Here is a 66,982-nt window from a genome sequence, read left to right as displayed (position 1 = left end):
TAATATTGCGTTATAAAAACTAAAGATTTAGAAAAAAAAAATTTAATATTTGAATGGACCATAAAGTATAGAAAACACACAAATACAGAAAAAAAAAAAACTAAACGAAATAAGGTAGCCCATAGTCATAAAAAAGAATCATCTTAAAATTGCTACTTAATTGATCAACGAAGTAGTATTTCGGCTCCATCCTCAAGCTTTCATTTGTCAAAAGATCTACAGTTCTATTTCCTTCTTTGTATGTATGTCGTATAGTAATTTCTTAATCTTTTCACAGTAGCTCTGCAATTTTTCTCACCATAGTATCCGGGTGCTTTGCATTGGAAGTCTTCATCTTAAGCACTTTAATCACAGTCTTTGAATCTGTTTCGAGAATAAGTCTTCTCAACCTCAGATTCCAAGTTGTTCTTATCTCATAATATACGCCCCATAATTCTGCTCGGAATAAACTACAGTAGCCAATATTAGCTGTGAAGCCAGCAATTCATCTTCATTGTGGATTCCGAAGTAGCCCACCACATCCAGCGGTTTCAGGATTCCCTTTCACAGCGCCATCAGTGTTCACCTTCATCCACCCTTCTGTGGGTGGGTGCCAAGTGACGCGGCCTTCCAGTTTTTTATGGCTACCTTACTTCTCAGTAGCAAAAGCTGTAAGGATATTTTGACCTGTGCTGCAATAAAAGCCACTGGCCTAAAAGGCTTTCGCTAAGGTGATGTGAAAATTTTTTCATTTATCCATTTTCACAACCACCAGCAGGTTACTAAGAAGTAAGATTTCCAATTACCATCTTTGGCAGCGCTCAGATCCATAGTGAGATTCCACCTGATCTAAGCATTAAAGGGAGCTCTAAAAAAATTATTTATAATTTGGGGATAAATCATAGTTGTCCATAACCGTGAACCAAGGGTACAGTCTCGCAGCAGGTGTATCACGTTCTCTTCCATGGTTGGACATCTATGGCAAGCAGCTAGGGTGTTCACGGTGCGGTTTGATTCGGTTTTTGAGGGAAAAGTCATCGATCCGATCGTCTAATTAAACTGCGGTTCGGTTTGGTTTAGTTTTTTTATCAAGGCCATCCGAACCAAACAAAACCATTTAAAATCGGCTTAGTTTGGTTCGGTTTGTTCGATTTTTTTAATCAATTAAAAAAAATACTACCATACTATTTCACAAAGTCGTAACATTGAAATCGACAAACACAAATACACAATAGCTAACAAAGTCTTGATCTAATAAAATTTAACGACAAAAAGAATTCAAATACGACAATTAAAGAAGTTTAATAGTTCAACAGTCAATACAACTGAAAATAAAAATAAATTGTCATTAAAAGATAGCGAAGTTATAGTGTCTTCTCCAACAAAACAGCTAAACTTCTTAATGCAAACCAACCTGAAATAAAAAAACAGTTACAACAACAACAACAACAATAATAATAATATAAAAAAAACAATTCATATCATAACAAGATGTACTCAATTAGACTCAACACCAGAATCTTCTTCATTAGGATCAGGAGTGGGTGCAACTTCTACAAAATATAAAAAACCAGAAATAATCATAACAAATAATATATATTAATAAAAACTAGATTAAAATAAAGAAAATTATAAGTAGAAACTTAACCATACCTAATTCCAACTTCTCCAATTCCTCGATGAGTTCCTCAAGGACAAGTTTTGGAGAGTTTCGGAACCAATTTTGTGTACAAATTAATGCTTCAGCTCTCATCGGAGTTAGAGAACTCCTATAATTATTCAAAACCTTTCCTCCAGTACTAAATGTTGATTCTGAATCAACTGTGGAAACTGGCATGCATGACTAAGACGTCTCTTGCAATCTGCCCAAGAATAGTTCACTTTCCACCAATTTAGAATGTCAAATTGCACGCCACTCTTCTCTAATGCCTCCATAAGATATAACTCCACCTCATTCTTGTTAACACTCTCATTGAATTACATTTTCTTCTCAAATTCCATAGCAAATGAAGTTTCACGTGCCTCAAGCTCTTGTGTGCCAATTTCAGGAGGATCTTGCCGAGTAGATCTTTGATAGTTACCACCAAACAGCCTATAGCTATTAAACACCTTGAAAAGCGTCTCCTTCACCTTTGAAGTCAATAATTTAGCATCTTCTTTTTCATACAACTTTTCAAAACTCCACTTAATCAATTGAAGCTTATACCTAGGATCAAGAACCACTGCAATGAAAATCATCATGTTTGTATTTTTTATATTTTTCCAATACTTATCATACTTGGACTTCATTTTCTCAACCATGCCTGAAAGCACCGTATCTAAGCTTCCCATCAAATGCTTAAGTGTAGACAATATTTTACAAAAGTCATTAAAGTATTGAGAAGATGTCACAAACGTTGAACCAGAAACTTTGTTAGTTACATCATAAAATATTTTTAAAAACTTGACAAAATGCCTTGTATTCTCCCAATCCTCAGACTTAGGAATCCCACCAGCCATCATAGCATATTCAGAATCTCTCTCCCCCAATCATTTAAATGCCTTTTGAAACTTCAAACCACTTTCAAGTATTAAAAAGATAGAGTTCCACCTGGTAGGAACATCTAAATAGACAGTGCCTTTTTTCAGAATTCTAACTTCCTTAATCATAGTTTTAAACCTCTTAGTATGACCCGGTGATGCATACACATGCCGAACTGCATTTCTAATCTTTAAAATTGACTCATGCATTTCTCTCAACCCATCATTCACAACGAGATTTAAAATATGAGCACAACATCTAACATGTAAAAACTCTCCCCTTAATGGATGTGAGTTCCAATCATCTATTCTATTTTTCAAGTAAGAAAGTACAACATCATTTGAACTAGCATTATCAACAGTGATAGAAAAAAACCCGGGATATCCCCCAGCTCAACAACCATCTTTCAATCTTCCTACCAATTATTTTCCCCTTGTGATTCTTGATAGCACAAAAATTCAAGATTCTTTTTTGCAGTTTCTAATTAGCATCAATGTAATGAGCAGTAAGGCAAAGATAGTTCAAGTTTTGCACAGATGACCAACAATCAGTTGTCAAACAAATATTTTGATTTGGTTGAGAGAAAACAGACTTCAACTTAATTTTTTTCATTCAAATAAAGCTTCCAACAATCCCTAGCAACTGTGAGCCTTCCAGGAATTGGAAACTTGGGTTGCAAACAACTCGTATAATAACGAAAACCCTCCCCCTCAACATGCAAAAAAGGCAATTCATCCACAATAATCATTCTAGTAAGCGCTTGTCCACAACGATCAACATCAAATGACACGGCAGAAAGTGAACTACCTATCCCTTTCCTATCATCTTTTATCACATCTTGAAAACAAAGAATCTTTTGGGTAGGATCTAATGCCTCCTTCGAAAATTTTTTGCATTGCGAAAACAAGTGATATTTCATGTTACTAGTGCCATTTTTATGTGTACCACAAGCATAACTAGCCCCACACCAATTACATTTAGCTCTAGGATACTGTGGATTACTAGTTTCATCTTTAGTAAAGTGATCCCATGTCCAAGACCTAGGTCTACAAGATTTTCTCTTACCTTCGTCGGCCTCAGTTTCAGCGGAGTCATCAACGAGAGCTTCTTCAACAGCCCGCCTTTTGCCTCGGCCTCTACTAGCAAGCTTCCTTGTGTTTCGATAAGGAGCTGGCATAGCAGGCAATGCAATCGGAGATCTGATGCTTGTTGATTCATTCTGAAGAGGAACTGACGGCAATTCAGTGTCGCCCATATTCTCACTTGAACTGACGTCAAACTACATAAACAAATACAATAAATCAAGGATAAAAACACAACAACTTATAAATCAAAACCCAGTAAGAAATTGAACAATAAATTAATAACGAGCAATACCAAATTACCAAGAATAAACTGAACATAAATTGAACAATAAACTGATCTCAATAAACTGAACAATAAATCAATAACCAGCAATACCAAATTATCAACAATAAACTGACCAGCAATAAACTGAATAATAAATCAATAACCAGCAATACCAAATTACCAAGAATAAATTGAACATAAAATGAACAATAAACTGATCTCAATAAACTGAACAATAAACCAATAACCAGCAATACCAAATTACCAACCATAAACTGAACAATAATATGAATAATAAAATGAACAATAAACAGATTTCAATAAACTAAACAATAAACAGCAACCAGCAATAATACCAACAATAAAATAATTCATCAATACAAGTTACCAACACTACCTGACAAACAGCAAGTAGCAACAATGCATCAGTAAACACTAAAGAGCAATTGGTAAACATTACCTGAATCAGTGGCTCGGGCTCCATATTGACTTGAATCGGTGGCTGGGTGGGAGACTGGGAGGTGCTGTGTTGAACTATTGATCGTGGCCAAAACACAGAAACGTTGCTGGGTGGTAGTGTCTCACTGGCGTGGTGCTGTGCTGGCCTGTTAGGTCAGTGGGTGGTGGCGTGGTGCTGGCCTGCTGGGTCAGTGGGTGCTGGCCTGTTGTGCGACGGCTTCGTGTTCGTGGTGCACCGGCGGTGGGGGATCTCTGCTCTGGGACTTCGTGTTCGGCGTTGGGACTTCAGAGGAAGGCTTCGAGGTGGTGGGAGGAACGTGGGTGCCGCCGGCCTCGAGACTCAAGGACGTGGGTGGCTGGCTCCGTGGCTGGGTGCACAGAGGGCGAGATTTGGAGAAAAGAGACCTAGGTTAGGTTTCGATTGGGGGTTAAAGTCAGGGACACGCGGCAGTAGCACTCGTTTAGGGGGGTGGGGGTCTGGGGGTGGGGTTGATATTTTTTAGGGTTTTTGCCAAATCGGTTCGGTTGGGGTTTTCATGGTCAGAACCGAAAATTGAACCGAACCGCAAAAAAAATAGCAAAACAAGTTTGTTTCGATTTTTTCGGTTTTCAGTTTGTTCGATTTTTGGTTATTTCGGTTCGGTTCATCGGTTTAGTTCGGTCCGGATCGATTTTGAACACCCCTACAAGCAGCATTTACGCCAAAAAGACATGCTCTTCTTTTTGCTGTCGTGATTCGTTGATGAAGGACCATCTAGGTAAAATATTTGATTTTCTGCGATCCTTTTCATCCCCAAATAATTTTTCAAACCACATCAGTTTTCTCTCCATAGTTTGTGAGCATCCTGTACGTGCTTGACATCAAGAAATTGCCATTTGTAGAAGGATTCCAACTCAAGCAAACACCCCCAACTCTACATCCGCTGGTGGTATTGCCCTGATCATATTGAGGGTCTCTTCATTAAGGAATTGTTGCAATAAACTAAATATTCACTGACCATTAGCCGTAGCTTTCCTGACCCGCATATCTAATATGTTGTCACAAATAGTTGTTTCTGTGTTCATTAGCAATGATTTCTCATTTTGAATTCAGTTATTTTTTCAAAGAAGAATTGATTATCCATTTCCTACTGAAAAGGATACATGTTTGTCTAAAGATGTCTTTAATCTTTGCCAAATCTTTCCATAAGGAAGAATCTGCAGAACAAACCTTCATCTCATGCAGAAGATTTTTATTTCTCCCATATAAGCCAATGAGAGTCCTTAACCATAACGCCTCTTGTTCAGTGTTTAATCTCCACAAAATTTTCAAGAGGAAAGCATCATTCATGATATCCAATCTTTTGAAGCCTAATCCCCTCATACACTTTGGTTTACAAAGGATGTCCCAGCTTACAGCATGTATGCTTCTCTTCTCAATGTCCCCACTTCATATGAATTTTCTTTGAAGTTTTTCTATTTCGCCACATACTCCCCTAGGTAACCTCATATCCATCATATCAAAATTTAGAGATGGGCTAATGACTAATTGAGCAAGAGTAACTCTCCCTACAAAAGATAGGTAGCTTCCCTTCCACCCTATAAGTTTTTTAGCAACTCGATCAATAATGTTCTTGATTTATCCTTGCCTTTTCGGGCATTTGTAAGCATAGCACCCAGATATCTCCCCAAGCTTTCCATTTCAATAAAACCACTCATGGCCTTGAGTGCCTCTCTGGTACGCTAGTCTACATTCCTAGAGAAAAGGATGAAAGTCTTTATCTCATTCAGCTTAAATCCTGACGCCATTCTGAAGACTTCTAAGATATTCTTAATTATCTTCATTTGTTCCCTGGTCACCTCTACAAAAAGTAGAAGATTGTCAGAAAAAAGATGTGAGATTAGTCTCCTTGTTTTCATAGGGTTCCAGAAATCTTTTTGCACTTTTTCCTCTATAATTTGGGATAACTTATCCACGACAATGACAAAGAAATAGGGTAAAATCGGATTTCTTTGTCTAATGCCATGCTTAAGGATAAAATGTTCAAGCTTACATCCATCCCAAAGCACCTTATATGAAACCGACTTTACTCCTGCCATAATGATACTTATCAAGTGTTGAGGTATACCAAATTCTATAAGACAGTTATGGATAAAATTCTAGTTTATACAATCATAAGTTTCAGCAAAGTCGATTTTTATTTCCATGAACGACCTCACGTCTTTTATCTTCTGCATGTTGTGAGCTTTGCTATAATGATATTATAATGTATCGTGCGTCCCGGTATAAAACTTGATTGGTTTGGAGCTAATCTGCCTGCTAGGGAAGGTTTAATTCTAGATACAATGATTTTAGATACACACTTATAAGCCACATTTCATAGATCTATCGAACGAAATTGTGAGATGAACTCCGGTTGGAGGACTTTAAGGATCAGGACAAGCAACATTTGGTTCACTTCACTTATAGCTTCTAGATGCTTCCATAAGTGATTAGGCACAGAAAGAGTCTTGCAACGCATGCCAGTGTTCCTTGAAGAAATGTGCAGGGAAGCCATCTTTTTCCGGTGCTTTGAATGAGCCAATGCCAAAAAAAAAAACTTCCTTGATGAGTAATGTTTGTTTCTATTCCTTTTTTGTGTGTCTCTGCCAGAGGGGGCTAAGTTAGCATGGTGTTGAGAGTGGCCTTTCTATTAGGATCTTCTTTGTAAATATTTATAAGAAAGTCGCTGGTAAAATTTTTCAAGATCTCTATATCACTACACCATTCTCCATCACTGTTTCTCAACTTGATAATGCGGTTTTTTCTTCTTCTCACAATGATTTTTTCATGTTAGAAACAAGTGTTCCTGTCACCATCTGTAATCTACAGCTGCCTTGATTTTTAGAGCCACAATAGTTCTTTTTATTCTAAGATTGATTTCAGTTCCTCAGATAATTCATTTTCAAGCCTAAAAAGAAAACGATTTTGACCATAGTTTAAGAATTTTTGTATCTATTCAGTCTCTGATGACACAGTCTTTCCTTTTGAACACATCTCTAAACATATTTTTATTCTAACTTTTCAGATGCCCAACTAAATTATTTAGATTATTAGGGAAAAAAGAAGAAGAGCTCTGCATCCAAGTCTCATTAACAAAGTTGCGAAAATCAGGATGAGTTTTTCACATCACTTCATACCTAACAGGTTTTTCTCCAGTATCAACTTTGTCTAGCTCCATATTAATGAGAATAGGGTGATGGTCGAAGCTACATCGAGTCAGGACCTTAATTCTAGTATTATGATATTTCATTCACCAATCTATATTAGCAATGGCTCTATCTAGTACCTTCAACACCCTCTCCATACCAGATCTATCCAAGTGTATTTTGCAACCACATACCCCAAATCAAGAAGGTTGCATTCATTTATCCAACTCTGAAACTTTCTGCAAGCTTGTTGGTTTCCACTCTCTCCGCTTCTTATTTTTAAAAGATTAGCTATTTTATTGAAGTCACCCGCTAGCATCCAGAGACCATTTATAGTATTGGCAATATTACTAATATCCCCCAAAGCTTCCTTCGAGTGCTTTTCTGAAGAGACACATAAATTGCAGTAAAGAACCAGACATCATGACCACCAAACATTGTTTCAAGATGAATGAATTGTGGTTGTTTAATAAAAGCATTTACCACCAAAAATGCATCGTCCCATAAGACTCATATACTACCACTAAATCCAATTGCTTCCACGAGACAATAGTATCAGCACCCCACATTTCTGATTATCTCCATCACTCGCTGCCCACTGCATTTGGATTCTAGAAGAACAATAATGTTAGGTTTGTACTTCCTCTTAAGCTCTTTTAGGGTGCAAACCGTTTTCATATTTTTAATTTTTTTTTTATATTCCAAACAAAGATATTCATGGTCCAAAAGACAAATAAGAAAGAAAAACAGGCCGAAGAAGCCTAACACTTAGTAAACCATTTTCTCCACAGTATGTAAAATTTCTGAAACGTCTTGGTCCACTTCATGAACCACACCCTGCATATCATTCATATCATTCTCCTTTACCTCTTCATTTACTGGATTTGGATCATTTTTTCTGCCGGTCCAGATGAAGATATGGTCTCCCGGGTTTTGGCCTCTAAGCTTGGTGAATTGGGTTCTACCCAATTTTTCTGAAAGTGTAGTGGCTTAGCTTTGTATGGGGGGATGTGTGGGTCAGTGGTGGTCTTGGTTATGTTAAGAAAACGGGATGAAAAAGATTGGGCTTTCTTGGTAGTGTCCTGTTTGGCAGCATGTAGGTCAAGTTCTATGATTGTGATATCTTTTTGGGGTGGCTTTGGCTAGGGGCCTTTTCAAGAATTTTGGTCTTTTGCTCTGTGGTTGTTTTTTTCTTCAGTAAGGGCAGATTTTTCTTTTTTCGTAGCTGTGTTTTCCCTTTTGATTCTCATTAGTGTCATTTGTTTCAGGCACATCATGATGTTGTACCTTCACTGCATTTGCTTCCTCATTTTGCAAAACTGAGAATATGAAAGGATTACCTGTAATTGTACCTACAGTATCCTTGCCAGTACCTTCTCTACAAACATTTTCATTATCCCCTGATATTTGGTTTTTCCTACCACGTATAGTCTTTTGTACAATCATCCATGACCCGTATGATTCCGCATTTTTTGTTGTTGCCTTTTTATCCTTATTCTTTTCTGAATTTCTACAATTGTCCTCATCCCCATTCTCTGACTCCAATGATTTGTCTACTTCAGTAATGGCTGCCTCCTTGGTAACTGCTTCTTCAGAATTCTTTTTTTATTTTTTTGGCGCAGTTGGCCTTTTCATACCCCACTTTTCTGCAGAAGAAACAAACTTGGTGCAGACCCACATATTCAATTATATGCTTTTTTCCATTGATCATGTAATGCGACATCAAAGGCTTGTTTAAATCTACTTCAGCGCAAATTCGCGCAAACTTTTCTCTCGCCACATCAACAATGTTGTTATCCACCTTAATAATCCTGTCAATTATATTTTCAATTTTTTTCAAAATTAAATGCTGAAAGTATACAATAACTAATCCCAGGAGACAAATCCAAGCAGCAATGTTATCGATTATGACTGATGCTAGGTCAAAATCTGGTATCCATAACTGAATAGCCAAATAATGATAAAAAAATTTTCAAGGACCCTCCATTAGCGCATGATCCAAGTCTTCAGAGTTAAAGAAACGAACGAAGAAAAATTCATTACCAAAGTCAATGACTTTCAAACTGCCTTGCTTACCCCAAATAACCTCCAGTCTCCTTCTAACAACATTCAGAGAGATTTTACGCCCCAGGAGTTTTACAATTAACGAGTTCCACCATTCTTCTCTAGTCTCTCTCTTGATGCGCTTCCCTGTTACCAAATTATACAGGTCGTTAGGCATTTTCTTGATTATCACTTCATCATCTTCTTTCTCACTATCCTGTTCTATTTCGTTAAGGTTGGGCTCTCCGTCCATAGTGGGCTCAGTTCCCTTCTCTATCCTCTTCCCTTCTTCACTATATCCACAAAAGAACGGGTGCCGCTAGCTGGGGCTGCGGAAGCTGTCACCAAGCAACCTTTCACGACGACTTCTCCCTGTACTTCACCCTCTGCTTGTTGCTCAATCATCCAGTCTTTTCATTCTTGGACATAGAACTCTGCTTCTCAAAAACACTTCTCCTCTGATAGTCCTCTTTCCTTTCGTCGGTGATCTACTCTCCTCTTCTTCTCTCGAACCATGTGGGTGAGAAGCACCCCCTCATGAACCCTCCTCGCATACCTTACACAAGAAAGCTTTCTATAAAGAAATCCTGGCAGAGCTTCTATTCGCACTTTATACAATTTTATTTTTTTTTTAGAAAAATTATTTTGTAACTATGAAAATATCTTTTTATATTTATACTTTTAATAACAAAGAGGTTCAATTTAGACATAAGGCTACATCAATCTAATCTAACCCAAGAACAAACTAGGATCATATCTATCTTGATACGCACTGACTGAATCTCCCAAACCAACGACTGTTATTTGGTTTGGGGGTCACACAAAATTTTTCACTCTCAAAGATCTCGCAAATTTTATGGATCTTAACCTCTTACTAAGAAGTAACCACCATATGAAATAAAGGGTGATAATCGCTACATGACTAACAACAAAACTACCTACTCTTAAACAGTTATCCACGAGGAAACATATATAAATATTCTAAGTTAATTTCATCCACCTATAATTCCTATTACTTTTGGCATCAAAATCTCTTACATGTATCTCCAAATCAGGAGTTTGGTGCCATCACCTTCAGTCAAGCCCAACTTTCACTATATATTTGTAAAATATATGCATTATATAATTGTATATAAATATATGCGTTTCAAACTTATTTTCAATATATATTTCGTATTTTAATATGTATTTTATATAAATAATTAATTTGATAGTTAATTTTTGGTGTACTCATAACATAATTGTTTATTTATAAACTTTTATTTATTTGAAATTAGTGAAATTATGTCATTTGATTTTTGTATCCAACTTTATATTATCTAGTGAAAAAATATTTTGTTGTTGTAATAATTTTATCATTATAAAATAGAAGATATATAAATCTTAAAAAAAATGAAAAGTAAGATATCACCTCAATAAATTCCTAATAAATACATTAGGAAAATGACACATATAAATATTTGTCTTCATATATATATATATATATATATATATATATATATAACAAGTTTATCAAATAGTAATCCGTGTCTATAACCAAACCCAATAAGTAGCATCTCCATTATTGAGTGATTTGCGTAGTATAATTTTGTGGTGTGAATTGCAAAAGCATGTTCCTTCCTCCCCCATTTTGAGGCAGAAATTTTTGGGTTGCTACCAAATCCTCGCACTCTGCCTATTTTTCAGAGAATAGATTGGGATTCCAATTCTTAACCTCAGTGCTAATTGACAGAATAAAAATATTCAAAGTGTGCTAGTGATAATTCACCGTACCATTTATTAAAGTATTACGACTTTTCAATACACATATACTATAAGCTAATACACCTTGAAAGTAATAGGGATTATAAATGAATTCTCTCATTAAATTTTACTATATATAAAAAAATGTAATATATATATATATATATATATATATATATATATATATATATATATATGTTTTGGATCGATCTCCATATCCTTTCTTAGAACGGTCACCGAATTCGATAATTTCAAACCCTTATGGTCCAAAGATGGATTAATAACTTTTAATATCGTGATTCAACATTCGAATTCAAATACCTCATTTATCCTAGTCAGATAAAATAAGATGATGACGGCCAAACCGACTTTATAATCTCTAACTAATATTCGAATTTAAATACCTTACTTATCTTATCTAGATAAAATAAGATAACTACCACCAGCTATATAAAGGGGAGCCGAAAAGTAGCTTTATACCTCTCAAATTCATTCTGACTTGAACGACGAAGGCTTAGTTTGGTTAAGCTTTTACTTTTCAAAAGTAGCTTATAAAAGCTAATTTTTAAAAGATGGCTTTTTAAAAGTTGTAGTATTTATGTTTGGTAAATCAAATTAAAAATTACTTTTAATAATCACAAGCAACAATAATTACATTTGGTAAAATAGTTTTTAAAATTTAAAAATACTATAAAAGACACAAGTATTAAATTTGAAAATTAGTTAACATATGAGGTTTTACTAGATTTTTAAATTTTGATAAGTACAAACCAACTTTAAAAAGCTCTATCTCAAGTACTTTCAAAAGTACCCCAATCTTTTAAAAACTGCAAGCACAAGCACATTATCTTTTTTATTTATCAAACAGACAAACACAAAATGAAGAGCTTGAGTTTTTAAAAAGCACAAACACCTCTTTAAAAAATTTTACCAAACCAAGCCGAAGTGTCTTTGCAAGTACCAGTGCCTCGACTCGCAAAGTCCCCGATTCATATCACAACCCGTGCCCTAAACTTCTAAAACATATTAATACATAAATTCGAAACATCTACCTCCAACGCAACTGCCTCACCCATTCACCTTTCTCTGTCCTCTTCTTCACACACAATTTTTTCATCCTTTACCACTTCACAATAAGATATATTTTGGTGAACCACATTAATCTTTCTTTATTGTGTTGTTTTTTTGTTAGAAGCCCGTATTATTATTAGCTTTCGAAATAATAAATATGAACTCATTTTGATATTCACCATTTTTCTATATCGAAAATAATGAAGCTGGCTGAACCGTCGTTGTCTTAGTTGAAAAACTAATAAAACTACTAAATTAAGATGTTGGGCTAATAGTGGAAAATTAAAATATATATTGCATAGTATAATCTCGGGAGAATTTTGGTGTAATTTCATCACCCGTGAAGCAAACATTAGCTAAGAGATAAGTCTAACTATGCGGAAAACAATAAAAATGGATTGAGTTTTTGGTACTGAGAATATGAATTAATTTCTTAGTTTATAGAAGATGATAGAACTTTTGGTGTGGGATTAAGTGAAACCGATGAAAGATTGATATATATATTTTCCCTTATTGACACATTCATGCACGTCCCCCACACTTCTCTTTCTTTAAATTTGTAAATTTAGAGTCATGCTAACAAGATATCGTTATTTAAAGAAATCAAATTCCACAGAGAGGGGCACGTGATCTTGCTTCAATATAATTCAAGTGAATCTTCATCCTCACTGTCTCTATTCAATTAATTAAAGAATTCAAACAGTATAAGGAACCAGACTAGCTAGCTATATATTTTTATCGGAAAAAAAAAATCTATATACACATGTCTAAAATCAGTCATCAAATTATCCGTAATAATATATATATACGGAAATGTTTGGCAGCCAACAACAATCATAAATAAATAAACATCTAATTAAAATATGACACATTAAAAAGAGTAATTTACATATTACTTTAGAGAATAAAATAACATCTATATATATATAAATTTTAATATTTATATAAATATCTAATTTAATGACTGTTTTTTATATATACATAACATAATTGATATTTAATTATATGATATGGCCAATTAATCACTGTATTAAAATATATATTTAGCATTTTATAGAAAAATTTTATTATATTACTATAAATAAATTTTATTATTTGTCTAATACAAATTTGATTATTCTATTACATTAAGTTAATTATTCTAATGACAAATTATTTAATTAAAAATTATATGAATTAACATGTATAAATATATAACAAGTAATTTAAAAGCTAATTTTTAATATATATATATATATATATATATATATATATATATATATATATATAATATTTTATATTTTTATCTGCACCTAAGAAAGTATATTTAGTTTTTTTTTTAATTTATTAATTCTTCTATAATATAAATGTAGAAAGTCTTGGAGGCCAGTAAATTTTTGTAATTTTGATAAAAAAAAATTGACTAACATATATATTAAATTATTTTTAATAAATAAATTTTATTAATTTATGTGACAAATTCTAATAAATATGAGTATAAGTTGTATTAATTTATGAGTCTAAATTTTAATAAATATAAATAAGTAAATTATGTATTTTATGTATAAAAATCTTGTAAATATATATATAATTATTATTGACTAAATACTGACTTAAAATAATAATATTCGTTGATCGTATAAATATAAATGGGTATGCAAATATACTCTAGCTTTTCTATCAAAAAATTCCACATCCTATATATATCTCATAATAAATATTAGTATCTTCTGCAAAACTTTTTCTGTTAAGTAGAAAATCAATTCTAAGATTATTTTCTTGTTACATGTGTATGTGGTGCATGTGTGTGATTTAATTTGATACACAATATAATCTGCATGTGTGTGCAAAAAGATTAAAGTGACCACTATGGGAAACCTTTCCAAAAGTAATAAATCTCATTACTTATTTTACTTTTCATTGTTCCATGTACTACTTGATTGAATTTTATTTATGCTACTTCAACCATAAGTTGAAATCGAAGATATTATACAAATAATGCTGATAATTTTAGGTCTTTTTGAGTGGAAAAAAAAAAAACAAAAAACAAAAAAGAAAAAGAGGAAGAATCAAAAGGCCATGCCTAGCATTCTAGCAAGATCTATGTTTTTTTTTTGTTGTACGAATAATTCATGAACTTTCTCAAGAATATAAGCATTTCACTCAGAAGAAAAAAAGAACAAAAGAAGACTTTAAGCAAATAAAATTGACCCATGCATGTTCATATACACACACTTTAGATAGAAAAGAAAAAGAGAATTTAACCTAACCCTTATGTCCCTAAAAAATAATAAATTAAAAAAGAAAAGGTTTTGAAAGGAAAATTCTGATTCTTCATCTTTAAAACAAAAACTATCTTAATTCACCTCTTTCCCTTTAATGCTTTTCCTTATTGGTTTCAATTTTGGGAAATATTTGCAGTATGTCATACAGGCAGCATCTTTTTTAAGTAGATAAAAGAAAAATTCTTCCATATAAAGGAAAGTAAAAAAGTTTCTGAATTTTCTAAGTAATTTTTTATTTAGAAAAAGGAAAGAAAAAATTATTTAATTTTGTGACCTTCCTAATTAACTATTTAAGAAGCATGAAGAGTCACGTGATAGAAGCTTAACTTGCTGACTTACTAAGGAAAGAAGGTGAATCCCTAGCAACAATGTTGATGTTATGAACTTTTAATTGAGTTAATTAAAAAATAAAAAAATAAAAAATTACTATTAGTGAAAAGTTTTAATTTTTTTTATTTAATAAATATAAAATAAATATATTAAAATTTTAAATTCTTTGTATTTTTAATTAAAAAAAATTCAAATTGTAATTTTAACATGTGGCTAAAATACAAGATAGATAAATTCAAATAAAAATAAAGAAATTAAAAGATAATGAAAGCAATCACTTTGCTCTTTCTTTCTTCCTTTTTATTTTTTTTTTCTTTTCTATCTTTTTCTGAAAATGTCTTTTATATATGGTTCAAAATTATGACAAAACCAACATTTCTTGCTTCAAAGAGAAGCTTATTATTATGGAAGCGTTTCCTAGAGAAGAAGAATAAAAATTTGGTGTGAGTAGTCACCGTTTTGTGTTAATATTTTATTTATTAAATTAATTTAAACCTCATTACTCTGCAAGCTTGCCACCCATATTAAACGTTTTCTTCCATGGAATTTCGAGCTCTATACGTTGTTTGTTTTGTTTAAATATCAAACATAGACACAAATATTAAGACCGACATGACACTAATTAAAGCTTCAAATTCTGTGGCAATTGGCCCTTCTTTTAAGAATAGATCTTACGGTTTCATTAGTTTATGTTTTGGGATTTATTACGCTAATAGGAGAGATTTTTATTATTAAAGGTGAATTATACGATAAAAATGTAAGTTTTCAAAATTTTTTTAATAGGATAAAAGAGAGATCGATAAAGATAAGATTTACATTTTGAATAATAATAAAATAATAAAAAATAACTATAAAAAAAATTTATACTTTTTTTATACTATTTTAATCTATATAATAAAGTACTCTATTATTAAATTACAGAACTACAAAAAATATCTCTCGTCTCCCTCTTTTCTCTCATAAGTTTTAATCCTTAATTTTTCATGTTAAATATTAATTCTTACAAATTTTAATTTGTAATTGCTTCTCCATGTATATCCAATAAAATATTTCTACAACTTACATACTACTCTCTCAACCAAAGTTTTGGAAGTCCAATTAGTCATTATGAAATTAAAAGTTTTAAGATTAAATATTTAATTGGAGTTAAACTAAATATATTAAAATAATATATTTATATATAAAATATATATATATTATTTTTATATTTTATTATTTTAAATAAATTATAACTGCTAAAAAAATTAAATTCTTTTGCTCGATTATTAATTTTTTCAATTTTTTACTGATTTATTATTAATTGATTTTTATGTTAAATTAAATCAATCTAGTGGCTAGTCGTCAGTTAATTTGACTCCAATTTTAAGAGTTCTTCAGTTTAAATTTTCTTTTTCATCATCATTGTTAGAATTTAGTTCACATATGAGGATCAATGTTATTTTGATATTATTTTATATTGGGATACATTGACTTAGAAATTTATTAAATTTGTATGATATCAAATAAATAAGAAAAATATATTATTTGATTTCAAATGAATGATCACTTCCTTGATGATATATGTGCAGGAAGAGTGTCCGATATATGTATTTGTGTGACTCGTGAGTAATTAGCTATTATATCATAAACTAATTGAAATATATATGAACTTTGCAATATTAATTAAGCTTTGATATTACAATTAAGATTTATCTAAAAGAATGTTCTAAAAATATTGGCTAAAAAAATAAAGCTGGAAGTTTTAATTTGGTTCCTCTAACAAGTTTAATATAATAATTTAAATACTGTGTTTTTATAGTACATGTAAAGAGTACTCATCTAAAAGAATGTTCTAAAAATATTGGCTAAAAAATAAAGCTGGAAGTTTTAATTTGGTTCCTCTAACATGTTTAGTATAATAATTTAAATACTGTATTTTTATAGTACATGTAAAGAGTACTCTTACAAAATTTGTAACGTGTGGTAACAGACTAAAGCATGCAATTAGCAAACATTATATATAAATCTCGAACAGCCACTAAATTAATTAGGGTAGTGAGAAGTTCAAGCATAATCATGTAAGTAATAACACCCCCACATTCTTCACTATTTGATGTTGGCAATGCAACTTTGTATGTAATGATTGACACCTTTCTTCAAAATTAAGACTAGGTTTATTTGTAATTTTATTAAATTTTTAATTAAATTTTTATATTTTTTTAATTTTATAATTAAATTATTTTTATATCAAAAACGTTAAAATTAATGTAATATTTTTTTAAAATATATGTAGTAAAATATTTAATTAGATTTTTAATTATAAAAAAATATTCAATTAATTTTAATTTTTTATATTAAAAAATATAATTATAAAATTAAAAATAATATAAAAATTTAATTAAAATATATATATAAAAAGACCCAATAAAAAATGTAGTGAAATGATAGCGCCAACAAAATTATAAACCCTTAATTTATTTGTTTGTTTTACCTAAGTTAGCACCTTCACTGCATTACATATAGTTGAATGATGATATTTTTAATTTCCTGAGGCAATGATATGGAGTGATGTAGTATTCACTAGTATTATCTACCACAAGTAGCAATGAATACATAACATATTATATTAATATCTGAAATGAAGTAATAGTGGTTGGAGTGATTGAACACAAAGGAGTCTTATAAGCCGGTTACACTCAAATCAAGGTCATGGCATCTCCCTACAGACAAAAATGGATTTACTCTAACTCAGCAATGAGGATTCATTATTATTATTATTATTATTATTATTATTATTATTATTATTATTATTATTATGTAACTAATTAAAAAAATACCCAACCGTATATGAGGATCTTGGACTTGCTGCTCATTGACTTGTACCCATATCTAGCTACTTACTAAAAAATTAAGGGGCTAACATATATTATATATATATATATGAAGAAAATTAATGTTTATTAGACGTGAGGAGGTGTGTGTTGGGGTTATTTAATTTAGCTGTATGGAAGCATGAAGAGAACGAGATATGATTTGTTTTTTCTCTTTTTCTTTTTTTTTGGATTTAATTTTTTTTTGTTTTTTACTGTTTACAAGACTAAAAGAACCTTGGATTATAAAATTTTTTTCTAAATATAAAAAATCAACCATTAAATCTATAATTACGTATATATTTATTTAATTACATAATTATATTACATATATACCAAAAATCAATTATTAATCAGCCAATATGTATAAAAATATGTTTTTAATATTTCATAACAAATTTTTATTATACTACTATAAACAAAATTGATTACTAATCTATTAAATTATTAAAGGTGTTTGATTATTTATTATAACAGGTTTAATTATTCTAATAATTAGTTATTTAATTAAAAAATATATAAATATATATACAAATATATAATAACTTATTGAATAATTGATTTTTACTATACACATAATATTTTTATATTTATATATGTTACTTCAAACTTTTTTTTAGTAAACAGCAAAATAATCAAATTTGTTATATAAAAATAATAACAAATTATCACAACAACATAATTAAACAGAAACCATGTTATGAAACCACTCATCCCAAAAATTTAAACTGATGGGAGAAGGCAAGTAGGCAACATTAATGGTTATATCTCTAACATATATAGTATGGTATCAATAAACAATTAAACAATCATGACTTTTATTATGGTCATCACACTACTAGAAAAAGGGTTTTTTCGGACGAATTTTGAGACGAAATTGAAATAAATTTCGAACAAATTACAGACAAATTTTTTTTTTCAAACAAATTTGGGACGAATTTTTTTTGTCCCAAAAAGCCTTGTTGCTAATTTAAATTTTGTCTGAAATTTCGTCCGAAATTTTTTTCAGACAATTTTGTGACAGATTTCAAATAGGCATTTATCTACTAGATTTCTAACTATTATGATGTATTTTAGACGAATTTCAGACAGATTAGTCAACATAAAGACAACGTATTTCAGACAAATTTCAAACATAAAAATATTAATTTTTAGATAAATTTCAAACAAAAAATATACTTTATTTCAAACAAATTTCGAACGAATTTAGTCAAATATAACAAATTTTTTTCGAACAAATTTTAGACAAATCAAATATTTCTTTTCAATTAAATTTCAGACAAATTTAAATTAAAAGAACTTATGTATTTGAAACAAATTTCATACAAAACAAAAAAATATTTTCACACAAATTTTCTACAAATTTAATATAATATTTCAAATAATTTTCACACAAAATAATTTGCTATTTAATAGATAAATATTTTAGAAAATAAATTGTATTCGATCTTCTTTCTATATTAAGACCATCATAATCATTTTTTTCATATTACATCATCCAAATTCTAAACACATAATAAAATAATAAAAAATTAATTACCATAAAAGTGTTAAAAAAATATTTATTATTAAAATACTTTTGTCCATAAATGTAATAAAACTAAAATAAGAAAAAAAAATACTTAAACTAAAACAAAGAAAGCCTTTAAAAAGGTCATATATCATGAGTGAAATAAAATGTACTAACTAAATCACCTAAAAATTTCTTAATCTAAATCAGAAAAAATATATACTCCAAATATCAATCACTCATGTTATCATCACTAGAGCCTGTCCCAAGCTCATCTTCCGTAGGATCAGACAAGGTTGAAGGAAGTGGCAGATTCAACTTTTTATATAAAGCATGAATTGTCTTTTCAGTAGAACCAATTCTTTTCTGTTGAACTTTTAGTTGACGTCCTTGATCTTTTAACTTGTGCTCAGCATCTTTCAACTTAACCTTTTGCTCTTCATTGATAATTTCCTGCTCCTTTGCCTTTTCTTTCCACATGTGAAGTTCTTGCTCAATATTTAGATTGTCTTTGGATGTCTCTGAACAATTTCTGGAATCCAACTTTGAAGAGAGATCTAAACCAAAAGAACCTAAACCAAATGCAGCTTTCTTTTTTCCCTTTGTCACAACTTCATTCCAAACAGTATAATCATCTGGTATATCTAGGCCTTCCTTAGTTGCCTCAACATCTCCCTCATTATCCAAGGATAAAGCTACTTGAGAAAGTTCTGTCTTTCGCTTTTTGAATTCACCCTACAAAATCAATTCATGTTAATTGCAACTAAATATGCCATGAACAAATACTAACATATAGTGAAAATTAGCAATTGAAAAAAACAAAAAGAAGAACAAACTAGCATCACATACAATGACTTTCTCAGATCTTTCATCAATCCAACTTTTGTCTTTTTTGGTGTGGCATTTAGTATAAACCTCCTCCAGAGAAGGTTTTACTCCCGTAGCTTTCTCCTATAATATAACAGTTTTAATCGATAGGAAAGAAAAAAGAATAAGAAAACATTGCAAAAATAATAAGAACAAGACTATAAATAAACTATTTTTATCTTACCATTCTGCGTGCATGTTCACCCATAGATATGGAACCACCAGTATGCATAGAACTTCCAGCATTTGATGCTCGATTCACAGTATTTGCTGCTGACCAGTTCTTAAATTTCGAATCTGTAGCAAAATAATGTAATAGTTGACGCCAAACGGGTTCAGGAATATATTTTGGTACATGGTTAGGGTCTTTTGAATAATTGCGTCTCTCCTGATTCATCAATGATCTTAATCGATCACTCCCTTTAATCTCAAAAATTTGACGAATTCTTGCATTGTGTTGAGGTTCCCACATACAATTTTTCTATAAAAGAAAACAAACATATACATTGAATTACCCACTATGTATAATATCAAAATAACAAAAAAAATGATAATAAATACTTACCTTAAATTCAGTAAACCACAAATCTCGCATTTGCTCACTAGCATGTTTCCAGGAAGGGCAGAATTCTGAAAATTTGCTTTTAATGGCATTTGTTACATGACGAACAGCAGTACATGGATTAAACCTATAAGAAGTTCAAATAATGAGTAATTACACATGTATTCACAATAAAAACAATATAGAGAGAACGCTAAAACAGAAAACTGATTGTTGTACTTACTCATTGCCAAAAGGTTCTATTTTCAAGAGCCCTTCTTGAGTGACAAGTTCACCTTCTTGAGCAAGAGATCCATCGTGATGATTTTCATCCGATGAGTGAGCATGATGTAAATTTTGTTCATTATTAGGAGCATTATGAAATGATTGAGGTTGGATAGGTGAACAGTATGGTGATTCAGTTGGTGATGGTGATGGTGATGGTGTATGATCGGCATGGGAAGATAATAAATTTCTCTTGAATTTTTGTGGTGGCTGCGAAGAAGAGGGTGGCAATGCTGAAGGCTTTTTAGATACATGTGAAGGAACTGAAACTCGTGATTTTGTAGGTTTAGGGTGTGAAAGCTTAGGTTTGTGTGCACTAATCACCTCCTTATTAACAGATTTTTGTACTTTAATTGACAAGTGTTTTTTATTTTTTTTAGAACCTGACATCTAAAACAACAAAAGATTTATAAGATTAGTAAGACATTGCATCTAAATTTCAGTAACATGTACATCATCGAAAGAATTAAAAAAATAACAATGTAAAATAATACTTAGCTGCCAAAATAATCAATGAGGATGTAAAATAAAGTGCTACTATGTTTTAGTACTGAGTACTAATAAATATGTACACATGAGCATTTAAGAAGTTCATAGCAAGGATAATACTGTATTTGTGAAAGGAGCAGATTGTGTGAAAGGTAGAAACAGAAAATACTATAAATTAATTGATCACTATTCATGTTACTACTTAGGGTGTGTTTGGCAAACCCGTCTGAGAGGATAAAAGTGCGTTGAAGTTCTTTGAACGCTGCTTTTTTATCTTTGGTAATCTTTCTCCTCTAAACGCAGAAGTGATTTTGCAGCTTAAAAGCACGTTTACTAGAAGCAAAAAATTGTTGCTTCTGCGTTCACTTCAACGTGAGTTCACCTTTGATGATCATTATTGATTTTTTCCAAAAGAATTTTCATATTTGTTTCAAGTCATTTCAAATATTTTCAATTTTTAGTTTTTTTCAATAAATTAAATAAAAAATAAATCACAAATAATAATAAAAACATAATTAGTAAAAAATTAGAATCCAAAATAATAAACAAAATAAGATTATATATTGAGAGTACTCATAAAAGGTACTAAAATATATTTTTTTATATGTTATTTTTAATTTAATAAATAAATATTAATTTTTATTAAAAAAATTATAACAAACTAAAATAGAATTTTATAAACAATATTATATAAAAAATATACTAAAAGAAGTATAAAACAAATTAAATATACCAAAAAATAATATTATAATTTAATATTATATTTTTTTAGTAATTAACTAATTATCTATCTAAAAGTGATTTTAACTAATATGATCCAAACAATTTCATTCTATCAAAATCAATTTTAGTATAGAATTGCCAAACATAAATCATACTGGCACAAACTCACTTCTATCTAAAATCAATTGTACAAAATCACTTCCATTCAAACTTCAGTTTGACCAACTCTAATCCAAACACACACTTAGTAATATCATTCTAACTCGATAATTTTCTCCTAGTTTTTCGTTACCAATTCTAACAAGGCAACAACATGGTTCATTTACAAGCACTCAATTCAACCAAAACAATAATCGCAACACAGACATACTCAAAGTAAATTCAACCATTAAACTATAATCACAATATTATCAACGACAATTATAATTCATAGTCACAAACCAAAGTCAATTACATCAAATAATCACATAATAAAACGCTAGGTGTTTTTGCAATAAAATTCCAGTCATAAATACCTTTTTACTCATTTCTTTATTAGAATGCATGATTATGCCGTAGTCTTCACTAAAATATGTGTGCGTGTAGCTTGTTACTGACTCCTGCTTTCCTAAAAAGAAGCCATAGGATACAATCAAAAGGTTATATATTATAAAAGCCATTTTAACAAACGGTTAGAAGAAAAATAAATGGAAGCAGAACGCGGAAGAAGTGGGGAAGTGGAACGTCGAAGAAGAACGGGCGCTTAAAATAATTTTTTATATCATTTTCAAAAATATCATTTCTATTAAAATGAAATAGATTTTTTGGGACAATGGTAATGGAGGCCAAACTGAATTCTTCAGAAATTTTAGAGTCCCTCAAGCATTGGCAAGGTACCATATACAACTAGGACACAAATTTAAGGGTCATGGAGATAAAATCCTTAGCTGTCGTAGAACCTTAATTCTTAGCTGTTTTGATACATCATATGCATCAGCTGTGGCGTTGGCAGAGAAAGCAAAGGTTCTGCTTCTAGCAAATATTGTTGGAGGTGCACAAAATATCACACCTGATATATTCCAAATTGAAAGAGAAGGATTTATGGATTATGGCTGGATTCAGCTTTGGTTATGTGATTCCGATGAGATCAAGTGGAGCTTTATACCATGGTGTGCCTCCTAGTGGCCTTTTTGAGAAGCTAGAGCATCGATATATAAGCAAATGTCCACTGAAAACGCGTCTCTTCACACCTGCGATTGCTCGAGGCCTGCAACAGTTGGAAAAGCTAGATATATTTTCATGTGATGAACTGAAGCATATACTTGAAGATGAGGAGATAAGTGGACAGGATCATAGGGTGATCTTCTCAAAATTGAAAAAACTTCATATTATGGGGTGCCAAATGCTAGAATATGTAATCCCAGTTACTTTTTCTCAAGGCCTTGTGCAATTGGAGTCTTTGGATATAGATTATTGTGGTGAGTTGAAATATGTGATTGGAGAATGCAGCTCAGATGGTGATACAAGTCATCAAAATGGAATCAACATTGAGTTTCCTGCGCTTCAGGTGCTTCGACTTACTGATAATTGGAACATGATTGGCATTTTTCCCCAGTGTTACAGAGCAGCATGGCCATCTCTGCATAAGTTTTATTTGGAATATTGTCCAAAGCTTAAGATAATGTCCATTAATACTTTCAAGGCTAATGAATGCAAGGTGAGCAAAGTGATAAGGCCTAGTTAACTTGAAATTACTTTCCTTGTATATTATCCAAAACAAAAATTATAAAATAAAAAATTATAACAAACTAAAATTAGAATCCAAAACAATAAACTACCAATTACTTTCGTATCTTTAAGCAGTTAACTTTTACCTTTGACTTTATTTTGGTATAGATAAAATCAAAGTATCAAGGCAGAAGAGCAATGCTAGCAAGCGTAGTAATAGGAGGAACTTTAAAATCCCATCAGTTAAGTCAAAATTTGAGTCATCTATATATGAAGATGGGTGCATCTTCATAAATTTTATAAATGTTCTTTTCTTTCCACTTAGTGAACTGTATAGAGTCATCTATCTCAGTTCTGTTTTCAATTGCAATTCTTATCTCTAAGGCAACATGTTCTGCAAACATATCAAAAGTACAGCCCTACCAATACAATTTTATATGTTCAACCAAAATACCTAATGTTTTATATCTAACATAAAGCTTCCCTTAACAATCAAATTAACAATGAAGAAAGAAAATTATCAATGAACAAAGCTGAGAAAGAAACACTACTCACAAAAATTAGAACCTTGCAGAAGACGCACAAAAAGAAGAGGAGGCACGAACAATCAAGCGAAGGGGTGGTGTCTGAGGCTGGCAGGGGCGCAGGTTCTGAGACCGGCGGAGGCAAACACATGCAGGAGGCTGGGCGGTTGTTCGCAAGTGAAGGCTGGTAACTGGGAGTGCGATTGATGATGGTGGAGGTGGTCTGAGGTGCGAGATTGGAGGTTGGAGTGGTGGATGTCTGAGACCTGAGACAGGAGGCAGAGCACGAGCGGCCAAGCACGAGCGGCAACGCACAGACAGAAGCAGAGCACGCAGAAGAATCACGAAGCACGAGCGGCAACCACAGTCCGGAGGCAGAGCACGCAGGAGGAGGGAGAAGGAGATGAAGAACTGACCAGGAAACAGTGAAACCAAAAGAAAGTTCTGAAACAAGGTTTGGTTTTTGACAAGGTAACCTAAGTAGCTATAATACGAGGGACTGGGAGAAGGCACTCAAAAACTAATCCCCTGAAACTAAAAGAAGGCGGTTTTGATAAAAAAAAAAACAAATTTTGGCGCAAAGTGAAATTTAATAAGTGGCATTGAAATAACTATGTATAACAAATTTTTTAAAATTAAAATTATATCTAATTTTTAATATCAAATTAAAAAAGATAAAATTACAACAAAAATATATTCAATAAGTTATAGAATAGAATATTGATATCTAAAAGATAGATATTTTAAAAAAAATATATCTAATAATAATTTTAAAATATTTAAATTAAATTATGTTCTTAAATTTTTGTTATATAATAATCTGAAAAGATAAATATTTAATAAAATTAATATTTGAAATTTTTGTTTTTTTTTATATTACTAGATAAGATAGATAGTCACCAAAAAAAAGATAAGATAGATAAGATGAGATAACTGCCTCGAATTATATAAGTCAGAGATTCTTTAGTTACATTCTTTATTTCACACACATATACTTTATAAATCCATCTTAATTTGAGCACTGGAATATCCTTGCTAGGTACATATCCAATCTAACAACTGTTTTAGCTCACAAATTTCCAATTCATTTCACAATCCGTACCAAAGATTTTTAGATAAGTAATTTTTTCTCCAATTTTTTTACATTATTTATATAATTTTATATTAATGTGCTAAAGAGTTCTCTTGAAAAAAATTATATAGAGGTAAATTTTTTTAATAACTATCATTATGTGATTTAATGTTCATTACTATGATTTTTTACTATTAAAAAGTTGTAATGTGCTTTTCCTCTTTCAAGAAGTTGTAATGTGCTTTTCCTCTTTCAACGTGCTTGCTAAACATATCCTAAGTGTGTGTTTGGATTTACGTTGAGCAAACTGGAGTTTGAATGGAATTGATTTTGTAGAATTGATTTTGGGTAGAAGTGAGTTTGTGCCAACATAATTTATGTGTGGCAATTTTTACTAAAATTGATTTTGATAAAATAAATATTGTTTGGATAATATTAGTTAAAATCACTTCTAGATAAATAATTAATTAATTACTAAAAAAATATAATATTAAATTATAGTATTATTTTTTAAGTATATTTAATCTTTTTTAATATTTTTTATATAGTATTTTTTTATAGTACTCTATTTTGGTATATTATAGTTTTTTATTGTTATAATAAAAATTAATATTTGTTTATGAAATTAAAAATAACATATAAAAATTGATAACTTTTTTAGTATTTTTTTATAGTAAAAATTAATATTTATTTATTAAATTAAAAATAATATATAAAATAACATATTTTAGTATTCTTTTTTAGTACTCTTAATAATCATATTTTTTTTATTATTTTAGGTTCTAATTTTTTACAAGTTATATTTTTATTATTATTTATAATTAATTTTAATTTTAATTTATCATTTTTAATAGGAACAATAATACATATTATAAAAAATTAAAATAGTAAACAATGTACAAAAATTAGAATAATTGTTTTAATATTCTCAGTATTTATTTAAAAAAAATTATGAAAAAATCAATAATAACTAGCAACAACCTAAATGTGTTTCACAAACACACTCTAAGTGTAGAAACTAGAAAGTTTTCAACTATAAATTATGTTGACACAAACTTACTTTTATTCAAAATTGATTTTATTCAAATTCCAGTTTGACAAATTACAATTCAAACACACACTTAAACATTTAACGGCTCTTTCAAGCTCATTTAGTGAAGGCTATAATTGTATATATTATGCCTTCTTGTCACCGTAAAAAACTATTTATATTTCATTTAATATAATATTAAGAATATTATTGAGATAACATTTTACTGAGAAAAAAAAAAAGAAAACATTGTTTATATCTTTATATTTTTTCTTTTTACTATGTGATTTTTTTCCAAAAAATAACATTTGCACATTGTTAATAGCAATAATTCTATACGTATATTTTATATATGTCATTATTTTATTGAAAATATTTAATAACTATTTTTCATATTTATTTTGTAAATGATTATAAAAAGAGAATGTAATTGAGAGATTATATGTATAAATTATTTTATTGGGATACCAAAATTTATCATTTCTACTGTTTAATTTGAAAAATATTAGTCTTTTAATAGATAATATATTTTGCAAGCTTATTTTTATTCTAATTTTAGTATAAATTTTTTGTCACATTTTTAATTATATCAAATTTATGAAAAATAAATAAATATAATTAAGTTTTAAAAAAATACAACTTTTTTTTAGTACTTGGTTTATGCACTACTTTACGGTTAGAAGAAAAAGACTGAAGAGAGGCTAAAATTAATTTTTTTATATGTTAAAAATCAATTTATTTGCTGGATCGAAACACTACATTATAAATTAGTTTTGATAATATCATTGTCAATATTCTTTGTTAAGTTTTGATTTTTTTATCAATTTTTAATTAATTTTTCTTATTCATAGTATAGATAGTTTTTTTAGAATTTTTTTATGTTCACTGATGTATATTTATCAAAATATAATATTATAATTTTGTAACATGAAATTAATTATACTCATAGTTGATTATCTCATAAAAATATTATTTAAGTAATCTAATTTTTAATATACTTTATATGTAGATATGGAAATTCCAGAACAACGAAAGTGGATGTACAATAGAAATTTACCAAACCGAGGAGGATTACGACAGGAATTTGTCAATGGTGTTCGACATTTTATTGATACAGTTAAAAAACAACCTCAATTTGTACTCGAAGGTGGTGTACTTAGATGTCCTTGCAACAAACATAAAAATAAGATTTTTTTAACTCCGGATGAGGTTTTACTAGATTTATATAAATATGGTTTCATGCCAAGATACTGGTGTTGGGATTCACATGGAGAGAGTCCTTTGCACTTGAATGTAGATCATGATAATCAAGAAGGTACATGTTCTTCTCCGCATGCTAATGTGCCAATAAGAAATTCGTATGAATCTATGGTGGTCGATGCTGCTGGACCAGAATTGATGAGTCAATTTGAAGAACACATGGAGGAGCCTCCGAATGCAGAAGCTAAAAAATTTTATGATTTATTACAGTCTGCTCAGCGCCCATTATTTGAGGGATGTATGGATCATTCAGAATTATCAATGGCAGTTAAAATGTTGAGTATAAAAGCTAAAGGGAATGTATCTCAACAGATCTTTGATGATTTCGTGAAAGCTATGAAAGAAGTGATGCCGAAGGATAACTTACTTGTCTCCAGTTTTTATGAAGCAAAGAAGTTAGTATCAAAACTTGGCATGGAAAGCAATAAAATTGATTGTTGCATTAATGGTTGTATGCTGTATTACAAGGAGGATGATATACCAAGAAAGGAATGTAAATTTTGTCATTCTCCAAGGTACAAGATAGGTAAAAAGGGTAAATCAGTGCCTTTGAAACGAATGCACTATTTACCGCTTATACCTCGTTTAAGAAGACTTTATGCTTCAATGAACACAGCACCTCACATGCGATGGCATTTTGATCACGAGTTTAAAGGAGTTATTGAGCATCCATCGGATTCAAAAGCATGGAAGTATTTTGATAGAAAACATCCACAATTTTCTCAAGAACCACGCAATGTCAGACTAGGATTATGTGCTGATGGATTCACCCCTTTTGGTCAATCTGGTAAACAATATTCATGTTGGCCAATAATTGTCACTCCTTATAACCTGCCTCCTTCTATGTGCATGAAAACTCCTTACATGTTTTTATCCATGATTATCCCTGGTCCTCGTAATCCCAAAACTAGGATTGATGTATACCTGCAGCCCTTGATTGATGAGCTAAAACTACTATGGGAAGATGGCGTTTTAACTTATGATATTCATTCCAAGTCAAATTTTGTAATGCGAGCTGCATTGTTGTGGACTATTAATGATTTTCCTGCATATGGAATGTTATCTGGATGGATGATAGCAGGCAGGCTAGCATGCCCATACTGTATGGAACGAACAAAGGCATTCCAATTAAAAAATGGGGGAAAGCCATCATGGTTTGATTGCCACAGACAATTCTTGCCAGATAATCACATGTTTAGAAGAAACAAGGATGCATTCTATAAGAATAGAATTGAAAGATCAGAACCTCCGCCAAGATTGACTGGAGAGCAAATATGGGATATAGTTCAGAATTATGATAAGATAAGTGATGTTGAGCAACTTGAGATAGAAGGATATGGAAGTATGCATAATTGGACCAAAAGAAGCATATTTTGGGATTTGCCTTATTGGCGTCATAATTTAATCCGTCATAACCTTGATGTAATGCATATTGAGAAGAATGTATTTGATAATATATTCAATACTGTCATGGACATTAAAGAGAAGACTAAAGATAATGCAAAGGCTAGAATGGATCTGTCATTATACTGCAAGCGAAAAAGTTTAGAACTGCCAGTACAAAGTGGAGGTAAAATTATAAAACCCAAAGCAAACTACACATTTACCCTCCAGCAAAAGAGGGCAATATGTGAATGGGTGAAAGAGTTAAGGATGCCTGATGGATATGTTTCAAATTTAAGGAGATGTGTTGACATGAAAGAGGGCAAGTTATATGGAATGAAAAGTCATGATTGTCATATATTTATGGAACGTTTACTCCCAATCGCTTTTAGTTCATTGCCAGAGCAGATATGGAAGCCAATAACAGAGTTAAGTCAATTTTTTCGAGATTTATGCTCAACATCGTTACGAGAAGATGTTCTCAATAAGCTTGAAGAAAATATTCCAATTGTGCTATGCAAATTAGAACGTATTTTTCCTCCTGGATTTTTTGACTCAATGGAACATCTACCTATTCATTTGCCATTCGAAGCATTGCTCGGTGGTCCTGTGCAATATAGATGGATGTATCCTTTTGAGAGGTACCTTAGTCACACCTCTATATTTATTCTCAAATTTCTTTTTACTGTTTTATGAAGCCAATTATTTTTTATTTGATTTTTGTTATGAATTTTTTCATGATAGGTTTCTCCATCATCTTAAGAAAAAGGTCAAGAACAAAGCACATGTTGAAGGATCTATCGTTGAATCATACCTAATTGAGGAGATTTCTCACTTTTGTGAGTACTATTTTAACCAAACTAGCATCAACGCAAAGCAAAATGATGAAAGTGATGATTCAATTGAGCAAAATTTGTCTATTTTTAATTTGCCTGGTTGTTTGGCTGATGAATGCAAAACTCGTTATTTAGATGACAAAGAATTCAGTGCAGCCATGAATCATATACTAATAAACTGTGATGAAATTAAGCCATATATTGAGTGAGTATTTATCTTCCTATATATATTCTTACTATTAATAATATTTTCTGATATTAATAATTTTAATTTATTTGAAATTTATGTACTATAGGATCTTTGTGGACTTCATACGCCAAGATCATATTACTTTAAGTGATGAACAAGTTGATCAATTTATTGAAGCGGATTTTGCAGAATGGTTTAAAAATTATGTAAGTCAACATGATTTGATAATCTTATTGTACACACATTTTTTGGTAGATGACATATTATATTCTAACTTATTGGTTCTTATTTAATACAGGTTCATGATCCTTTAAATAATGTGACAGATTCGAATATTCATTCTTTGGCATGGGGTCCTTTGAGAATTGTTAAATGTTGGCCTATCTACAAAGTCAATGGCTTCAAGTTTCACACAAGATCTCACTCGAGTGGAAAGTCAACTCAGAATTATGGAATATGTGTCAAAGGCACAGGTTATGGTGAATATGAAAATGACTTCTATGGCCAGCTTGATGAAATTATTCAAGTTGAGTATACTGGGCTACCACTAAAAAGAGTTGTACTATTTAAATGTGAATGGTTTGATCCCACGATCGGCAAAGGAACAAAAGTAAACAAAGAGTATGGAATCATACAGATTCGAAAGAATCGACGATATGTTAAATATGATCCGTTTATCATTGCACATAAAGCAATTCAAGTATATTTTGCACCTCATCCAATGAGCAACACCAGAGAAAAAGCAGAATGGTGGTTTATATTCAAGACTAAAGCAAGAGGTGAGATTGAGATTGAAACAACGGAGGATTTTGCATATCAAGAAGATGACACAAATCAATCTAACAATCATATCTCAAATGATATTGACATTATTGTTGATTTACTGGATACTAATAGTACAAGATATGAAGAAGAAGAAGAAGAAGAAGAAGAAGATAATGATGATGATGATGATGATGATGATGATGAGCTACTTGGGGATGAGGACGAAGACATGGATGAGGATGAGAACGAGGACGAGAACGACGACGACGAGAACAATGAGGATGAAGATCAAAATGAATAGTATGAAAAAGTCCACTAAGAAATGTATTTATTTGTATTTTTTTTTAAATTTTTAATATACCTTAATGTTATGAAAAAGTATATGACTTTTTTATTTTACGTGATTTTTTTATTGTATTTTATTTTGACTATTTTTTAGAAGATTGGATATAATTTATTGAGAAAGTCTAGGGGCCAGCACTTTTATTAAAATTTGGCCAGCAATTTAACCATAATAAAAAATGAGTAATTCTCCACCATTAGATGTAATCTCACACCATTAAAAACACTACTGATGGCTACAAATCACAAAATTTGCTGGACCCCTAGCACTCCTCTAATTTATTTTTAAGATTTTTATATATGTAATTCTTTTAGATACACTTTATCTTAAATTTGTTAAAAAATTAAATTTTGAATGATTATAACGTAAATAATTAAAAGAATAAATTAAAAAATAATATGAGGTAACTAAAAAAAATCAAAATTAAATATAAGATGGTATATAACAATTTGTATAAGAAATTTAATATTAAATATAATAAAAATAAAAGAATAAAAAAATAAGAAAATAGAGTATATAAAAAAAAATAAGAAGATAGAGTCTCTCAAGTTTAACTAAAAAAAAGTCAAATATAATATACAATGATAGGAAAAAAAACTAATAAAAATATAGTCAATTTAGTTCTAAAATTTTGGAATGAATAAGTATATTTGTTAAATTTTTTTTATTTAGTACTGAGTAGTACTACCTGAATTAAAAGAGTTATGATGAATAATAGATTAATTTACTAGTATTTTATTTTAATGGTTGATCTATAATGATTCAATTAATTATTTTAAGATTGTAATTTATTTCATATTTGATATTATATAAAAATAAATTATTAACTTAATAAACAATTAAATAATCAAAAACATACATTTAATGAAAATATAATTTTATTTTTTAAAATATTAAAAAATATATTTAAAAAATAAACCAACTAAATTTCATGGTAGCCCCACCAGAAGTACCCATTTTGTTGGCGTCAGGCACAAAATGACTTCCCCACCAGAAGTTTCAATTGGCGTGCGCCCCTCCTGAGATGACGACTAAATTCATTTCGCGGGTGCTTTGCGAACAATGGCCTTGCGCATTTTTGTAAAGCTTTCTGCATGCGTATTATGGGAATTAATATATTTTATTTATTTATTTATATAAAAAAAGCCTGCATAAATAAGCGCTAACTATCTATTAATCCAATTTTTAAAAATATGTATAATAATAAATAAGATGTTAATTGGTATGATGATTATTTCATATTTTGATCAAGAGATTTTGGAATTGAAAGGTGCAAACAAAAACTGTACCTTTTTATAAGTTATATATAATTAAGGTTATTTTAGGAAAAGAAACTTTATTTTAGAATAGTAAAAATATTTAGGACAAATCATGGACTAATTTAAAATATAAATAATATTTTTATACTAAATTTTAAAAGTTTTCAATAAATATTTGAAATCTGTTTGAAAATTGATGAACTTTCAAACAAAATTTACAAATGATGCTATTTTCGTCCCAAATTTGTGGGAAAAATTTTGTCTACTTCCAAGGGTTAGTTATAGTAAAAGCATTTAAGACTAATTATAGACAAATTTGGGATAGAATTAATATTTTTCAAAATGCGTCCCAAATCCGTCTAAAGTTATTGCGCATATTCAGATGGAATACGGACGAATTATAGTTTTTGTCCAAAATTTGTTGCTAATCTGTATGAAAATTTTGGCGCCATCTAAAAAAAATTTGGCGCCAAAATTTGGGACAAAATTTAGACAAATTTAGGATAGAATATATTATTCAAATGTCTCCATTAAAAATTGTTCAACATTTGTCTCAAATTTGTCCGAAATGAAAAAGTCATTCAGACGGATTAAAATTCGTTTGAAATTTTCGTCCGAAAAAACCTTATTTCTAGTAGTGTCACTACTTAAATCTTTAAATTTTACACTATCATTGCAGTAGTAAAATTAAGCATAAACATATTTGTTTGTGATTATTATTAAAGTATAACGAAGGATGAACAAGTTGAAGGTATAGGCTACCGTGGTTATTTGTTTGTGTTCTTGGACATTGGTCTAAAGCTTTGTTTCACATGGCTCAATATGTCAGTGTATGTGTCAAGAAATTAGATATAGTTAGGACCATTTTTCGAGTGCTTTCCCTCGAAGAAACTTATTTTATTTTAATTTTTCGTGTTTCTTATAATCCATAATTATTTGCATTGGTCCATGCCTCCTTGGCTTAGCACTCTTGTTCTATTATGGGATCTTTAAATTTGCATATAGATTACAAACCCAACACACTTTAATTTTATGTGAAGCTTGAAAAGCCATATTCTTATTCTTACCTTACCAAAAAAAGAAAAGGGTAGAGACAATAAAAGAGAAAGGTCATTCTCAAAAACCGCAAAAAGGGAAGGGTCAACTTGAAATCAAAACGTTTTATAATCCATACTAGGTCAAGTTAGTTAGCACGTATGGTTTTTGAAATTTTTCTAAATATTAATTTTTAACCCAAAATTAAAATATGATGATGTATGTTACCGTGTTAATTCATTGTTTGACCCTTTTTTTTTTTCAAAAGAAATTCTCAAAGTGTATCCACTTGTCCATTACAAGTTGTATGAGAACTTCAATTCATCCTTGTCATTTGTGCATGGTATATATGTAGATGTAGTGTCTTTTATTTGTCCAATTATAGTGCTTATTTTATTTTATTTTTTTGTTTTCATGTATCATTTGGGTAGTTTTTATCAATATTCGACATCTCAACTTGGACTATAATTCAAAAAAAAAATATAGGAGTGTATTTATATATAATTTTTTTTAAGTATTTGAGAAATATTAGTGTTTCAGTAATTTTATCCGTTGATCATAATTATAATATATAATTAAGATATCGATCTTTTTTAAATATTTTAAATTTTTTCTTTTATATCTATACACCAACTTATTATATATAATCATCAAATTGGTTAATAAGAAGTTGTACAACATACATGTCATTCACAGCAAGAATTTAAATATGCTTTATTATTAATATGGTATACATTATGAAACTTTTTTACTGTATAATAGTTCTTTATTTAATGTGAAATGAGAGAGTTAGTGCATATGATGAATGTAGAAGATCTAAATGTGGTGCTGCAAGGACCATTCATTCTTTAATTGGCTTCACCTATTTTAGCCAAATAATAAGGCAAACGAACTAAATGAGCGCAACCACCCAAAAATACTAGTACTAATCATCACCAAACCTACACTACACCCACATGAATTATGTTAAAAAAAAATTAATGCACTTAGATTGCTTGCATGTCAATAAATATCTATAATTGCCTAATTTAACTGTTACTAGTAGTTTCTCATGATTAATTCCAAGAACAAAATATATGGTACAACACGCAAATGACACACCAAATTATATATGCTATGTTACTTCTTTTAGTTTTTCACCCTATAGAGAGATTTTTGTTAAGTTTATATTTTCAGTTTTTTATTTTAGAATTCTATTACCAAAAAAAAAAAAAAAGAAAGTGTATTGGAAGTTTCGGTACGGATTGAGAGATGGATCAGGAACTTGCGTGTCGAGGTGGATGTTGGATTATCTGACTGGAGCAATGGGGGGAGGTACCTGCAAAGATACTCCAACGCTTAAGTCAGAATGGATTTAAGAGGTATAAGGTGTGAGGAATGAATGAATATCTGGAGGGACCTGTGTCTTCTATTTATAGGTGATGGTAGTTATCTTATCTTATCTTGTTTCGCTAAGATAAGGGAGATGTTTGAATTCGAAAGTTGGTTAGGAGCTCGAGTGGCCCAGTTCCGGGCCTTCTAGAAGGACGAAGCGGGTCGGACCCGGATAACCGGGTTTTGGAGACCATTCTGGGCGTAGGATCTGTGGGCCGGATCCGTAACAGAAAGTAAAAATTGTACTGTTCGTATCTGAATAAAATTGAGGATGAGGTTGGAGAATATGAACTCCCGGTATAAAAACATAAGAGTAGAGTTTGTAAAAATATTTCAACACTCAAATTAAAAGATTTAGAAAAAAAAAATAGATTTAGAATTCGTATGTCATATCTGAGAGTTATTATTAAGCTCCTCATTAAGTAGTGTGCTCGTTAGTGAATCGGAAGAAGATTTCCTTTTAAATAGAGATTAGATCTTTCTTTTTCTGAAAAATTTTTGAGATGATGTCGAAGAGACTCATCTGAGTCGAATTTCGGATACTCTCAATTCAAATCGTCGTGATTAGACCGGATCAAGACAAAATGTAATTAAAATGAGTGGTGTTATTTTCTAATAAAAAAATAAATTTTTATTTTTTTATTTTTTAAAATTCTAAAAAAAAAACACTAAAAAATAAAAAGACAAATCAAATGTGTTCTTATTTTTTTGTTGAGATTTAATTGAATAGAGCAGAAACCTACATGCATACATACCCATATGATAGCCTAATGTAATAATATTTGGCTACACATATACGTTTATTCTTGTTGCACCACCACTAATATGATAACAACAACAATAATATTAACATAACATATGGTTCCACATGTATCTATCTACCCATATACGGATACTGCAAAAACCAAAACTGCCTTTCAATTCCAAAACGGCAAAAGCAGTCCCTCGATTTTTAGCGCCTTTTTTTTTTTTTTTTGAATTTTTAATAATTTGTCTAATTCTGAAAGCCTAACGACCAATCATCAACTGACACATAAAAACGTTATGTCTAGCTGGACAAAATAAGAGCCAGGTCACAATAAATGAAATTCTCCATTACAAATTACACTGTTTTTGTCTCTCTTTCTTTTCTTCTTTTATTTTTTTTTTTATTTTCATTTATTTCTCGTAATAAAACGAAACCGTCGGCCTCTTTGTTTTATGCAGTGTTTTAGCATTTCGGGTATTATTATTATTATTTAGGTGGTTGGGTCTTTTCATTAATAAGGGCCGGACTTGGCCCATGGATTTACAAGCTAATATTTCTTTTAATTATTTCAATTCATTTTTACTAATATTATAATTATCACTATTAAAGGATGTCAAAAAAAAAAAAGATTATGTATGTGTTAGTTGGGGAATAAACATGGAATAAAATTTTTTCATGAATTAATTTAATGTATAAATTAAATATAAAATTTACCCATATTCTGTAACCAAATATATATATACTAAAAGAGACATAATAAAATTTAGACTCTACAAAAAGTACAATAATTGAAAGAGCAGCATTTTAGTTGTAACAATACCTAATAAATTAGTTCCTGGGCAATATTTGTAAAAATATTAAATTAAATTTGACAAAATAAAAGTCAAAACTTCAATAGTGGCTCAGTGAGCTAGCTATGCTTGTCTGATCTTATTTACGCGGAAAGGAAAATATCTATGACAAAAGTTAATTTTGTATATATCTGTCTTGAATTAGTATTTAATTTCTTTTATAACATAATCTCTAATTTGTATTGTTGTCTATTAACTTGGCTTACTTAGTTCCCTTGTAGTTGGAGCATTCACTCACACAGCAAGCTAAGTTAAGCAAAAAATAATAAAGACAAATATCGGTAATGTTAAAATAATTATTATTTATTTTATTTAATATTTAGTAATTATTATAAAAATTAATAAACATAAAGTATATTTTTTGTTCTTAAAGTTTGACAAAAATTTTAAAAATATTCTTAGGTTTTATTTTGTTTTAATTTTGTCCTAAAAATTTTTTATTTGTATTAAATATATTTTTTATGGCTAAATTTTAAAAAAATTTTAAGATCAATCTAACAATAATGCATAAAAATTATGCTTGATTTGCTTGTGTTGAGAGTTGTTCCTATGAAATTGTTGTTGAATCGATCTTAAATTTTTTGAAATATTAGTCGTCAAAGGTATATTTGATACAAATCGAAAATTTTTGGGATAAAATTAAAACAAAATAAAACTTAAAGATATTTTTAATATTTTTATCAAATTTTAGAGACAAAAAATATATTTTACCCAATTAATAAATATTAAATAAGATAAATTCTGACTTTTTTTTTTTTTTTTGGGTTAACAAACATTTCTAAAAAAATATATATGCAATCCTCTTGAATCATATAATACATAAATTCATAGCAGTAATTAAGTTATCGCTAAGCACTAAATCCAAAAGAAAAATGAGAGTACTTATGACATAACATTCCTTTTTATTCCATGTTATCATGCAAATGTTCCAAATCCTTCTTTTGGCTTTATGAAATTTTGTTACCTATAAAGGATGTTTATTTTGCTGCTTTAGCATAAACGGCCAACAAGAAATAATCAACAATGATTGGTTTGTTCAATATAAAAATAGTTCAGTAAAGCATATATTTTCATGATATATAATAAAAAAATACATATATAATTATAATGGTACAATTTGTTTTTCAACTAATGGAGATACCATTGTATATTAACTTTCAGATCTTCTATCTCCTACCAACAAGCTACTAATAGAGATAGTTGTATTTTTATTGTTGACTTATATTAATTACTCAAATGAGTTATGAGCCTCTCAACACCTCATAACATTTGATGTGACTTAAATATACGAATAATATTCAAATTGATTCAAAAAAAATTAAATTAGATTTTTTAATAAAATTTCATTTTTAAAAACTTTTTAAGAATTTTTTTATTAAATAAATTGATCTTTCTGTCATTTTAAAAAAGACTAATTTATCTTAGTGTATATTTTTTAAAAATCTAATTCTGTCATTATGAACCAATTTATTCGATGAAAATAATTTTTGAAAATTTTTTTAGAAAATAAAAATTTATTAGAAACTGTTGGATTTGAAATTGTTCAGACATCAATTCAGGTATTTAGACACCAAAGTTGTGGAGAATTTTAAAAAATAAACAAATAAATAAATAAAGAAGAAAACTCACTAGTGCATCAACTTATATGTTGGTATTTAGGTTTTGATGATATTCAAGTTCGGCTCGAGGATTGTCACATTTTCTTTGGATGTTCTTTATTTTGTCATTACCAATGAAGTATAAAATTACAATATTTTGTAAAGAGTTTCAAACCTTTTCCTTTAATTGTATCCTTTTTTAAATGTTGGTCAAATTTACTTAGCTTGAACCTTAACTTATGAGACTCAAAACGAAAATCGATAATGTAACAAGTTAGAAACATAAAAAGTGATTTAATGTGTCTATATATATAGCCAGACAACATGAATGCACAGAAGCTTAAATATTTTGGCTTTCATATTTAAGACAAATGCATAGTGATTCTTATGTTAACCTTTCCTGTTTTCTGCCCCATTGACACTAATTGATGAAAATTAAAAGCATAAATATGATTTGTATCAGTTCCTTGATTATGACAAAACAAAAAAGTAATATTAGGAAGTCAATTTTTCTCAACCAACATTAATCAATTTTTTAAAGTTATTTTATTCATTTTAAATTTTAAACTTTAAATTACAAATTTTTTATTCTTAAATTTTAAATTATAAGCTCTATATCTTAACTTCTTCAAAAAATTAAAAATTAAAAAAATGGACTAATATATATTGATTAACTAAAAATTAATTTTTTATATTTTTCCGGAAGAAAAATAAGCTTCATTCTATAGAATCAAAATTGAAGTAAAATGTACCCTAAGAATATTAGTTAATTAAGATCCCTATATAAAAAGGTGTTGTACTGAAAATCATTAAATATATATATATATATATATATATATATATATATATAATTTTAATACATTAAATTTATTAAAAATATTTAATATTTTTATTATTACACTCTCAAAGTGTGGCATTATGGACTCATTTCAACTAAATATTTAATATTTGACTTATTTTTAATGTGAAACATTATATTTAGGAAGTTCAAATTAAATTTGAAAATTTTTTTTTGCATAATTTTGGTGGACTTCTTGTATATCAAAATAGAATTTTTTTTCCAAACTTGATAATAAGGACAAGTGTAATTTCTTTTCATTTTTAATTTATTTAAATATTATATAATAAAAAAGTACACCTATTCTTATCAAGCGGAGAAAAAAGTCTAGAAAATTGACTTCCACCAGACAAAAACTACAAAAACCAAAATAAAAAGTGATCGAAATTCCATTGCAAGTCATGAGTCATGACAATATGTAATGCGTTTATTGTAAAAAAATTAGTGCTTGAGCCTCCACATACAAAAGATGAACAGTAACATTATGATAATGTTTATAATGGTAAAAACTAAACTTAAACTTGCATAAGGCATATTGTTAAAATTTTAAAATAAATACAGTACAGGTCATACTGTCATAGAAATAAATGTATTTCTATTTCAAGTATGAAAGTGAGATTTTTTTTCCCATGTTTGTACTATCATACAATGTACGTATAATTGTGCACAGCAAATGAATATTTTACATTATCTTTATTCTTTAGTATAAAAGAGATATGATTTATTTAAATAAGTTTTTACGAAAAGATTTTTTTAAGTGACTAATTTTTAAAAGTTTTAAAAAAAAATAAAAATAATTTTATGTTTAGATATTTTATGTAAAATTATTATTTTAAATAAAAAATATATTTTTTAAAAAGATATAAAGTATAATTTTAAATTTTTTTATTATTTATTATTATAATTTTGTTAAATATATTAAAAATAATAAAAAAATTTCACTAAAAACGAATTTTTTTTCTAACAACTAAATAGTATATAAATAAATACATACTTATATAAAAATATCTTTATATAAAAATAATATTACGAATCATTAATATAAATATATTTGCTGAACTATTTAATAATTGGTGATACTATTTTTATATACAAATTAGTATTTTTATCCGTAATAATATTACGGAAATATAAATTTAATAAAATTATGGTCTATTTTATTTTGATAGTATAAATTATTATGCATGACACAAAAAATTTATAAAATCAAACTATTTTTACAAAAAAATTCATAGATTGACAAAAGTCTCTAATTAAGAAAACTAAGGTATCTGTAGATAAAAAATTAAATAATAAGATTTTTAGTTATTATTTTTATATGAAAAGTAAAATTTTTTATTAATAATTAATTTTAACATTTGTTATCTAAAATTTAAAACAATTTAACGTATATACTTTTATATTTAATTAGGTGTTAACTGTTAAGTCTGTGTCACAAATAGAAATAATTAATTTTTATACTTTCTATTTAAAAATAATATTTTTTCTCTCTATACATATAAAAATATAATTAGATATTAGCATAAAAAATTATACTGATAGTTATAAAATTAACTCAAAATTATTTTTTTTAAATAATTGAATCTTGATTCTAACTTTTAATTATAACATTAGTATTCTCTCAAAATTATATGTAATAAATATTTGAAAAAAAATGAAAATATAGATTAGAAAGATAAGTGGTAAAAATTTAAAACTAAATAAAAAACTAAAAAATTATGTATATAATAACAACAATAATAATATTTTTTATTTAAATTATATTATTTTGTTAATTTTATTTTTTAGAAGATAGAGAAAGATAGAAAAATAGAGAATGAGAGAAAAGAGAGAGAAAGATAAAGATGAAGAATGAAAGTGAGAGTGAGGGTTTGTTAATTTTGAAATAAAATTTTTTATTTTAATTGTAAAACAATATCAGATGACATATTTTAATTTGTCAAATTACTAATATAAAATATAAATTATATATAGAGTAAAAAAAGTAGAGAGCAATAGAAAAATAGAGAGAGGTATATAAGAAAATTTTGGAAGGGAGTTTATTAATTTTGATCAAAATATTTTCTCTCAATTTCAATAAGAAAGTGTCATGTGACACATTTGATTATTAAATTAGATAATAATATATGATACATAATATAGATATATTTCAATTTCAATTTTAATATTTTAATTTTAATTTTAATGCAATTAAAGAATGTTATGTTGCACATTTTGATTGTCAAATTAATAATTAATCATTGATAATTAATAATGATATATAAAATAGATATAGTGGTTGAATGAATGAGAGAAATAGAGAAAAGAAGAGGGAGGAGGGGAGAACTCTTTAATTTTAGAGGGAAAGATTTGATTTCAATTGCAATGCAGGAGTGACATGTGTCACATTTTGGTTGTAAAATTAGTAAGGAGGAGGAAAGAATTCTTCAATTTTGGAGGGAAGGATTTAATTTCAATCAAAGTTGTCAAACTCGCGAGTATAGGTAAACTCGTGGAGCTGACCTAAACTCGACTCGTATACTCGATTCGTAGACTCGTACGAGTTTACCTGTTATAAAATTTTTTATAAAAAATATATATATCATGTATAATATATATATATATATTTAATCAAATATAGGCATTCAAACTTAACAATTTTAACATCAAAACACATAATAAATTAACCTAATACTACAATTATACCATGTACTCTAGACCACACGTTCAAATCCTTCACAAATATACATCTAGTTCAACATAAAACACACAATCACACAATCAAAACTTCATATAACACAACTAAAAAACAAAATAAAATAACAAAACAACAATTAAATATTCTAATAAAGTAAAAGTCTGCCAATGAGTAATAGCTCAAATGGCATAGACTCCCCATACTCAATTAAGAGGTTGCGGGTTCGAGTCTCCTATCTTTCCAAATTTTAAGCCAATGAGTAATAGCTCAAATGGCATAGTCTCCCCATACTCAATTAAGAGGTTGCGGGTTCAAGTCTCCTATCTTTGGTAAAAAAAAAAAAAAAGTAAAAGTCTAAAATTGAAATCCTCCAATATTTCATCTTCCATGGCATCAACATCATCATCTTCACCATCTTCATCAGAAACATCATTTGTTTCCAACATTTTATATTTTTGTCCCTAAATCAACAAATCAACAAACCAAATAATTAATTTAGCAAAGTTATCCAAAGTTTCAGATTTCAATAAACTAAACTAAGCTAAACTAAACTAAACTAACATTTCAGATTTCCTAAATTCAGATTTCAGATTTCAATAAATTAAACTAAACTAAACTAACATTTCAGATTTCCTAAATTCAGATTTCAGCAATCAATAAACTAAACTAAACTAACATTTCAGATTTCCTAAATTCAGATTTCAAATTTTGGATTTTAGATTTCAATAAACTAAACTAAACTAAACTAACATTTCAGATTTCCTAAATTCAGATTTCAGTTTTCAATAAACTAAACTAAACTAAACTAACATTTCAGAGTTTCAATATTTCAGATATTCATATTCATTAACAAAAAACATCTAAATAACTAACAGTCTAACTGTCTGAGTATCTAACACAAGAACTTATTCAGTAATTCATATTTCATTATTCATTAACAAATATGTAACTATCAGATATTTAGATTCATTAATCTATATTTTGTGATTCATCACACCAGAATTCAAACTAAAAAAATATTAAAAAGTTAATTTCAGAATCAAAATGACAAAAATCATACCATAATACCAAAATTATTTAAATTTGTTCGACTACCAAAATTACAGATTAAACTCACACTAATAAGTAACAACTACCAAATGCATCAATTGATTCAATTCAGTAACTAATTCATTTTTAAATATACTTGAAGGCTGAGATGGCAGAATGAAGTAGGCTCAGCTGAGTAGCTGACACCGGCGTTGGCGCGTTGCTGTGCTGTGCTCCACGACGACCGACGAAATTGTGCTCCATGACGGCCGACGGAAGCGTGGCTAACACTGGCGTTGTTGTGCTGTGCTGACTGCTATATTCCACGAATCTGCGTTCTTCGATGCAGAACAGGGAGCGAGAGAGTGAGAGTGTGTCGAGCTGAATGAGAGAGCAAGAGTGAGAAAACGGTGGTTTGGAGAACGACGAACGACAGCGAGGGATTGGGGACGGACGGCGACGTGGGATGGACGATTGACGACGAAACGCGAAGAAGAAGAGAGCTTGGAAAAGAGAAGAGAGTGAGTGCGAGCAAAGGGGATTTAGAGTTAGTTGGGTTAGTGGGGTTGCTGCCTTTCTTTTTTTTTTTTGCCCAAAACGGTGCCGTTTTGGCAAAAAATCCAACCAAATCAAACTCGCTGACTCATGAATAAACTCGCGAGTTTGACCGAGTTTATCCGAGTCTACCCGAGTCTACCCAGAAACGAGTTTGTGTCCGAGTTAACTCGATTCCACTACCTAAACTCGTAAGAGTTTACGAGTTAACTAGCGAGTTTGACAACAATGATTTCAATTACAATGAGAGAGTGACATGTGGTACATTTTGGTTGTAAAATTAGTAAGGAAGAGAGGAGAATTCTTTAATTTTGGAGGGAAATATTTGATTCCAATTGCAATGAGAGAGTGACATGTGGTACATTTTGGCTCTAAAATTAGAGATATATAATAGATATAATAGATATTCTCCACATATAAGTCATTATTTTATACAAGTCCATATAAGTCACTTTTACTTAATTCACCTCATGCGTCACTATCTAACCAACTTTTCAATCAATGCGTGAATATATAACTGTCTTTTTCGAAATGATTTCGAATTTTCTCAACGTTTTCGATCTACGTTCTCTTCTATCTCCGCGTTCTTTGCATTTCTCTTCGTTTATTCTTTACGTTTTTGAAATTAAGCTTTTGAACAGTTATCTCATTATTGAAGATAATGAATAATTCAAGTTCAAATTGTCAATTGAACCAGAGCATTGATTATTGTTTTGAATCCAATCAAGTGGCTGAGGTGTGGTTCGATTCTAGTTAATATTTTCGTTAGCAGTTTATGATTCTGTAGGTGAATAATGTTGTTTTTGTTTGTGAAAATTGTTATTTATCGCTGATGGTTTGATTTGAATGTAATATAAGAGTTCTGCATTAAAGAAAATATTTTTCTATTTTTGTAGCAAATTTCGGTGTAATACAAAGATATTTAAGTATATTGTTTAAGAATTTTTGGTGTATGTCTGCTGATAAGTTCTGTATAATTCAAAACTCTTCTTCTCCCCCCTTATCTTCTGATGCTTCTTCTTCTTTTTCATCATCATCATCATCATCATTATCATCATCATCATCTTCTTCTTCTTCTTTTTTTTATTCATCTTTTTTTTTTATCTTCTCAAGTTTTTTCTTGTTTTACTCTCTTAACAAGAATAAAAACAAAAAAAAAATCAAACAAAAAAGTAGAAAGAAACACATAATGCTACAAATTTACTTGAAAGAAGATGAACTTATATTCATTCAACTAAAAGAAAGAAAGAAATAATAAAAAAAGAAAAATGCAACATTAGAGAAAATATTTTTCTGTATTTGCAGCAAATTTTGGTGTAACACAAAGATATTTAATTGTTTAAGAATTTTCAATATTTTTGTACTGATAAGTTTTGCATAATTCAAAACTCTTCTTCTTTCTCCTCCTCATCTTATGCTACTTCTTCTTCTTTTTTTCATCATCGTCACCATCTTCTTCTTCTTTTTTTCTTATTCATCTTTTCTTCTTTGTTATACCTTCTCAAGTTTCTTCTTGTTTTACTCTCTTAACAATAATAAAAACAAAAAAAATCAAACAAAGAAAAAAAATACATAATGCTACAAAATTACTTAAAAGATGACGAACTTACATTCATTCAACTAAAAAAAAAAAAAAAAGACACAAGGAAAAGAAGAAGAAGAAGAAGAAGAAGAAGAAGAAGAAGAAAAATGCAATATTAGAGGAAACATTTTTCTGTATTTACAACAAATTTTGGTGTAATACGAAGATATTTAAGTATATTGTTTAAATATTTTCGATGTATGTGTACGGATAAGTTTTGCATAATTCAAAACTATTTCTCTTTCTTCTCCTCATCTTCTACTGCTATTTCTTCTTCTTCATCTTCTTATTTCATTTTCTCATAATTCTTTTTTAATTCAATTTCACAACTTTCTTCACTTTTTGCGACGATTTTGAAAGATTTTTGAGAGATTTTAATCCTTATTTAAATTTTGAGCGTTGCGGTTTTGATTGAGAGAGAAAAACTATTTACACTATTTAAGAGTTAAAAAAGTACATGTTTATACGTAATCTAAATTGAAAAATATTTTTGTTAAATTTAGACCAACTTATATAAATTTGTATGCTAAAAAAAATTTGTATGGATAACCACCCTCTTTTATATATCATCCTAACGTAAAAATATCATTTTAGAAGTATCCAATTTCTTATATCATTTGCAGGGAAGTGTGATTAGGAAGAGTGACATGGAGCACGTTAAATTGGCATATCCCAAAGCAAGAAGCAGAAAACACCCAGAGACTGAGAGACGTACAGATTCTAATTGTATATGGCGGCCAATTCTAGGTTGCCCGCCACGTTTCCACCAACCTATAGCTGTTCAAACCTAAATATAAAATTCACCCCCTTATATTAAAAAAAAAAATCCAATTATTACTATAAGAAATTCATTTTAAACGCTTACATTTTCTTGCACTCTATGCTCATGGTTATTATACACGCTTAAATATCTTCGTAAAAATACATTTGTTTTAAAACAAAACAAAAGTTGTTCTTAATTTTTTTAGGTTTTATTTTTTAAAAGATTTAAATATAATAATTAGTTTTTAATCCTAGAATTTTTTATTTGTCAAATTTTTTTCTTCCTAAAAAAATGATTTTGCATCATCTTTTGAGTGTATCTATTTTATTAAATTTTTTATAAAATATATTTCTCTTTTTTCTTATCAATATCTTTTAATATTAAAATAAATATACAAATAATAATGCTAGGAACCAAGATGATTTCAGCTAAAAACCAATCAAATGTCTCTGAGTGAATCCAAAACCTCTATATGAATGATGCTTATGTTAAGCATTAAGATGTTTCTTTTCTTTGTAAATTGGATAGTTCTGAATTTGTTTTCTAATTTATAATGTTTTAGGCATTTGGAGAGGGAAGGAGGGTGAAGAGACGGAAACTAATTGAATCAATTTTCGTGATTCATGTTACAATGATACTGAATGTATCTCCTCCTAATTTAAATGTGGTAAAACATTTAATAACCAATATTTTAAATCATAAATAAATAAAACTAATTTACTATATTTATAATTAATTAAGTTGTTCTATTCTTGACTAATTTGGAGTTGGTTCCATATACTTTTTCATATACAAAAGAAATATACACAATTAAAATATTGTGATATGTTAAATGGTATATGACATAATAAATAGAAATATAGCTATATATATAAGTCTAATTAGTTTATATTTTTACTTTTTATTATTTTTTATTTTAGAATTTTATAAAAAAAGTAATTATAACAAATTATATATTTTTGGATACTATTTTCAGTTTTTATGTAAAAATTTAAAAATAAAAAATACTAGAATACAATATTTTTATCACAACAATATTTAATGAAATTAATTAATTGAGAATTGAATACCAAAATTAAAAATCATAAATACTTATTTCATAAAACTAAAAATTTATATAATTATATTTCAATTTAAGTATGTCTTAAATTCAATATTTTATTCCTTATTTGAACTCATTCATCATGCATTGACAATATAAAACTTTACTTGCACTGCAAACCATGGATAACAAGCTAAGTAAAAAGCAGTTGAGGAAATAACGTAGCGAGAGTGGAATAATTACTGTTTGTTTTACGTTGATCCAAGTTGAGTGGCAAGTGGCAACAAATATCTAATCTTTTACTATGTTCAAATAACACGTTTAAGAAATTTATAAACAAAGATTAGCAGTAAAACATTTTGACCGTTATAAAAAATAAAAAATCAAAACAAAAAATTCACCCACACACATGACACACCCACCACAAACAATTCACTAGCCAGCCAGAGATGAAGTGTTTCCAGTCCATAGAATCACATTATTACCAAAATACCCTCCCCTCTCACGTTTTTACACTTGCATTGATTTGGCTTTACACGAGCGAAAAAGCTGATTTCGGAAGAAGAATTAAAGCTCAAAACTGAAAACAGTAAAACACCACCATTTGATTAGTCAAACTAATTTGTTAGATTAATAAGTTACAAAACCCCGGGTATCTTGGTGTCACGTGACTCGCATCTCAACATTCGAGAATCGAGACCGTGCCATATCATTACTCAGATCAAATCTCCACCGTCCAATCCTGCAATCTTCCGAGTGGGCCACACCCATGCAACGTGTCAAAATCTAAGCGATGCGGCGCGTCGATGAGTCATGCGTGTTTCACCACCGGCTCCATAATAAAATCTTTTCTCTTTTTTCCAATTTTTCCACTGAAACGGAAAATGGAAATAAATATCTGGTGCTAGAAAAATGAAAATAGAAATGGAAAAAAAGAGAAAGCATTTAATTTTAATTTATTGAGTCCAAAATTGCGATGTTTTTTCGGTTTCGGCTGGTGGGGATCCTATAAAAACATCGAGTTCGGTGTTTCGGTCTCCTCAGCAACTGAACTCTTGTTTCATACTCTCTCTTTTTCATTCTCATTTCTCACTACTACTACTGCTCCACTCAAATATTCATATTCAACCACACCAAATAACATTTTTTTCATTTCATTTCTAAAGAAGAAAGAAGAATCTGAATCTTTCTCTTCTAGCTTTGAATCGGAAGGTTTCTTTCCCTTTAAAGGGAGAAGAAGTTTCAAGGAAGGTCTCCGCCATCACTTACCACCACCATCATCATTCATTCATTCCATTCCATTCCATTCCCCCAATAATTCTGCTTTCAGCTTCACCCTTAAGCCCCCTTTTTTATCCTTTCTTGGGTTGAAGACACACATACACAGTCTCATGTTGTTTTTTTTCTCATCAAAAGTTACGCTTTTCTCTTTATTCCCATCACTCTCTTCCTCCTCCATTTCCATCATCAACACCTTCCATTTCTAATAGCTTTTCATGTCTTTATATAACATTTCGTCACAAAAAAACTCTTCCTCTTCTTCTTCTTCAAGCTTCTCCCTCAAGTCTCATCCTCTTATTTATTAACCCAGCCTTATTCATTTCCTCTTCGTCATCATGAACAGCTACTGCTACGACAACAACGACGTCGTTATGGAACAAAGCAATAGCATCCTATGCAAATACACAGTGCACCGCACTGTCACTAACAAATTCACCAAACACAACAAGAAATCCACCATGGAACCCAGAACGGTGCGTGTGTCTTACACCGATCCAGACGCCACTGACTCCTCCGCCGATGAAGCAGAACAACACTTCCTCTCTTCTTCTCGCAAGAGAGTAAAGCGTTACATCAACAGCATTCAAATCGAACCCGCTTCCACCAAGAACCCTGTCTCCGCCGCACACAATAAGAAAAGGGCTACTGCAAACGCTGGCGACGCTGCTGCTTCTTGCCGCCGGCCGGCCAAGGCTCCGGTGACCACCAACGGAGGGAAGAAGTTCCGCGGTGTAAGGCAAAGACCATGGGGGAAGTGGGCGGCGGAGATTAGAGATCCGGCGAGAAGAGTTCGTCTCTGGCTGGGAACCTACGACACGGCGGAAGAAGCTGCCATGGTTTATGACAATGCGGCCATTCAAATTCGTGGCCCTGACGCTCTCACAAACTTCATCACTCCACCGCAGCGCGGAGAACCACAGCCACAGCCACAACCACAAGAAGGAGAAACAACCACCGCCGTGAAACCAGAAATGAAGGTGGTTGTAACTGCAGAAGCTTCCGGCTCCGGCTCCGGCTACGACTCCGGTTCAGAAGATCACCGGTGTCTGAACCTCTCATCCCCAACCTCAGTTCTCCAATTCAGAAGCAGCGAAACGGAATCGTCAGAGCAAGCAAAGAAACAGTCGTTCGTCCATTGTAGTAGTGATGACGTGTCAGGTTCAGGTTCAGTTTCAATGGAAGAAGTATTCGGAGAGTGCCAAGGCGAAACGAGCTTGTTCGAGGAGACTGGTGAGTTCTTGGGTTTGGAAATGATGCCGGTTTGGGATGAGGTGTTCGATTTTCAAACGCCGCAGTACCCAGTGATGTTCGAGGAGGAAGAAGAGAAACGGTTATTTGGGGAAACAAAGACGACGTCGTTTTGGTGCGCAGAAGAGGATCAAGAAGTAAGCATGGAGAACTATAACAGTAGCATTGTGCTGGCTGATTCACTCATCGATTTCGAGAAGGCTTGTAATCCAACTCCAACTCCAACTCCATCTAGCTTTTGCCAAATGGACGATGATTACTTCCAAGATATTTTGTTGGCTTCTGATCCTCTCGTCCTTCTATAAACCAAACAAATCGTTTACTTTTTACTGCTGCGCTGCCCTCGCTGTTGCTTGCCGGTTTCATTTCACGGCAGATTTTGGTTTTGCTTCCGGTGGCAGTCTGACGAAACACATCCCAAAATAATTAAATAAAAAATTGAGGATGCCTTTAATTTTGAATATTATTATTATTATTTATTTGTTTGTTAGATACTCCTAGCTAATGGAGAGGGGACTTAATTGAGTTCAGTGAAGTTTTGTTTAGATTTTTCTTATACTCTTTGCCGGAATAATATTAGGTGGTTGGAAATGTGTAATATATTTATTATTTTTATTATTATGTGGTTCAAAAATGCTAATGGTTAATGCAATTGCTAATTAAGTGTTTTCAATTCTAATTTTGATTTGATGTTGGATCCTCTTGTTTCGGAAGACCAACTATATATTGTCCCGTTGAAAACAAAAGCAATGAAAATGTGGAGTGTGAATTGGTGACTGGGCGTGGCAAAAGCGCTGATTGCGGTGGTGGCCGGTTTGAGTTGGGGTCCAGAGCGGTGGTGTATATGAATCCTAGACTTTAGTTGATTTGTTTATTTAATTATTATTGTTTTGAAGAAAATGGTGAGAATGTTATGTTATGTAGCACGCAGAAGCGGGAGGAGCATAAAGAGCAAAAGGGAAAGGGAAAAAAAAAATGGAAGGGGCTTTTTTGGTGCAAGTGTGATGCCGCAAAGCAAAAGTCTACAAAAGAAAACGATGAGTGCGTGCGCAATGTGTACATCAAAAGATGGAACTCAATAACGGGGTATCTATTTGTCGGGTACCACTTTTGCTTTTAATCACACATACCCTTCTAGTTTAGTATTAGTATTATGATATAGGATTAGGAGAAACAAATAAGGTTTTCATTTTTTCGGATGAAAAATTAATTTGCAAGTTTGTTACAAATTTTCTATTTAAAGGTTGGATTTGAACTTTATTTAAATTTTTGACATTTGTTTAAATAGATGAATAAATTAATCACTTGACTAATATAAATAGTTTTACTAATTTATGAGAAATTATTGCAGATTTTGTAGTTTACTTCATTTTCTAATGTGTAATTTAATTCATAAACAATTATTTATGAACAGTTTGACTAATTTGCCGGTTTTGTGGTGCCTTTATTGTGCCCAACAAAAAATCAATAATCACTACATTTTGTTAAAGGTCAATTTTTTTTAAATAAGAAAACATGGTAAAATGAATAAATATCTAATTATTTTTAGATTAAAATAGTTAAATTCACAAATTATAAAAATTATAAAAATTTAATATTAATTAATTTTATATTTTATTATCTTAAAATAATCATGTTAAATGTATGTTAAAATTAATCACTAGTATAGAATACATATTAAAATATAAAATACATATTAAAAAATAAATTAATCTACACATATATTTATATATAAATATATAATAATTAATTTAGTGACTGATTTTTTATGTTCATATAGTATTTTTGTTTGACAAATCTTTCCATTTTAAAAATTATTATTTTTCTTTTTATTTCTCTTTTAAAAGATATAGAATAAATAAACATAAAAATATGGTAATCAAAGAGTTGTATAAAGAGACAAAATTACTCTAATATAAAAAAAACCTTCAATTAATACAGTTATACTACATCCTATTTTTTCCTTTAAATTCTATACTATTAGAGATACATGTAAAAATAAAAATTACAAAAATATTTGGGACATAATAGAAAATTAAAAATATTTGATAACAAAAAAAATAACTAAAAATAAATAAAATTTATCTTATTTAGTATTTATTAGTTCTAGTAACAATTAATAATATTAAATAAGAGATAAATTCTAATAATTTTTTTTATCTTCTTAATATTATTATAAAAAATAATCTAAATAATTTAAAATAAGAATCTTATTTTATATTTTTTAATTATTTTTAAAATAATTAAATAATTTTAAAGATAATAAATATATAATTATTAATATTAAATTAAATAAAATAACTTTGTTATTATTATCTTCCTATCATTACTATAAAAATTCTATACCTTCTACTCGATATGCATGATAAGACGAGGGGTATACAAAAGAACACCTGCAAACAGTGGCTGAATCAGAGTCTAAAGTGGTCATGTTCTTCCTAAAATGGCTAACAAAAAATATTATTTATACATTAAAAATTAATTATTAAATTAATTATTATAATGTCATTATTAATTATTAAATTATTTTAATATATACATAATGTCATTATAATCTAATATGTCTATGTGTATTAGTGTGTAGTGTGTAGTGTGTTATGATTTTTTTCCGATGTATTATATTATTGAATTTCACATGAATTTGTACAGTAATCTTGGTCTATTAGCACTGTAATAGTAGTGTATAATTTAAAAATAAAAAAGTTAAGAGTTTGAGACTTAAATAGTAACAATATTTAACTAAAATCACTGCTACATAGCTCCCAGATATCGACGGCCTGCTGGAAGCCGTGGAAGGAAGAAATTATCGATGGTCAAGCCTTCGGTAAAACGTGAAGGCATCCCTACAAATGGACATGATTTTTTTATTTGAAGATTTTAGCTTAATAAATAAAATCTTAACTTTCTATAAGGCCACGTTTAAAAATAAAATTGAAATTAAGAAATTAAAATTAAGAGACAGAAACGGTAAGATTAAGATTAAATTAAATTTTTATATTATATTTAGTATAAAATATATAAGATTGAGTTATGTCTTAAGATTCTATTTGATTTAAGATAAGTATGATTTGATTATTAAAAATAATATTGTTAAAGTTTTAACTTTTGTTTCTAAAAATTTTATTTTTTTATATTTCTATTTTTTTAGAATATTAATTGAACTGAAATTTTATATTCCAAGATTAAAGTTTTAGTTCAAATTTTTCAGTTTCAATTCTAATTTATAAAAATAAACACAATCTAAGAATACTCTCCGCCTATGTGTGTGTTACAGTGCAATTTGTAAGGGAGAAAACATGTATAGAAAGAGAAGGAAAAAAAAAAAAAAAGAATTGTAGTTTGTTTGGGTAAAAGGAGTATTTTTTTTTTAAATAAATAAAACAAATATTTTATTTATGGATATAGGTTATTTAGAGCGTTTTTATTGATTTTGTAGTATGTCTTATCTCATTTATAGTATAAACGAAATAAGTACACGTATCACGTCTGTATACATGATATATGGAAAAGAGCACCCTCCATGTATCTCGTTTATCATATAAACGAGATATGCACATACGTATTTCGTTTTCACGGTAAATGAGATATAGGCCAAAGTTAAAATGTTGTTACGTAAACGAGATATAGTACTACAAAATTCAATCAACTATAAAAAGATCTATAAACTATTAGTATTTTCCACAAATATCTCAATCCTTCTTCTCATCCGTTTCCCTCACAGCTGTAAAAATTTAACACCCTCTCAATATTTAAAGGCTTCAATTTTAGACTATATATCCTAAAATTGACATATAGCTGTTCAACATACAGATTCGAATCAGCCTTAACAATTTCAGGCTTTCTATCTTTTGTCCAAAGAAGGAACTCTGATACACAGTAGATAGTACAGTTCCAACTCCGTGAATCCAGTCCCGACCCAATAAGGCATTATAGCTTTCCCTCGAAGACACCACCACGAAAACAGTGTTTCGCTCAAAAGATCCCACCTTCACCCCAAGGTAACCAGACCTTTAGAGGGAGTAGAAGCACCACTAAAGTCTGTTTTAGCAATGTTGGTGGGAACCAAATTATCAGGATGCTTACCAAATTTCATCAACATCCTCTCCGGTAAGAGACTTATTACTGCTCCGCCATCAATTAAGACTTTATTTACTTTAATTCTACTCATAGTTGTAGTAATATGAAGTCGGCGAAGATGAGACTTTTGTTTTTCAAAAGACCTAAGAAAATACCCTGGTTCATTCGAAAAAGCTTCTTCAACATCCATATCATAATCTTTTTCAGGGCCGCCTTCATATTTGCCCAAGTATTCAGTTGGAATAATTGAAATAGTCCCAACCTGTTTATCATCTCCCTTTTCGAAATACTCTTCATCCAAGTCAACATCCTTGTCTTTGTCAACACCTGGAGTATTAGCTATCACCTTACCTTTGTCCAACTTCGCAGGAGAAGGAATATCCTTTGGGCATGTTTTCCCATCAGAAGGAAAACCGATTCGAGAGTGCACCGAAGGTGTTGCCCCCTTACCTTTACTAGAATTAGTTTTCTTATTTTATGGATTGATCCCGTCTTCCTCTACCCCTTAAATATCCTCTGACTCGACCACGGTGGTAAGGATATTGACCTCGAGGAGGTCCCCGATTTCTCCACTGTGGGTTCCGTCGGTATTGGACATCTCGACTCTAGAATTCTTGACAATTTCGAATCCATTGAACCCCTATAGTCTGAGAACGGCTCATCGGTGCGATAGCATTCTGCTGAGGAGCCTTGGAACTTTGTCCTTCCACTCGTCTAATTGGTTGCTTTTGACGAGCCTGCTCTTCTCTATGAGCCAATTCCTTTTTCATCCTCTCTTTCTCAAAGATTGCTGCAGCCTTAGTATCGAACACAGCATTGCATCGAGGACACAGAAATAGTGAAATACATCCCGATCTTTAAGTTTTTACTGCATAAGGAACTCCAACAATCCATCCCCTACACCAGGGTATACAGATTAGATTTGTGACTCGAAATCACCTAGAGCCACGTCAAAATCATAAGACATTCCAACCATATTTACTCCAAAATATGGTTCAGCAAAACTGGCCTCAGCGTCGAAAGGATCAGCATCAACTTTCATCTCTTTCCTCCCATCATCAAACTTCAAACGTCTTTCCATAATGGCCTCCTATATCAGATCCCTGAAACGAACACAGCTGTTAGTCGAATGACTAGTTGCTTGGTGAAATTTTCAATAAGGTTTTCCTTTTAAATCTTTTACCGAGAGTAAAGTTCTACCCTCAGGCAGAATTAACTGTTTATCTTTAAGCAACACATCAAAAATCTTATCAGATTTCAAGATATCAAAACTATATTTCTTTCCACTCTTTAGTTTTGAATCATTCGACTTTTCATTACTAGGGAGCTTTTTAAGTAAAGAACAAACATATGGAGGACCCTTCTTAAGTTCAGCCAAATTAACCTCTGCTTCGAAATCGAACTCCTCTTCCGAGGATTCCATGGCCACATAAGCAACCTTCTCCTTTTGATTAAAAGATTTACTCTTTAACCTTTGTTCATTCTTATATTTCTCTTTTTCCTTCTTCATAAGTTCAACCTGACGAATTCTTTCAACCAAATGGGCCAAATCAGGTATATGCACATTAAGCAGTTTTCGACACATATAGAATCTTAACGCCATAACTACTATTTTCACTACTTCACTCTCAGGTAATGACACATAACACCTACTTCTAGCATTTTTGAAACGTATCATATAGTCATCAATGGTTTCACTATCTTCTCATTTCAAAGGTACTAGGTCAGTAACTGCTACATTCAACTCTCCTCGATAAAATTGACCATGAAAACCAGTTTCCAACTGATTGCACGTCGTTATCGAATTTGGTCTGAGATTCAAAAACCAAGTAAACTCATTCTTCATTAACGAAGAAGGAAAAAATTTTATTTTCAAATTCTCATCATTGGCTAGATTCCCAATCTCAACCAAATATCGAGCGACATGTTCAGTAGTCGATTCTCGAGCTTCTCCTGTAAATTTTGTAATTATTTTCGGATTCTTCATCCCTCTTGGCACTTCAGCCATTTGAACAACTTGAGAGAAAGCAGACACAAAATGGGGTCGGTTCACCATAATCCTATTGAGTACATTTTCTACAATCCTTGTGAGTTGATAATGTTCACCACTATGATTAGCACGTAATTGGGCCAGAACATCATCTGCATTTTGAACACGGAGAATTATCTGAGAATTTTCTCTGTTTAAAATATTGTTTTCATTTTGAAATAGATTTTCGAAACCCTCATTATTCCCCCTGACATCATGCCTTTCGCCTTCATCATAATCAACGATTCGAGCAATCCATTCAACTTGGCTTGCAAGATGTTCGAATTTCGATTTGTGATCAGTCATCATAGGATTTAGAATTCTAGTCATTTATTGAGTCAATAAGTTGACCAGATCATGATGACTTTCCTCTACATGTTGTCAAAATGCCACTATAGAATTAGAAGCATTCGACGTAGAGCCCACATTATAATCACGAAAAAATTCAGAATACTGTTGTAGATTTTCAGAATTATTTACTCCATTTACATTCTCAAAACGAATGGGAGGAACAAAACCACTCATCGGTGGAGTATAACCGGGAGGAAGACCATAAGGAGGCCAACCAATAGTTACTGGAGGCTGAACTGGTGGTAAGTTACCACGTGGACGAATATTACGCCCATTAGTTCCAGTTTGTACACTAGTATGCACTGTACTTTCACTTACAATCAAACCTTCTGAACGTGAAGTAACGTCTGAAGATTGCACATTTACTAGTATGCTGTCATTGGTGGACGAACCACCATTCACATTTGACACTTCATCAGTCATGTGAATAATCCTTCCACTTTCCAATTGCATACACCAAATGACACCAACAATCTTTTGACACACTTCAGTTTAAAACTGTCCAACTGGGCGTGCCAATTTATTTTGTCAATTTTTAACAAATCGATAGTGGTTCGATGATAATGGTCTAGGAGCGAAACCTACTCCTCTTTTGCAGGTACCAGTAGGTGCGAAAGACTAAAAAAGCGTAAAATAAAGATTTCGAAAAGTAAAATTTACTGAAATCGAAATGATTTGCATTAAATTTTAAATAAAGCAATAAAAATACCTCCGATTGGGTCAAAGGACTTTTGACATGAACAGTAAAGGTACTGAAATGTAAATTTGACAATAAAATTAAAATATGCTTTGAAGATAAATTGAACAGGAAAAGATAAAGTTTGTAGAAATTGTAAAATTGAAAAGTAAAGACAATGGAAGGAACCCTACAGAAATCGAACTCGAATGCAAACTCAGAAATTCGCTGGGGATGTGAGTGTGCTTGAGCGTATTTCTAGAGAAAAGTTCCAACCTCTATCTCCTAAGTCTTACTCATATTTATAACTTGCTTCCACAACCGACCATCAATTGCACGATGTTGCCTTGCGTGCGGATTTCCGGGTAACCGTTCCCGCTCCTTTGCCCATGAGCGTTACCAACAAATTCCTAATTCAGAGAAAGCCTTCGAAATCCCCACTCGTGTAACCGCTCGATTCCTCATTCGAAAAACTGCTCGATTTTCCATTTCGAATAACAGTTCGATTTATCAAAGTGTCAAAATCGAGTCCGTGTCAAATATTTTTCACTTAACACTTGCACGTGTATCTCTCGGCCTCTATTTTCCTTCTGACACTTTACCAACATTTCGAATCAGCTTAATCTTTTGAAAGTAAATATTTCGATTAGTAGTAAATTAACATTTACTAAAAATACATTTGACACCTAACAAATGTTAATAACTTGCCAACTAACCTATTTTATATTACCAAAACATAATCTATTCTACTCATGTGCAACAATACCAAATCTATCAAAGTACCCTAACTATAATCACCATTACTTATTTATTTAAAAGATAAAAATAACAACACTAACCTGAAAGTCTATTACTCTCGCGATGTGTGAAAAAGCATTTAAGCGGTTGATGTGATCGTCCTGTGCATCTGCGCCGCCATAACATCTAAGTATCTCAGAAAAATCAACAAAACGTGCGATAAAAAGAGATATGAATAGGCTGATGGATATGGATAGTGACACTACAGGCGCTGTCAACGAGTTACATATATATAAGTGTGTTTAAGTTTTATCTCGTTTACTGTGTAAACGAAATAAGTATATACATATCTCGTTTACACTATAAACGAGATAAGTCACGCGTCAGATCACGTGTACAAACGTGTTATATGTACTTGCTAACATGTCTGATCTCATTTACAGTATAAGTGAGATATGTACATATTTATTTTGTTTATATTAAAAAGAAAATAAGACCGCTGCAAAAATCCATAAAAATATTCCAAATAACTTATATTTATAAATAAAAAATTTATTTTATTTATTTAAAAAAAAATTGTGAAAGAGAGTGAGACTACTTAATTACTTATGAATAAATGTTTAAATGAGATTTTTTCTTTTTATATAACCAATTGTTAAGGCTAAATATATTGTTATTATGATTTTGATAATGTCATTTTTTTATAAATTTATAAAAATATACCATAAAAAAATTATGTATAAAATTATATTATAAAAAATATCATTATTTTAATTGTAATTAGGATTTAGCTAATTAAAAAACTTTTATAAAAATATATAAAATTTAAATTTTTAACATTGATTAAATAAAAAATTTAAAAAGTTTAAACTATTATTCATCTTAATATGTGCTCAAAAACACAAATTAACTAAATGAAATAATGTTTAATTTTGTTTCTAAATTTATACGTGAATCTTAATTTAGTCTCTGAAGTTTTATTGTCTCTATTTAGTCTTTAAACTTTGTGAATATGATTCATATTAACGAAACGCTAATGTGGATAGTTGGATGTTGGACTCTGTAAAACTATATCGTTTTTGTTTTGACATTTAAATAACCAAAAAACAGTATCATAAAATGGTATTTATTAAAAAAATTTCTTCCAAAACATGTGATTTGGCATTATTTTTGGACTATTTGAGTACCAAATCTAAAACGACATCATTTTATAAGTTTTAGTGTGACATCTGACTGTTCATGTTAGAACTCTTTTAATACTTGTATGCTACTAATTATCTCAAGAACTAATGTTAATCACGTTTGTTAGATTTAGAGACTAAATTAAGTCAATTGAAACTTCAAAGACTAAGAATGTGTTTGGTAAACGCTTTAAAAGCACAAGAACCACGTAGGGTGAGCATGGCCCGATCCGACCCAAAGACCCAGCCGGTCCTGAACACTTTATGGGCTAATTTGGTGTGATTTCACCGAGTCTAGGGCCGGGTAAGAGTCTAAAAAATAGACCCGGTCATTATTTCGGGTCGGGTCCAGGCCATAGCTCGGGTCACCAGAACTCGGCCCGGTGGCCCGGTCATCATACACAATTAATATTTTGTGTTATTAGTGATGGATGATGGATATTCTTATGTGGAATATAATAAACCTTAATATTTTGTGTTATTAGTTATTATAAGACTATAAGTTAATGTTTTATGTTTAAAATGCATAAGATTTTAGATTAATGCATAATATTCTGTTATTTGTATTTATTTAAATATTTGGTGTTATTAGACAATATTAATATTGATTATGGTTATGCTTTAATTTTAGAGAAGAGTTAGTTCTTGTTATATTTTTTAAGTGAATTTTACCATGTCGAATAATGGTTGGAGTCATGAAAATTTGGATATTTTCACATGCTAGCTTATAAGAAGGTATCAAGGTAATGTAATGTTAACGACTCGATTTTCACCCGATTTTTACTCGGTATAATCGTGAACCGAAAGTATATAGGTTTCATCGAGTCTAGAGTCGGATTTGGGTATAATAAATAGGTCTGATATATATTTCGAATCGGGTTTAGGTCACATCAAATCCGGTTTCACCCGACCCATGCACACCCCTAAAAGCACGTTTAATCTTCTTGAACAATGTCATAATTTTTTGTTTGGCTAACTTTCTTTTTCCTCTGAACGCGAACATAATTCTGAGTTGAACTCCCTTTTAACATCAGCAACAAATAGTAACTTTTGTGTTTAGGTTTTGCATTCAATTGATAGATTGAAAAATTAATTAAAAAATTTATTTTTTTTTACTAATTTTTCCATTTAATCTCATTTACAACGAGTCAATGAAAGATACCAACAATATTCATAAGAGTTCTTGAATTTTTTTCATGACTATACTTTATAAATAAATATTTTTTTAATATTATTGTTAGTATTCTTTGTTAAGTTTGATAAAATTGTGAAAGAATAAGAAAAGAAAAGAATGCGAACTTTTATTGATTATTGATTGATTGAATTGTACTGAAATGTATTGTAAACTATGAAGGTAAAACTAAATATATATAGAGCATTGTCCTATGAAAGATAAAAGCAAATAAAGATAAGATAAAAACAATTAAAGATAAGATAATAAAGACTAAAATTAAAATTGAATTTTTGTATTCTGTTGGGCTGAATTTGTGGGCCACGATACTTCTTTATTGTTGTCATGGGCTAAAGTAGAAGAGTAGTTTAATAAAGTTTTAATTTTTTGTTTATTTTCTTGTTAATAATATAGATATTTTTATTTAGAGTTTTTTTTTCATGTTCACTTATGTATATTATTGTATTTTTTTAATAGAATTTTTAGTACTTATTATTTATATAAAATTTTTTAATTATTTTTATTAATACATATTTTTTTATAGAACCTTATTTTTTTATTTGACTTCAAATATTTTTTATTATGTGTTCTTATATTAGTATATATTTTATTTACTATTGTTAATTTTTATAATATAAATTTTATTAGAAAAATATAATTAAATACAAAAGAGTATTAAGAAAGAGTACTAAAAAATTATAATTAAAAGAGTACTAAATTTTAACACATAAATTTAAATTCTTTTCAAATAAAATTATAGTAAAAGAGTGTAAAAATAATATAGTTTTAAATTATATAAATTTATATCTTTTTTAATAATTTTTATCTAAACGTAATTTTAAATAATTTAATCCAAACAACATTAATTTTATTATAAACTATTTTGCTATAAAATTATCACATATAAATTACATTAATACTAATTTTTTTTTATCAAAATTAAGTTTATAAAATTAATTTTATACAAACTCTCATTTATAAATTTTAATTCAAATACACACTAAATTAAGACTTACGTATAAATTCAAAAACTAACCTAAATATTAACCCTTCACAAAACTTCTGTATTAGTTTTGGTCTTTCCCCCACATTAATTATTCAATTAGCTTCTTTAAATGCCAAATTAACTAAATTAGTTGGTTGTTTTCGTTCTGACCGTTGTGTTGAAGCTGCTGACTACCTTAATTTGAGTATGCGGCATTTCCATGGACTTTTGTCTTACTTCTAAATTTTGGAGTCCGTTCACAAATTTAATAGCTCAAAAAATGTTTAAGGCCATTAATTACTTAATACAAAGATTATATTATTAAGTAGTCTCTCTCAATTTATAAAAATATTTGAGAAACAATAAAAATTAACTTAAATTTATTTAAAATTATTTTTTATATTTATTAATTATTTTAAAAATAAATATATAATTTTAAATAATATATATTTAATAATTAAACTTATGCATTAGTTAACTAACTTTATTTTATTGTCACAATTTATTATATTAAAAATGTTATATTAGCACATTCATCTATTTAAATAAGACAATAATATTAATTATAATTAAAAAAAAAACTAATCTGTCTATTTTATACTCTCCATTCTCTTATCTAATAATACAGAGTACAATAAAAAGGAGTTGTTAGTTGTTTCCAACCTTATAGTCGTAGAATTAGTATTATTCATTAAAACACAGATAGAAAACAACCCAACATAAGTGTATTGTAACGAATGACTGTAACACTATTAATTAGGCATATAATTAATGAATATATTTATCAATCTTTCGCAGAATTACCATATGTTTATAACACTTTATGAAAATAATAAAAAAATATTTAAATTTTAATTCAAATAATAAAAATAATTTTTTTTGATAGTATAAAAATGATATACATATTTATATTAAGATTAGATTTTGTTATTAATTTTTTGACTAATAAATATATGATTTAAATTGATAAATTTTTTTTGCAATTCTTTATCATCACAAATTTTTCTCTAATAATTAGACTCATCATGTATATAAAAGTAAAAGTAAAAGAATAAAATTTTTGTATATTTTTTTACTTTTGGCTATATATATATATATATATATATATATATATATATATATATATATCATAAGATTGTTATTAATTTTAAATTTGAATCTTTCAAATTTTATAAATCATATCTCAACAATTTAAAATAGTTAATTAGAATTTGATTTGAACTTAAAATTTAAATTTATAAATAGAATAACTAATTATTTTTAGTACTCATTTAATTTTTTCAGTTATCATACTATTATTATATTTTTAGTACTAGCAAAGAATATAATAATATTCTATTTGAATTAATATAATTATTTATTTGATCGAATTAAAATAATAATTAAATAATTCTTTAGCAAAGATTAGAACACTTGTTAGTGTGTGACCTCATCAATACTAAGCGGATAGTAAATTAGTCAGATTAAATTTATTAATAAAGGTTGGCGTCTAACAACATTCCTTAACGACTTCACGTATGAAGTAATATAATTTTCACGCACATTATTTTCTTACCATAATAATTATTGCATATAAAAGCACTGATTGCATATATTAAATAGCATATTATAATTATATATGTTTATTAATTTATATTCTTATTAAATGAATATATATAACTTATATTTATAGTATTTTATTTACATAATAATAATAATAAAAGCGCATTCTTAAATGATTTATTTTATTTTTTAATATAGATATTTTTAAATTTTATCATAATTGAATTTAAAAAAAAGTCAAATATTTAAATTACTTTATTTAATTGACAAATTTACTCATAACATCTATATATTTATACACATAACATCTATAATTTCATATTAATAATATTCATAATTTCGTACTCAAAAAATATATAATTTTATACTTAAAAAATTAATAACTTCATACATAAAATGTCTATAATTAATAAATTTTTATAATTAATATTACTAAATTTATTATATAATATGATGATTTAATAATTACTTTTAAAAATTTATTTCTTATTTTTTTTATATTTTATTTTATATTTTATCTTTTATAATAGTCTATATATAAAATATGAGTTGTATAGTAAAAGTTATTAAATTTTTTTAATTTAACATTTATAATTTTAAACAATGAATTGGTGCTAAACTTTTATTTATTATTTTATTTTGCAGGTCAAAAATTAATAAATTTAAACGTTTTTTATTTTCAATAAATAGAGACTAAACAAATTTAAGATGTTTTTTATTTTTTATAAAATGTGTTAAGGTGATTTGAGATTGTTTTAAGATTAAAAGCATAAAAATTTAAAATTTTTATTTGGGAGAAAAATTATAGAATTATGAATATGATAATGAAAGAGAATTTTTTTGAGATTTGATTCACATTAAATTGAAAATTGACTTTTGGCGTAATTAAATGAGAGGATAGTTATAAAAAGAAATTAATTGTATCAATTAAGTTAGGAGAATAATTCACACTCTCTTTTAGGTATAAATATTATTAATCATATAATTTTATTTATTGTCTATAATATTTTAGATACCTAATATTACTCATATAATAAATACATTCTTAATTTTCATGACAATCACAGAAAAAAAAAATCGATTATCATATTTATTTTGAGAATATTCTATTAACAAATATACAATAGTTATAATCATTAAAATTTTTTAGATTGAGTCACTTCAATATAATATATATATATATATATATATATATATATATATATATAAATTATTAATGTCTTTTTATTAATTTTATAACTAAGAATAGCTTATATTAAATTATAAATTTTTTTATTATTATAATCACTATTATAATAATAATTTTATAAATTTAATCTAAAATTTTATTATAGTAACTCTTTAATATAATACTAATAATAAATTATTTAATACATAATAAATTAGATATAATCCCAACGCCTCTTAATGCCCGTTTCCTCGTTTCCATTTTTACTTTTATCTCACCATGCATTCTCTTTTCGAGAGGGTTAAAACTTCTAATAATAGTTGTCAAAACTGAATCAGTGATCGAACTGGTCAGACTACTGGATCACTGAATTACTAATTTAACTGGTAGATCACTGATTGAACCGGTTAACCCGGTCCTACATAAATAAAATATATAAAATAACTAAAAACTTAAAAATTAACAATTAAAAAATATATTTTCAATAACATTTTAATAAACATTAAGTCTCAATCCTAAAAATAAGTAATACAAAAATAAACATAAAATTTGTTAGTACTATTAGTCTATTACATAAACAACTGAATTTAACACAATAAAAATAATAATTCATGGATTATATCTAAGGAATAACTTCAAAGTCTAGATATCTTTCTTCATCTGACAAATCTGGAGCTACATCCTGATTGGTTTCATTCTGATTTGTATTTTCTGCAGAAATATTATTAGCTTCACCATCATCTCGATCATCTTCCAGATTCAATTCATCTAGCATTTCAATAATGTTTCACAAATCATAATCAATAATAAGGCAAAACATTTGGTTAAAGCATTACAAAATCATCCCTAACAAAAATATACCCAAATCATCTAAAGCTGATTGAAGAGACATATTTGCAAGATCATTCCGTAAAGCATCAACTTTTTCAGGAGTTAAAAATGATGGTGAATCTTTCATTATCCATTCCGAATGATCCTCAAATGTATCAAGACAAATTGGATCATAACTTTGCTTTCTCATTCGGTTCCTATATTATCAATTAACTTGATTATTCTTATTATGACTAAATTTAAAATAATGCCTTCAAGAAAGAATAATAAAAAGTACCTTTGTTGTAGCCTTAAGTTGTAATGAACATAAACAAGATCATTAAACTTTTGATGCTCTAACCAATTCCTTTTCTTTGAGTGAATGTGTTCGAAAATGCTCCAGTTACGCTCACAACCTGAAGTACTACAAGTTTGACTCAAAACACGAATCACTAACTTTTGCAGGTTTGGTGCTCCACATCCATAAGATTCCCACCGTTGATCTTAACATAAAAAGAAAATATTCACAATCATAAAAATCAAATCTTAAACATATCACAATCATAAAAGACTAATTTTAATAAAAAATTTACCAGGCATCATGGTGCTTCGCTCACATATTGCAGACTGTCTTCCAAAGTCTCCTTCAGCATTCTTAAAGATTCTCTTCTCACTTGTTAATTTAGTATTCAAATCAGCATCACCATAAGCATATCTCTCAATGACATCTAGTAGGCAAGGAATTGTTTCTTTGTGCTTGTCAAATTCTGCAGAATTAAATCAAAAAGCTGGATTTAACGAATAACCAGCAGCATGAAGATTTCTTTTAAGTTGTAAATCCCAACGTGAATCTAAAATCTTTAAATAAGGATCAACAACCCTTTTTCTTTTTTGAAACTTCATCACCATCTCTTCCCTAGCCTTATACATAGCTTGATAAAGGAAACCCATTGCAGCTCTATCTTCATTATCCACAATACGCAATATACGAACAAGTGGCTCCGTAAGTTTAACAATATCAGTGCATTGATTCCAAAATTTAGAATCTAAGACTTGATCCACAAACTTTTTAGTTTTGGCTTCTTTAGAGTAAGCTGAACTTGTCCATTCTCTAGATGTCACCATAGCTCTCAATGCATCCTTTTGAGCCAGAATACTTTGCAAAGCAATGAAATTAGTGGCAAATCGAGTTGGAGCTGGATGAAGTATTTCTCGGCCGCCTGTGAACTGTCTCATCAAGTACAAAGGATGGCAGTGATTATAGATATACTTCGTAATCATTGAAGCTTGTGACACAGTTTCACTCACTTCCACTAACTTCTCAATATCCTGCAATATCAGATTAATACAATGTGCCACACAAGGAGACCAATACAATCTAGGAAACTTCAATTCCAACAACCTTCCAGCAGCAACGTAATTTGCAGCATTATCTGTCACTACATGTACAACATTCTCAGGACCAACAAATAACATAACATCCCTAAGCAACTTAAACAAAGCCTCAGCAGTTTTCGAGATATGAGAAGCATCAACTGACTTTAGGAAAACAGTTCCTTTAGGGCAATAAACCAAGAAATTAATTAAAGTACGCCTAAAACGATCAGTCCATCCATCAACCATGATAGTACATCCAGTTTGTTTCCAAATCACACGATAATCTTCAACCATCTTCTTTACATCTTCAACCAATTTACTCAACAAATATCCAAGAACTCTTTGATAATTTGGCCCTTTATATCCTGCACCCATGTTTGCAATAGCATCGATCATCGGCTGATAATAAGCTGAATTAACCGCATTGAATGGCACAGAGGCATCTTGCAATAGCAATATCACACTTCTCCACAATTTTTTTGCTTTGGAGAACACTTTTGATAGTTGGTTGAGCTCCAGGTGTTGCTGCCGGTGGAAAAAAGGATTGTAATCCCTTCAGTTGTTTTCCAACTCCCTTTCTAGAGCTAGGTGCTGGAATTCTTGATGCTTGTTGTTGTCGCATCTCATTATAATCAATCTCATCAAATTCCCTTTCAACTTCATCACAAGCGTTATAACTTTCTGCATATTCTTCTTGAGTTTTTCTTTTCTTGGTTCGAAGATCTTCAATGTTTTAATTGAATTGGTGTCTCACCATAGCTGGCACCTTTCGATATGCCTCAATATCTCCGCCTTTTTCAGCCAAATGATGCGTAACCCGGTTAATTCCTCCACCCCTAATAAGCTTGTCATAATAAATACATAATAGAACAGTTTTTCCTTTATCCACAACTTGTTTACAATGTCCCCATGCAGGATCAGTATTTCCTCTATTACTATTTTTTTGGGTTCCAATTGTTGGATCAGAAGTTGATCCTTGTTCCTGAGAAGTTGGTGTTTCTGATGGTGTATTTGATGAAGCCATCCTAAATTCCTAATCAACCAGGACTAAATGACTAAATGACTAATCAATAATCTAACAACAATGGATATTCAACAAATTGAATAGAAATAAAACATAAATCAACAACCAAGAAAGATCAAAATAAAACAGAATAATCAACAATCTAAATTCTAACAGAAATCAAACAGAAATCAACATACATAATCAATCATTAATCAATTAATCAACATACATAATCATTAATCATTAATCAACAATCTAGAGTAACTTAAAAAAAATAAAAACTTTAAAATACATACCTAGAGGGACGAGCAGAGAAGACAGCTGCCGAGCAGGAGGCGTCGAGCAAAGAAGATCAGAAGTGGGACTGAGGGAGACCGGCAGCGATGACTCACTAGCAGGAGGCGACGAGCAGAGAAGATCAGAAATGGGACTGAGGGAGACCGGCGGCAACGACTCACGAGTAGGAGGCGACGACTGACGAGCAGGAGCCGACGAGCAGTACGTGACTTCAATCTTCGATGGAGGTGCTTCTGGGCTGTTGTGGGTGGCGCACTGTGACGGTTGCCTCCTGCGACGACGGTGAGCCGGGTGAGGTGGCTGAACGGGTCTCTCTCACACTCTCTGTCTCAGGTGGAATGTGGTCTCTCATGGAGTCATGGCCAAAAGGTTTGGGATTTGGAAAGGGAAAC

The 66,982-nt window shown here is 29.6% G+C and overlaps 5 protein-coding genes across 6 annotated transcripts; 3 read left to right on the top strand and 2 right to left on the bottom strand.

The window, feature by feature from the left end:
* Positions 1-19,422: 19,422 nt before the first annotated feature.
* On the bottom strand, positions 19,423-24,934 carry LOC148554179 (uncharacterized). Its single transcript, XM_088495148.1, has 6 exons — positions 24,451-24,934; positions 22,708-22,791; positions 20,940-21,370; positions 20,720-20,843; positions 20,339-20,635; positions 19,423-20,022 (listed from the first exon to the last, which is right to left on the bottom strand). The coding sequence occupies exons 2-6, from the start codon at positions 22,735-22,737 to the stop codon at positions 19,519-19,521; spliced, it is 1,386 nt and encodes a 461-aa protein (XP_088351274.1). The 5' UTR covers positions 22,738-22,791; positions 24,451-24,934; the 3' UTR covers positions 19,423-19,518.
* On the top strand, positions 23,280-23,915 carry LOC148554180 (uncharacterized). The gene has a single exon (XM_088495025.1). It carries the CDS (start codon positions 23,280-23,282, stop codon positions 23,913-23,915), a length of 636 nt encoding a protein of 211 aa, XP_088351151.1.
* A 2,602-nt stretch (positions 24,935-27,536) lies between the features above and the next one.
* LOC148554178 (uncharacterized) lies at positions 27,537-31,260 on the top strand. 2 transcript variants are annotated; one of them, XM_088494140.1, is made up of 5 exons: positions 27,537-29,809; positions 29,913-30,007; positions 30,140-30,209; positions 30,301-30,400; positions 30,493-31,260. In XM_088494140.1, the coding sequence occupies exons 1-5, from the start codon at positions 27,537-27,539 to the stop codon at positions 31,258-31,260; spliced, it is 3,306 nt and encodes a 1,101-aa protein (XP_088350266.1). The 2 variants fall into 2 exon arrangements, with proteins under 2 accessions (XP_088350266.1, XP_088350265.1); XM_088494139.1 differs by having other exon boundaries at positions 29,913-30,209.
* A 16,378-nt stretch (positions 31,261-47,638) lies between these two features.
* On the top strand, positions 47,639-49,877 carry LOC107605947 (uncharacterized). Its single transcript, XM_016307902.3, has one exon. The coding sequence runs from the start codon at positions 48,270-48,272 to the stop codon at positions 49,485-49,487; it is 1,218 nt and encodes a 405-aa protein (XP_016163388.1). The 5' UTR covers positions 47,639-48,269; the 3' UTR covers positions 49,488-49,877.
* Positions 49,878-63,722: 13,845 nt separating this feature from the next.
* On the bottom strand, positions 63,723-66,311 carry LOC107607723 (uncharacterized). The gene is made up of 6 exons (XM_088495024.1): positions 66,042-66,311; positions 64,756-65,812; positions 64,504-64,677; positions 64,209-64,413; positions 63,962-64,128; positions 63,723-63,868 (listed from the first exon to the last, which is right to left on the bottom strand). Exons 1-6 carry the CDS (start codon positions 66,309-66,311, stop codon positions 63,723-63,725), a joined length of 2,019 nt encoding a protein of 672 aa, XP_088351150.1.
* Positions 66,312-66,982: the final 671 nt, after the last annotated feature.

This window comes from Arachis ipaensis, chromosome B7, assembly GCF_059453495.1.
Source record: "Arachis ipaensis isolate K30076 ecotype BB chromosome B7, ASM5945349v1, whole genome shotgun sequence".
Lineage (NCBI taxonomy): Eukaryota > Viridiplantae > Streptophyta > Magnoliopsida > Fabales > Fabaceae > Arachis > Arachis ipaensis.
The sequence above is the reverse complement of the archived record's forward strand: the minus strand, read 5'-3'. Positions and strand labels throughout refer to the sequence as shown.

What these genes read in the sequence shown, in the direction of transcription:
- LOC148554179 (XM_088495148.1), bottom strand. Translation starts at nt 22,737, where the DNA reads ATGCATTCTAATAAAGAAATGAGTAAAAAG. An exon ending in ATAGAACCTTTTGGCAATGA is followed by an intron (nt 20,844 to 20,939) that starts GTAAGTACAACA and finishes AACTTCTTATAG; the next exon opens with GTTTAATCCATGTACTGCTG. An exon ending in GTGAACATGCACGCAGAATG is followed by an intron (nt 20,023 to 20,338) that starts GTAAGATAAAAA and finishes TTGATTTTGTAG; the next exon opens with GGTGAATTCAAAAAGCGAAA.
- LOC148554180 (XM_088495025.1), top strand. Translation starts at nt 23,280, where the DNA reads ATGGCTGGATTCAGCTTTGGTTATGTGATTCCGATGAGATCAAGTGGA.
- LOC148554178 (XM_088494139.1), top strand. Translation starts at nt 27,537, where the DNA reads ATGGAAATTCCAGAACAACGAAAGTGGATGTACAATAGAAATTTACCA. An exon ending in TGGATGTATCCTTTTGAGAG is followed by an intron (nt 29,810 to 29,912) that starts GTACCTTAGTCA and finishes TTTTCATGATAG; the next exon opens with GTTTCTCCATCATCTTAAGA. An exon ending in GAAATTAAGCCATATATTGA is followed by an intron (nt 30,210 to 30,300) that starts GTGAGTATTTAT and finishes TATGTACTATAG; the next exon opens with GATCTTTGTGGACTTCATAC.
- LOC107605947 (XM_016307902.3), top strand. Translation starts at nt 48,270, where the DNA reads ATGAACAGCTACTGCTACGACAACAACGACGTCGTTATGGAACAAAGC.
- LOC107607723 (XM_088495024.1), bottom strand. Translation starts at nt 66,311, where the DNA reads ATGGCTTCATCAAATACACCATCAGAAACACCAACTTCTCAGGAACAA. An exon ending in ATCGAAAGGTGCCAGCTATG is followed by an intron (nt 65,813 to 66,041) that starts GTGAGACACCAA and finishes TTCCACCGGCAG; the next exon opens with CAACACCTGGAGCTCAACCA. An exon ending in TTTAAAGATTTTAGATTCAC is followed by an intron (nt 64,678 to 64,755) that starts GTTGGGATTTAC and finishes TTAATTCTGCAG; the next exon opens with AATTTGACAAGCACAAAGAA.